Source organism: Triticum aestivum, chromosome 2B (assembly GCF_018294505.1).
Source record: "Triticum aestivum cultivar Chinese Spring chromosome 2B, IWGSC CS RefSeq v2.1, whole genome shotgun sequence".
NCBI lineage: Eukaryota > Viridiplantae > Streptophyta > Magnoliopsida > Poales > Poaceae > Triticum > Triticum aestivum.
Genome location: NC_057798.1, coordinates 798,884,704 through 798,956,792, shown reverse-complemented (window position 1 = coordinate 798,956,792; position 72,089 = coordinate 798,884,704). Strand labels below are relative to the sequence as shown.

The following is a 72,089-nucleotide window of genomic DNA, read 5'->3' as shown; positions in this document are numbered from 1 at the left end:
GAAAAAAAAGCATGTACAACTCAACTATGGAAGAGCTCACTAGAATATTAGATAAATATTACTTGGTGTTCAACAAATACAACCAAAATCCAACATTTAAGTGTGGGCACTCTACATACCTCATTCGATGAAGATTACATGGATGATTGATTGTCAATGTATCATCTATATTAACTAGACTGGCATAAAGATGACCTATAAAACATAAAAACCATAGATAAATCATGAATTAATAACTGGTAGGATATAATGATAGAAACCACATTATGCAAGTGAAGATAGTTAGAAAGAATACATGCCCAACGAAGGTTTACTTTCATTAAGTAGACTGTGGCTCAGGGTGGACACGGTCCGGGCCGGTCCGGGCCCTGCCCGAGCCGCTGTTTTGACCGGCCGCCGGCGAGCCGGGCCGGACCGGACCGACCAGCTGGGCGGTCTTGATTTCAGGGACCGGACCGCCGGGGCTCAAGCCCGGGCCGGACCGAGAGGACCGGCCGTGGTCACCACCGTTGAGGGTAGAGCACGGACGGTGGCTTGCCGGACGGACCAGGAAGAGGGACAGGGGACTCCGAGGTCGAGATCGGCGATGATGCACATCGGCAGAGACGACATGTGGCGGCGCGCACGACTGTTAGCCATGAACCTGTGCATTTTCTTCCTTAGGCTTTGTTCGGTTAATCCTCTCCCTAAGAGGATTGGAGGGGATTTGCAAGGATTGGTTCATACTTTGACTTAGAAGAGGTTCAAATCCCCCTTAAACCCCTTCAATCCATTCGGATTCACACGCAACCGAACAAGGCCTTAGCAGTTTTTTCTCTTGCATGCAAGTAATGTAATGGGTGCATGAGCCCACGATTGGCTGTCTGCGGGCCTTGCCGTGATTATTGGAACAAATTGGACGTGGAGTTAATGATGGGATGGCGCCATAATTATCGGATCGAACCATGTTTCCCACTTTCCCTTGTTCTTTCTGTTTCAAGCAGTGCTATATATTTCAACGAACAATTTTGATGTAAACCTTATCTACGTAGTTGAATTTGATTGCAGTTCCCTAAAATAGTGGGGCTGTCACAATCCAAACAAAACTTGCACGTACAGATTTGGTAAAGCCTCTTATGTAGGAATAGATGTTTCCTTTTGTTTTCTGTTCGATTGAATAAAGGGAAACATCAGCGTGGGATGGCGCGTGATAATTGGATCAAACTGTTTAGTCGCGAATAAAAGGAAACGGCAGCGTGGAGTAGATCGTGGGATGCTGCCGTGATTATCGGATCTAATCCCATCTCTCGTTCTTTCAATTTTTTGTTTAACTGAATGAATAACAGCGCGTGACCTAAGTCTTCTTCTACCTCTTGCCCGTTGTCTCTGTGTCAATTGACTGAGTTACAGTTGATTCCGTTGAACAAGCGCTGGGGCAGGGTGGTCGGGGCGTCGCCGGCGACTGCGACGTCGAGGAACAATCTGCAGCCTCGGTCCGCTCGGTCGGACCGGTTAAAGACCGGACCGGACCGAGTAAATTTCGGGCTCAAATTTGGTAACCGGACCGGCCAATTTCTTCATCGGGCTAGGACCGATCGGTCCGGTCCAGAACGGGCCACGAGCGGGCGGAAAAGCCCGCTCGCTCCGTCCAGCCTGAACTGTGGCAGTGACATTCTTCTACTGGCTTCGGCAAAAATACACATTAAATCTATAGAAACCACAAGAAACGTTAATTGGTTAGTGAACAATTGAATAACGTTCGTTCATGTGATTCGAGCAAGTAATATGACAATTCATCTAATGCGACCAAGGGGAAGAAGGACAATGAAATTACATCTTTCATTACATATTTAATCCTTTTCTTGGGTTGCGTCATCTGCAAACCCTAGCGGACTCGGCGAGTTGCAGTCTTTGCCGATCGCGGCCTCTCGGTGTCCTTGTCGCCGGTTGACGCCTCGCCGGTCGCAGGTCCCGTCCTGTGCGCCCACGGCCTACTGGCTGCCGACTGCCGTGCGCCCGTGCGGCAGTGCCCTAAGTGCTGCCACCCCTCCGTCCCTCGCGAACGAGTCCTAGGCAGCCAAGCAGCCGAGGCTGAGCAGCCGACTGCGGTGCTAGTGCTACGTGAACGAGTCAGCCCATGGTCACGGCCCACCACTCAATAGGCATCAACCAAGCCCACCCAACACGAGGCACACTCCCAAATCCTGAAAATTGTTCTGATGCGCTAATAGTATATATGACAAAGCTAAATATCTGCCGACTGTTTGTTAGCGACAGGCACGTACGATTCGTGCGCCTCGTTCGATTCCCATCGCGCGATCGAGATTCATCCAGGCGCTCCACTCCGCAAGAAAAAGAAAGGGAAGAAAGGGCAGCCAGAACAGGATTCGAACCCCCGACCTCATGCAGGTGAACCAACTAACCCAGTCTTTGTTGTTGTCAAAAGCGCCCAGACTATAAATGTATTGCATAGTGGCTCTTTGTTCAAGATTTAATATGTGAACGATTTGCTAACTTGATGGTGAATTTAGTGGGAAGAATCTGGGGACTATGGCATTGACTGCCGTGATTTTTTTTCTCTGGATTGGATCTGTCATTTTTTTGGGCGCTAGATCTATTTGGCACACCCTGGTTACATTTTTAGTCAAAAATAAAAATGATGCTGAATATGGGATTTGAACCCACGTCAAGCAAGTAATGGGGAACACACACTAACCAGCTCAGCTGGACTATTTGTTGTATGAAAGAATGCACATCATACTATTTGACCATTCCCTGTTTGCTTCCTTCTTCTTTTTTCTTTGAGGAGTTGATTAAATATCTTCCGGTAATTTTTTGTGAATAGTATGATAACTCACACATTGCAGGCCCGATAACTTATGTACCCCTGTCCTGATAAGTTTGGCGACCAAAGGGAAGGGGAGAGTTGACGAACTTTTGTGTGAATAGCATGGTAACTCACACATCACATACCTGATAACTTAGGCACCATATCTTGGTAACTTTGCCAACGAGGGGTCGGGGTGTTGATGAAATATCCCCTCGATAGCTTTTGTGTCAATAGCATGGTAACTCACACATCATAGACCTGATAGCTTATGTACAAATATCGTGGTAGCTTTTTTCACCCAAAAAAACTAGTGTAAACATACCTTCGATAACTTTTTGTATGAATAGCATGGTAACTCACACATCGCAGACCTAATAATTTATGCATCCTATACTGGTAACTTTGGCAACGAGGGGGGGGGGGGGAGTTGATGATATATCCCCTCGATACCTTTTGTGTCAATAGAACGGTAACTCGCATATCGCAGACCTGATAATTTATGTACCCCGGTCCTGATAACTTTGGCGATGGAGTGGGGGGGGGGGAGGGTTGGTAACTCACACATCTCACAAAACCATTTGCTCCAAGTTTTTAAAAGAGAAGGTCAGCGCAAGGGAGGAAATAACTTTGGCACGGGGGGATAATTTTTTTCCCAGATTTTTTTTTCTCTGGGCCCAAAGTTACCGCAGTGTCTGTGGGCGAGTTATCAGGTTCGTGGCGTATATATTACCATGCTCTTTATAGAGAGTTATTGGCGTGTGTTATGGTTTTGTTAACGCATTACAGACCTGATAACTTATGCGCAAGCCTCCTGATAATTCTGACTCAAGGATTTTTTTATTAAAAATATACCCAAATAACATGATAATTTACACGTCACACATTTGATAACTTGCGTATGAACACCCCGGTAACTTTTGTTTCAGTTAAAATAAGTGTAGAAACATCCCCCCGATAAATTCTAGGTAACTAGTATAACATGAAGGGCATGGAGACACCATATATCCATCCGTGAAAATTGTGCAGTACATAAATCGAAGGAAAAAAACTGAAAAAGCATGTTTCCTGTACTATACATAGGAAACAAATGTCTAAGTCTAATCACTAGCTCAATCTAGACCAACTGGTTGCAAGCTACCATGGGCTACCAAGATGTAGTGGGTTCAAATCCCACTTCCGCCAATTGTTTTTATTGCGCTAGAAAAAAAAAAGACGCGGTGGATCGAGGTAGCGCCAGGAAAATCGGAACGATCGTGCGGATCTGTTGCTAACGACCAGTCCTAGTATATATATACGTATTTTCACGGCAGTTTAGGTATGGCGTTCGCCAAACCACGCCAGATTGCTAGCTTCGCCCCTGGGTATTAGTGCCTAGTGATATTGTTTAGGAGTTCAAGAGGAGATGGAGTGCTGCTTGGTACTCACTCTACGGCAGTTTGTATGACCGGGTTTATGTTCAAGTGGCTGTTACCAGGGCTTCGTTCAGAGGTAAAACCAATGGGTAGATGCTGAGATCATCGGTACCGTTTCATGGTTTGCCCTGATATAATTTAATAAATACTCTGGTGATTTACCATGTATCAATTGATGTTCAACTGTATTGTACTAGAACTAGTCACAGATGTGTATGTATTCAAGGTGCATGCCATCGAAGGAGATTGGTATGATTTTTTTCGTATTGAATTACAAGCACCCTGGATCTTTATCATGAATGTTCTAGAGTGTTGTACTGGATCTGGTCACAGATATGTATGTATTCATGGTGAGGCCATCCACTGAGGTTGTAATATATGATACCCCCTCCTTTCACAATTATAAGATGCTCTATCTTTTTTCCAAATCTAGCGTATATGGACGCATTTAGTGTATTTGTTCACTCATTTCAGTCCGTATATAGTCCATATTAGTATATCCAAAACACTTATAATTGTGAGTGGAGGGACTACGATGTATAATTTCTTGCAAAGTTGTTGCTGTTATGGTGTCTACAGTACAGTGGCAATGCATGCGTACACTTGGCTGCGGAGAAATATTTCATATTTCATAGTGGTCTAGAATTTGATTTATACTCTGGACGTTTATCGTGAACTATATATTGATGTTCAAGTGTTTTCTACTGTATCTAGCCATAGATATGTGTGTATTCAAGGTGCATGCCATAGACTGATTTTGGTACTGATGTTTTACTGTAAATTAAGGTGTTGCCTATTCTTCTTCCTCGACAGCTTCAAATTCCTGAACCACACTTGCTCTGTCAGTTAGATCACCATGCAGAAACCTGCCAACCATCTTTATCTTCAAGTTTTTTTTTTCCAAAAACTCTTTTTTGGTGTTAATTTTCTTGTCTGCTGTTCTGTAAAATCCACCCTATTTGCCAAAAGACTCGGCGATTTAGTCCAGAAAATTTCGTATCGACGTAAGACTGTTAGATATGCATCACGAATACCAAATTGATCCAATGAAATGCCGCTGAAAACAGCGACCACAGCACCTTCTGTTTATGTTGGAGTTTGTTCCCTTAATTCTTCCTGCCTAACAAGCTTTCAACCGATTTTTAGTAAGTGCTCCCGAAAACGTTTCCAATCATGATATTCATGTGTTGCATGGTTCATCAGGTATTTGTTGCTTGAGGATGGAGTCTCCCGCTGGCTCTGCCCACCCCCGCCCGTGGTGGCCGCCGCCTCCGCCGTCCCTTCCGGCTGCTGCGCCACCCCGGACCCCGCGGCCCCGTCCCCCTCGCCGTCGCCGGCTGCCTCGTTCGCCATCCGTCCTCCCGCGCCCGCCCCCGCCCCCGCGGCCCGGGTCCTTTGGGCGGATTTCGCCGACGATGACCCCTTTCCTTCTCCCGCTGGCCCCTCCTCCCCTCCCGCTGCCGTTTCACGTCGCACTGCGCTGCCCTGCAGGGCCGGTGGCTCAGCCCCCGAGCGCGGGGTTCTGCTGCTGGCCCACGGCAGCTGCGGTCGCCGAAGACGTCCTCGAGCGGGTGGGATCCAAGGCTCGGCCTAGGGGAGTAGGGCTTCGCGTCGCCGGCGCATGCACGCTTGGGGATTGGCGGGCCACTCCGACAGGGGCTCCGCCCGCTCGTCTTGGTGCCGCCCGGCGGACGGGCCTCGTCCGGTGGTTCCTCCGGCATTGCCCGCGGCCCTCTGTGCTCCCTCTGCTTCGCCTTCGGTCGTGCATGCTTCCCCTTTCCATCCATTCATTGCGGCGTTCGGATCCTCCTCGCTCTTTTTCCAGGCCATCTGCCTGGTCCCGTCCCCGTGCCTGCCTGCGCTGGTGCCCCGCCGGCGGCAGCGACGGCGCCCCGCCCCTTGGGGGAAACCCTACGGGGGTCGGGGCTGCTCCGCCTACTGGACCGGGCCACCTCCGTGCCTGGCCTTTTAGGCCCCGACCCAGCCCAGCTGCTGCGCCTTCCTACGGGCCTGCCCTCGCCCAATTGGGCCGTCCCGCGGGACCTGGGCCGCTCGGGTGCCCTAGGCCCAGGGTGCCAACCGCGTCGAAATGGCTCCCCCGCGGCCTCCCGTCGCACCCTGTTCCCCCCTCCCCCCGCCGCCGCCTCCCTCATCCAGGGGCCTCCTCTCCTCTGCCCTCCCCCTGTCGTTGCGCCTCCCGCCCCTCCCCTCCGTCCAGCCGCCAGTGCTGCCCCGCCCTCGCCCCCTCCTCCCCCACCGCGGCCGGCGATGCGGCACGAATGGGAGTACGGTGCGGCCCGACACAAGCGTCGGGTGGACGACCGGCGCGACACCTCCCGTCCTTCACCGGACTCGCTCCGGTGCAAGGAGGAGCTCCGGCGCGAGCTTCGTGAGCTCCGAGAGGGCCGCCGTGATGACCGCCACTCCCCTGCCCGCCGCGACGGCCGGGGCCGCTCCCACTCCCCTTGTCCAGCCGCCTCGGGGGATTGGCGTGGCCGACGTTGTTCCCCATCTCCTGCGCCCCGCCACGGCCGCTCCTCCTCCCTGTCGCGGTCTTCGCACCCCGCCTCCCCTCGTGCTCAAGCCCCGCTGCCTGCTCCTGCTTCGCGGAGATACGTGCCGCCCCACGCGGCGGCCTCCTTGGCTCCGGCCGCGGCGGCTGCCACGGGTGGTGGCCCGGCCCGCGGTCGCCCTGGACCGGCAAAGAAGAAGAAGCGCTGTGGCGCGGGTCGTGGCGTCCTTCCTGTGCTCCCCCCGCCGGCTCCGGGCTCCTCGGTCGCTCTGGGCCCCATTTCTAGCCTTCCTCGCCCCCCCTGCTTTAACTGCGGGGTGGCGGGCCACTCGCAAGTCGACTGCGTCAACCCTCAGTGATGCTACCTCTGCAAAGACCCTGGCCACCCCGCCCTCCTGTGCCCGGATAGACCGGTTGCTTCAGAGCTCATGATGTACGGCCACGGCATCGAGGGGTGATACGTCTCCAACGTATCTATAATTTTTTATTCTTCCATGCTATTATATTACCTGTTTTGGATGTCTATGGGCTTTATTTTACACATTTATAACATTTTTGGGACTAACCTACTAACCAGAGGCCCAGCCCGTATTGTTTTTTTTGCCTATTTCAGTATTTCGAAGAAAAGGAATATCAAACGGAGTCCAAACGGAATGAAACCTTCAGGAGCGTGATTTTTGGAATGAACGTGATCCAGAGGACTTGGAGTGCAAGTCAAGAAGCAGTCGAGGCCTCCACGAGATAGGAGGGCGCCCCCCCTATAGGGCGTGCCCCTGTCTCGTGGGCCCCTCTGGCGTCCACCAACGTACTTCTTCCTCCTATATAAGCCTACGTACCCCGAAAACATCCAGGGAGCAGACAAAACACAATTTCCACCAACGTAACCTTCAATATCCGTAAGATCCCATCTTGGAGCCTTCGCTGGCACTCTGCCGGAGGGGGAATCGACCATGAAGGGCTTCTACATCAACACCATAGCCCTTCTGATGAGTTGTGAGTAGTTTACCACAGACCTACGGGTCCATAGTTATTAGCTAGATGGCTTCTTCTCTCTTTTTGGATCTCAATACAATGTTCTCCCCCTCTCTTGTGGAGATCTATTTGATGTAATCTCTTTTTGCGGTGTGTTTGTCGAGATACGATGAATTGTGGGTTTATGATCAAGTTTATCTATGAATAATATTTGAATCTTCTATGAATTCTTTTATGTATGATTGAGTTATCTTTGCAAGTCTTTTTGAATTATCAGTTTGGTTTGGCCTACTAGATTGATCTTTCTTGCCATGGGAGAAGTGCTTAGCTTTGGGTTCAATCTTGCGGTGTTCTTACCCAGTGACAGAAAGGGTTGCAAGACACGTATTGTATTGTTGCCATCGAGGATAAAAAGATGGGGTTTATATCATATTGCTTGAGTTTATCCCTCTACATCATGTCATCATGCTTAATGCGTTACTCTGTTCTTATAAACTTAATACTCTAGATGCATGCTGGATAGCGGTCGATGTGTGGAGTAATAGTAGTTGATGCAGGCAGGAGTCGGTCTACTTGTTGCGGATGTGATGCCTATATACATGATCATGCCTAGATAATATCATAATTATTCGCTTTTTTATCAATTGCTCGACAGTAATTTGTTCACCCACCGTAATACTTATGCTATCTCGAGAGAAGCCTCTAGTGAAACCTATGGCCCCCGGGTCTATCTCTTATCATATTTACTTCCAATCTACTTTTATTTGCATCTTTACTTTCTGCATCTATATTATAAAATACCAAAAATATATTTACCTTATAATTTTATCTCTATCAGATCTCACTTTTGCAAGTGGCCGTGAAAGGGATTGACAACCCCTTTATCGCATTGGTTGCGAGTTCTTTGTTTATTTGTGTAGGTTCGTGGGACTTGTTGAGGAGCCTCCTACTGGATTGATATCTTGGTTCTCAAAAACTGAGGGAAATACTTACGCTACTTTGCTGCATCACCCTTTCCTCTTCAAGAAAAACCAACGCAAGCTCAAGATGTAGCAAGAAGGATTTCTGGCGCCGTTGCCGGGGAGGTCTTCGCTCAAGTCAAGACATACCAAGTACCCATCACAAACTCATATCCCTCGCATTTACATTATTTGCCATTTGCCTCTCGTTTTCCTCTCCCCCACTTCACTGTTGCCGTTTTATTTGCCCTCTCTTTCCCAATCTCCTCCTCTCTTTTCACTTGCCTTTTTCTGTTTGCTTGTGTGCTGGATTACTTGTTTCCATGGCGCAAGATAATACCAAATTGTGTGATTTCTAGAATACCAATAATAATAATTTCCTTAGTACTCCAATTGCCCCTCTTAATGATGTTGAATCTTATTATGAAAGATCAATTCGCCGGCCTTCCTAGTGAAGATGCCGCTACTCATCTAAACAATTTTGTTGATTTGTGTGATATGCAAAAGAAGAAAGATACGGATAACGATATTGTTAAATTGAAGTTATTTCCGTTTTCACTTAGAGATCATGCTAAAGTTTGGTTTCGTCTTTGCCTAAAAATAGTATTGATTCTTGGAACAAGTGCAAAGATGCTTTTATCTCTAAGTATTTTCCTCCCGTTAAGATTATCACTCTTAGGAACGATATTATGAATTTTAAACAACTTGATCATGAGCATGTTGCCCAATCTTGGAAAAGAATGAAATTGATGATTCGCAATTGCCCTACTCATGGTTTGAATTTATGGATGATCATACACAATTTTTATGCCGGTTTGAACTTTGCTTCTAGAAATCTCTTAGATTCGGCCGTGGGAGGCACATTTATGGAAATCACGTTAGGGGATGCTACAAAACTTCTTGATAATATTATGGCTAATTATTCTCAATGGCACACCGAAAGATCTTCTAGTAAAAAAGTGCATGGTATATAAGAAATCAATGTTTTGAGTGGAAAGATGGATGAACTTATGAAGTTGTTTGCTACTAAAAATACTCCTCCTGATCCCAATGATATGCCTTTGTATAATTTTATTGAGAATAATAATGAATCTATCACGCAGGCTACTTATGAATCAAGTGCCAAAGATGGCACTACTTAGATCTATCTTCGCTTTTATGCCTAGCTAGGGGCATTAAACGATAGCGCTAGTTGGGAGGCAACCCAATTTTCTTTGTGTTTTTTATTTTTGTTCCTGTTTAGTATTAAGTTTTTGATTCTACTTTCTGTTTAGACGTGTTTTTATCTTTTCTTTAGTGTTTGTGCCAAGTAGAACCTATAGGATAAACTATGATGATAGTTGATTTGATTCTGCTGAAAAACAGAAACTTTGCGCTCATGATAAAAAATTCAATAAATCACAGGAATGAAATTTTGCATTGATTCTTTTTGCTGCTGATCAATAAACAAATTGTCCAGTACTTCATATTTTGGTATTATTTTTAGAGTTCCAGAAGTTTGCGTTAGTTACAGATTGCTACAGACTGTTCTGTTTTTGACAGATTCTGTTTTTCGTGTGTTGGTTGCTTATTTTGATGCATCTATGGCTAGTAAAATAGTTTATAAACCATAGAGAAGTTGGAATACAGTAGTTTTAACACCAAAATAAATAAATAATGAGTTCATTACAGTACCTTATGTGATGGTTTTGTTTTCTTTCACTAACGGAGATTATAAGATTTCCTGTTGAGTTTTGTGTTGTGAAGTTTTCAAGTTTTGGATAAAGCTCTTATGAACTATGGAATTAAGGGTGGCAAGAGCCTAAGCTTGGGGATGCCCAAGGCACCCCAAGATATTCAAGGATATCGAAAAGCCTAAGCTTGGGGATGCCCCAGGAAGGCATCCCCTCTTTCGTCTTTGTTCATTGGTAACTTTACTTGGAGCTATATTTTTATTCGCCACATGATATGTGTTTTGCTTGGAGCGTCGTGTATTATATTAGTCTTTTCTTTTTAGTTTACCACAATCATCCTTGTTGTACACAACTTTTGGGAGAAGCCTACTTGATAGAAATTTGCTAGAACACTCTTTGTGCTTCACTTATATCTTTTGAGCTTGATAGTTTTTGCTCTAGTGCTTCACTTATATCTTTTAGAGCATGGCGGAGGATTAATTTTGAAGAAATTGATAGTCTCTCATGATTCACTTATATTATTTTAAGAGTCTTTTAGAACAGCATGGTATTTGCTATGGTTACAAATTTGGTCCTAGAATGATGAGCATCCAAGTTGGGTATAATAAAAATTATCATAGAAGAGAATTGGGTGCTATGATCAATTTGTTGCTTGATATTTGTTTTGAGATATAAAGGTAGTAATGTTAGGGTCATGCTAGTGGATAATTATGAAATTGAGAAATACTTTTGTTGAAGTTGGCAAGTCCCGTAGCATGCACGTATAGTAAAAGTTGTGTGACAAATTTGTTGCATGAGGTGCTCTTTTGATTGTCTTCCTTATGAGTGGCAGTCGGGGACGAGCGATGGATTTTTCCTACCAATCTATCCCTCTTGGGGCATGCGTAGTAGTACTTTGCTTCGAGGGCTAAGTAGATTTTTTCAATAAGTATATGAGTTCTTTATGACCAATGTGAGTCCATGGATATACGCACACTCATCCTTCCACTTAGCTAGCTTTTCTTATTACCGCGCAACTTTCGCCAGTATCATGTACCCATTATTTACTTTCCTCAAAACAGCCACCATACCTACCTATTATGGCATTTCCATAGCCATTCCGAGATATATTTCCATGCAACTTTCCACCGTTCCGTTTATTATGACACGTTTCATCATTGTCATATTGCTCTTTGCATGATCATGTAGTTGACATCGTATTTGTGGCAAGGCCACCTTCATAATTTTCATACATGTCGCTCTTGACTCATTGCATATCCCGGTACACCGCCGGAGGCATTCATATAGAGTCATATCTTGTTCTAGCTTTGAGTTGTAATTCTTGAGTTGTAAATCCATAAAAGTGTGATGATCTTCATTATTAGAGCATTGTGCCAGTGAGTAAAGGATGATGAAGACTATCCCCCACAAGTCGGGATGGGACTTCGGACTTTATAAAAATATAAGAAGCCAAAGAAGCCCACCAAAAAGAAAAAAAAGAAAAAAAGAAAAAAAAAGAGAAATAAAAAAAGAGAAAAATAAAAAAATAAAATGAAAGAAAAAGAGAGAAGGGACAATTGCTACTATCTCTTTTTCCACACTTGTGCTTCAAATTAGCACCATGATTTTCATGATAGAGAGTCTCCTATGTTGTCACTTTCATATACTAGTGGGAATTTTTAATTATAGAACTTGGCTTGTATATTCCAATGATGGGCTTCCTCAAAGTGCCTTAGGTCTTCATGAGCAAGCAAGTTGGATGCACACCCACTTAGTTTCTTTTGTTGAGCTTTCATATATTATAGCTCTAGTGCATCCGTTGCATGGCAATCCCTACTCACTCACATTGATATCTATTAATGGGCATCTTCATAGCCCGTTGATATGCCTAGTTGATGTGAGACTATCTTCTCCCACTTTTTGTCCTCACAACCACCACAGTAGACCACCATAGTGCTATGTCCATGGCTTGCGCTCATGTATTGCGTAAGAGTTGAAAAGCTGAAGCGCGTTAAAAAGTATGAACCAATTGCTCGGCTCGTCATCGGGGTTGCACATGATGGGAGTATTTTGTGTAATGGAAATGAAGCATGGCATAACTATATGATTTTGTAAGGATAAGCTTTCTTTGGCTATGCTATTTTGATAGAACATGATTATTTGTTAGTATGCTTTGAAGCATTATTATTTTTATATTTTATAAGCTTTTATCTTGAATGATTTGGATCTGAACATTCATGCCACATTAAAAAAAATTACATTGAGAATTATGCTAGGTAGCATTCCACATAAAAAAATTCTTTTTTTATCATTTACCTACTCAAGAACGAGCAGGAATTAAGCTTGGGGATGCTTGATACGTCTCCAATGTATCTATAATTTTTGATTGTTCCATGCTATTATATTACCTGTTTTGGATGTCTATGGGCTTTATTTTACACATTTATATCATTTTTGGGACTAACCTACTAACCGGAGGCCCAGCCCGTATTGCTGTTTTTTTGCCTATTTCAGTATTTCGAAGAAAAGGAATATCAAACGGAGTCCAAACGGAATGAAACCTTCGGGAGCGTGATTTTTGGAACGAACGTGATCCAGAGGAATTGGAGTGCAAGTCAAGAAGCAGCCGAGGACTCCATGAGATAGGAGGGCACCCCCCCCTATAAGGCGTGCCCCCTGTCTCGTGGGCCCCTCGGGCATCCACCGACGTACTTTTTCCTCCTATATAAGCCTACATAGACGAAACACAATTTCCACCACCGTAACCTTCTGTATCCGCGAGATCCCATCTTGGAGCCTTCGCCGGCACTCTGCTGAAGGGGGAATCGACCACGGAGGGCTTCTACATCAACATCATAGCCCTTCCGATGAGTTGTGAGTAGTTTACCACAGACCTACGGGTCCATAGTTATTAGCTAGATGGCTTCTTCTCTCTTTTTGGATCTCAATACAATGTCCCCCCCCTCTCTTGTGGAGATCTATTTGATGTAATCTCTTTTTCGGTGTGTTTGTCGAGATCCGATGAATTGTGGGTTTATGATCAAGTTTATCTATGAATAATATTTGAATCTACTCTGAATTCTTTTATGTATGATTGAGTTATCTTTGCAAGTCTCTTCGAATTATCAGTTTGGTTTGGCCTACTAGATTGATCTTTCTTGCCATGGGAGAAGCGCTTAGCTTTGGGTTCAATCTTGCGGTGTTCTTACCCAGTGACAGAAAGGGTTGCAAGACACGTATTGTATTGTTGCCATCGAGGATAAAAAGATGGGGTTTATATCATATTGCTTAAGTTTATCCCTCTACATCATGTCATCTTGCTTAATGCGTTACTCTGTTCTTATGAACTTAATACTCTAGATGCATGCTGGATAGCGGTCGATGTGTGGAGTAATAGTAGTAGATGTAGGCAGGAGTTGGTCAACTTGTTGCGGACGTGATGCCTATATACATGATCATGCCTAGATAATCTCATAATTATTCACTTTTCTATATATTGCTCGACAGTAATTTGTTCACCCACCGTAATACTTATGCTATCTCGAGAGAAGCCTCTAGTGAAACCTATGGCCCCCGGGTCTATCTCTTATCATATTTGCTTCCAATCTACTTTTATTTGCATCTTTACTTTCTGCATCTATATTACAAAATACCAAAAATATATTTACCTTATCATTTTATCTCTATCAGATCTCACTTTCGCAAGTGGCCGTGAAGGGATTGACAACCCCTTTATCGCGTTGCTTGCGAGTTCTTTGTTTGTTTGTGTAGGTTCGTGGGACTTATTGAGGAGCCTCCTACTGGATTGATACCTTGGTTCTCAAAAACTAAGGGAAATACTTATGCTACTTTGCTGCATCACCCTTTCCTCTTCAAGGAAAACCAACGCAAGCTCAAGACGTAGCAAGGGGCTGGGCTTCTTCCAGCTCGAGGTTCCCGACGTTCCGCCTCCCACTCCCACCCTTCAGGCAGTCGTCACTGTGGTCAACAGGGTGGCCTCCCTTGAAATGATTGAGGCCGAGCTCAACCACCTCTACCGGCACCAGTGGGACTGGGTGGTCACCCCCACCGATGGCTACATCTTCACCGTCATCTTCCCCGACTCCATCAGCTACGACTACGCCCCTCGCAGTGGTTTGATCACGCTCGCCCTCAACCAGCTTGTCGTCGACATCACTAAGTCGATCCTTGACGCCCAGGTCTTGGCCGTCCTGGACACCGCCTGGATTCTTGTGGCCGGCCTCCCCGATATTGCCCGGTCCGAGCTCGTCATCCGACAGATGTCCCGGATCTTGGACAAGGTTGTGGTGGTCGATGAGCTCTCTCTCAGCAAGGAGGAGGAGGTCCGAGTCAAGGTCAAGTGCCTCGACTCCACCAAGCTCCGCGCAACCATTTGTGTGTTCTGCAATGACCAGGGCTTTGACCCCAGGATCGCCCCCGAGCCCCCCAATCACGTCGGCCGCCCCCGCTCCTTCGACGTTCGTCCTCCCGGTGGCAACCCGGGGACTGACCGGGACTACCACGGTCGCCATCGCCTCCGCTCCCACCGCTCGGAGGAGGAGGGGGCTCGGAGGACTCCCACCCCCGCTCTCCGCCCCCCTCCCCCTCCTACCGCCGGGGGCAAGGGCTGCCAGGCCGTGCCCGGCTTGCTCCTCGACGGCCAGTCTAACTCGGTGGCAGCGTCGTCGGAGTCGAGCGACATCTCCAGTGTCGGCATGATCGTCTGCCCGGCCTCTTCCCCTCGCTCTCCCACCCCGCCTACTCCCATCGCGCCGGACTCGGTGTCGGGCCCGCCCCTGGCGTAGGCACAGGATCCCGACCTGCCCCTGTCGACCCCGGTGGCGGCCCCCGAGGATGACGTGTCGCACGAGGCTGCTGCCCCCGCCTCTCCTCCGGCCCCTCCTCCTGCGGTTGTGTTTCCCCCTCCGGTCATGCTCTCTCCACCACCGCTGCCGCCTCTGGGGGCCCCGGCCTCGTGCATCGCGTCTCCTGCTCCGCCCCTGCTGTGCTCGTCTCCGACCTTGTCTCCGACTCCATTGCTCCTCTGTTGTGCTGGGACTTCTCTTCAAGTCCCGCCCGCGGCGGATCATGCTGCGGATGGGGAGGCCCAGGTGACCACCCCCATGGCCGCCCAGCCACCCCCTCCGCGGTCTGCGGCCTACTCCTGTCGCGATCGATCGACCTCCTCCCCGGTGATCGCGTCCCAACGGAGCGCTCGGCTGGACGCCGCGCACCCTAAGGGTAGTCCGGCTCTGCCCATCCCCGAGCGGGCAGAGCTTTGTGCTGCTGCTCGGAACTTGGAGCCAGGTACGCCTGTCATTCCCACTTCGGCTTTGTCTTGTTCCTTCTCTGCACTCGAGTTGGTTCCCTTCGGCAACCTCGCAAAGGTTGCCTGGGACTCCGCCATCATCTTTAGGGGGGAAGCTGCCCCCCCTTAGTCCAGATCGAGGCTATTAGGGCCCGCGAGATTCTTGACGGGAGGCTTGCGGAGGACCGTGCTGCTTTCCTTTTGCCACCCCCCCCCCCCGCGCGGCTCGGTAGGATCCCTCCCCGGTGCCGTCGAGGCAGACCGCTAGCCTTCTCCCGCTTGCTAGGGACGAAATACGCGGCTGCACCCGCTCCCTTGCTGCGGTCCTCCGTGCTCAAAGCACCTCTCGTGTCCTGGGGTCAAGCAGCCCCCAATGGCACCTTAATGCGTGCCCTCTTCTGGAAAATCCACGGTTTCGGTCATGATGGCCGATGCTGCCAACTACTGGAATACATGCGTGATGAACACATTGACATTGTCGCCATCCAAGAAACCATGCGCTCTGAATTCTCGCTTCCTGAGCTTGACCGTCTGAGCTCCCACCTCTTTGCGTGGCATTGGCTCCCTTCTAGTGGGAGCGCCGGCCACTCGGGGGCATCCTTTTAGGCGTTAAGGATGCCACCTTTGAGGTGGGTAGCATGGATCGGGGAGAATTCTTTGTGAGCATGGAATTGTTCGAGCAGTCCCTTAACTTCAAGTAGGAGGTAATCACTGTCTACGGGCCGGCAGACCATAGTCGGTCTGCGGCCTTCCTTGAGGAGCTCCACTGGAAAATTTCTGCGGCCTCCCTTCCGGTGGTGGTTGGTGGTGATTTTAACCTCCTTCGCGTTGCGGAGGACAAGAGCAATTCTAATGTCAACTTTGCACGGATGCAAATGTTCAATGACTTCATTGCTGATCTTGGTCTCCGGGAGATTGATAGGATTGGTGCCAGGTTCACTTGGACCAATCGGCAGGCCTCCCTGACCCAGTCCGTCCTGGACAGGGTCTTAGTTTCCCTGGATTGGGACCTTCGTTGTCCCCTAGCTTCCCTTCGCGGCATCACCCGAATTGGCTCTGACCATGTCCCGCTTCTTTTGTCCTCCGCCGATGAGCGGCTACCATTACCCCATGATTCTGGTTTGAGTCTTTCTGGCTGTCCCAAACCGGGTTCGTGGAGGCCGTTGGCACTCGCTAGGTGGAGGCCCGCGCTCACCTCACCCCGTCCCCTTTCTCCCATTGATTCGTGGCACTTTTTGCCAAGCGTGGCCAACAGTTCATGAAGGGGCGGGGCTCTAACCTAGGTCGAGACCTGCGCGATCACAAGAAGGCCCCGTTAACCGCCATCCAGGCTCTTGACTTGCGTGCAGATGCGGTTGGGATCTCTCCCGATGAGTGGCTCTCCCCCTATGACTTAGAAGATCAGCTCTCTGTCATATACACCGATGAAGAGGCCTATTGGCGCCTCTGTGATACCTAGAAATGGGTTTTGAAGGGAGACGCGAACACGGCCTACTTTCAGGCTATCGCGAATGGCCGGCGTATTCGCAACACCATCCCCCTCTTGTGGGATGGTGCAACCCTCCTTCAAGACCCCCGCGATATTCGAACCCACATTGATGGGTTCTATAGATCTTTGTCTTCTGCCGCTCCTCGGAGCGGCCTCTCCCTGGCCCTTGATTGCTGGACCGGCCCCCAGCTGGTCTCTGATACGGAGAACGCGGCCCTCACGGCCCCCTTCTCCGAGAGCGAGGTCTGGGCTGCCATTAAAGGCATGAACCCGACCTCGGCGCCGGGTCCTGACGGCCTCCCGGTTAAATTCTTCCAGACCTTCTGGAACGTGATTAAACCAGAGGTCATGGCCATCTTCGATGAGTTCTACATGGGCTCCATCGACCTCAGACGCCTCAACTTTGGGATTATCTCTCTCATTCCCAAGGTTCCTGGCGCTTCCGACATCCGCCAGTTTCGCCTGATAACGGTCATTAATGTGATTTTTCGGATTCTAGCAAAAGGGTACGCCAATAGGGTGACCCTTCTTGCTGAGCGCGTGACGCACCCCAACCAGTCCACCTTCATCCAAGGCCGGTATATCCTGGATGGGGTCCTTGTCCTTCATGAAGTCCTCCATGAGGTCCGGGCCAAACATCTCAAGGTGGTTTTCTTGAAGATTGATTTCCATAAGGCCTATGATACTGTTAGCTGGTCCTTCTTTCGGGAAGTTTTGCTCCGGAAGGGTTTCGATGATCGTTGGATCACTAGAGTCATGCAGATGGTCTCCTGCGGTCACACAGCCGTTAACGTCAATGGCGAGATTGGCCCTTTCTTCCCCACCCTATCTGGGGTTCGACAATGCGACCCCTTCTCCCCATTTCTGTTCAATATGGTCATGGGCGCTCTTGCTTCTATCCTGGATAAGGCGAAGGCTGCCGGCCATATTCGTGGGATCACCCCCCACCTTGCCGGCGGTTCTGGGATTTCCCTCCTCCAGTATGCCGATGACACCATCATCATGGTCGAGGGCTCGGAGGCAGACATATCCAACCTCAAGTTCCTCCTCCTCTGCTTCCAACAAATGTCCGTCCTTAAGATAAACTTCGACAAGAGTGATGTGATGGTGATGGGATACTCTCCCGCGGAGTGTCTGGCCATTGCCAACCGGCTTAACTGCCGCCTGGGCTCCTTTCCCACGACCTACTTGGGTATGCCCATGAGTGACTCCTGGCTCACCGTCACGGATTAGCGCCCAACCGTGGCCAAGCTCCAAACGCGCATCGAACCTTGGCAGGGGAGGTGGTTATCTAAGGCAGCCAGGACAATTCTCATCAACTCTTCCCTCTCCAGACTCTTCTTGTTTCTCATGAGCTTCTACAGCCTCCATGAGACTCTGCACCATGAGATTGCCAAAGTCAAGTCTCGTTTCTATAGGGCGGGCGACAATGATAAGCAGAAGTATCATATGGGCAGTTGGCTGGACATTTGCAAGCCTAGGGAGCAAGGCGGCCTTGGCATTATGTGCTCTAAGCCGATGAATATCTCCCTCCTCTCCCGCTGGGTTTGGCGCATCTCGCAAGGTCACGGTGGCCTCTGGCTCGACATCTTGCGGAACAAATACCTGCGCGGACAGCCCCTCGCCTTCTGCCAGAGATTTGGTGGCTCCCAGTTCTGGCAGTCGGTCATCCAGCTTCTTCCGGTCCTCCGCATCGGGACTTCCATATCGGTTGGCTCCGGAGCGTCGAGTTTGTTCTGGTTTGATCGCTGGGCCGGAGACACCCCCTTCGCGGCGCGCTTTCCCGGCCTCTTCTCCATCTCCGTCGATCGTGTGATCTCTGTCGAAAGGGCCCTTATTGACTTAGGGCGCCTCGCCTTCCGGAGGCCATTTGGGCCCCCGGAATCCACTGCTTGGCATGAGCTGCTGGAATGTGTTGCCCTCCACGAACCGATGGTGGACGGGGGTCCCGACCAGGTGCGTTGGCACCTGGAGCCCTTTGGCCAGTTCTCCGTGAAGTCTCTCTGCCTGGCCATCGCCCCCTCCTCCGCCCCTCTCCCCCTCAAGACGGTTTGGTCCATCCGTCTGCCTCTGAAGATCCGAATCTTCATGTGGCAATGGATTCGCAGTCGGGTCCCATCCAGGGTAGAGGTTTGCAAGCGTAATGGCCCGGGCACGGGCATTTGCCCGCTCTGCGGTGTCCCCGAAGACTCAAATCACATATTCTTCTCCTGTGTTTCCGCTCAATTCGTTTGGAGCTGCTTTCGCGAAGCGGCCGGTGGAAATTGGTGCTACACCAACTTTTCCGACTTATTCGTCGAACTCCAGAACACCCCCTTGACGTCTCGCCACATTAGGTGGCTTGAGATTTGGGTCATTGCTTGGACCCTCTGGACGATCCGCAATAAGCTTGTGATCCAGCGCACTCCTCTTCGATGGGCTACTGACGCGATACTCAAACTCTCTGGTTTCTTGCAGCTTTGGCGGCCGCTTAGCCGCCCTCGGGACCACGACGCCATCTCCACCTTCATCGCTGACCTCCGCTCGATGGCCGTCCGTCTGTTGCCGCCGCCCCCGCCGCCCCCGCCGGAACCAGACTAGGCGTTTATTCCGCTATCGGGCTGTTTTCTTTTTTATTTGCCTGGGCTTGTCGAGTTGTGCCCTCAGCAGAACCTCTGTACTTATTGTGAGACTTGGGTGTATGTGTGGACTAGTCCTTGTATGTGTGCTCTCTGGCGGTTTGTTTTATTTATAAAGCGGGGCGAAAGCCTTTTTCATTAAGTGCTCTCTCTGTAAAGAAATATAAGAGCGTGTTAGATCACTAAAGTAGTGATCTTCTTATATTTCTTTATGGTTATGAAACTACAGGTTGCAACATCCCAGGCACACTAAGATGACGTTAAGTTTTGAACAATTTTCGCGGTTAGCAAAATTACATACATCTAAAATAGACTCGAGTTCCAAGATATAAAGTTTCCCACAGCCACAGGACAAACACAGCAAAAAGCTTTCGGACATGCATTCCTTGTAGGCTCTAGCTAAGCTCACCGTCAGTTAGTTTTGCTTGCTGTTAGAATAACAGATGCATGCCTGGTCTGTCAGGTGTTGCACGTTGTCAGGTTCAGAGTTGTGCTGCATGCACAGACTCACCGTTTCTGTTTTGCTTTGATCTTTTCTCCCGATCAGTTAGGCGCACGAAACGCAGCCGTGGGATGGCGCGGCACAAGTGGCTCGTGGGCAGATGATCGGGAGTTAGTTAGCCCAGTTGTTAGCATCGGTAATATCCATACTTTCAGAGAGAGGAATAATAGAAAAAACGCTGTCGAGTTCGACGGCACAAAATATACCAGTGTCTTCCTCCTCGCGTGTGTTAATCCCTCTCTCGCTCGCTCTCTCCTCTCGATCGATTCGGCAACGACATTTGGTATCAGAGCTTCGGGTGTTCAATCCTGCGCCTTGGTGGTCGAGCGGTGTCTGATCCGCTGCGGCTATGTCGGACGACGAGAAGAAGAAGAAGGCGGCGGCAAAGGCGGCGGCAGGGCAGTCACCATCGTCCGGAGCGCCCGTCGCGCGCCTCACTGGCAGCGGCAGCGGCGAATTCCGCGTGGTGGAGCGCGTCGTGCGCGAGGAGACGGGCGCGTCGACGATGCTCACGCGTACGAATTATCAAGAGTGGGCGCTGTTGATGCAAGTCAAGTTGCAGGTCGCCCGCGTCTGGTCCGCGGTGACCGACGACGCCACCGACGAGAATGACGACCGGCGCGCGCTGCAGATCATCCTTACCGGCGTTCCGCCGGAGATGCTTCGCGTGCTGGCTGCAAAGGACACGGCGAAGATCGCGTGGGAAACTATCAAGACCATGCGGATGGGCAGCAAGCGCGCCCGCGAGGCCAAGGCGCAGGTCCGGCGGCGGGAGTTCGAGGACCTCAGGTTCAAGGATGGGGAGACCGTCGAAGATTTCGGGCTGCGGCTCTCGGCCCTCATCGCCGATCTGGAGCTGTACGGCGACCCTGTCACCGAGCACAAGGTGGTCCAGAAATTCCTCCGCGTAGTGCCGCGGCGGTACCGCCCGATGGCCATGGCGATCGAGTCTCTGATTGATCTCAAAACCATGACCATCGAGGAGCTCGTCGGCCGCCTCTCCGCCTGTGAAGACCACTACGAGCTAGACGACGGCGCGCAACCCACCTGGCGCCTTCTGCTCACTCATGAGGAGTGGCTGGCCCGTGAGAAGCTGGGCGGCAACAACGTCGGCTCATCGTCTGGTGGCGGCGGCGCCGGCAAGAACAAGCAGTAGGCCAAGAACAAGTCCCCCGGCAGAGGCAAACCTGCGGCCAACAACAGCGGCCCTGGTGGATCCGGTGGATCGGGCGGAAAGAAGAAAGGGAAATGTCACTTCTGTGGGAAACTTGGCCACTGGAAGAAAGATTGTTGGTCGTATCTTGAAAAACACGGTCAGCAAGTGCGCAAAGGAGGCGACGAGCATGAGCAAGGCCTGTTCATGGCCATGGTCACCCCCGGCACAGCGGCTGAACCAGTAGCACCACAGGCAGTTTTTCTCAATGAAGAAAAGGTAATCCCCGTGCCATCCCCTCACGGTCTATGGTATTTTGACACGGGTGCCACAAGTCACATGACAGGAGAGAGGAGCATGTTTGCTAAGCTTGATGAGGGCGTGCATGGCACGGTCAAATTTGGAGATGGGTCACATGTAGCAATCCGTGGCAGGGGATCCATTGTTTTCAAGTGCCAGAGCGGCGAGCTGCGTGCCTTGACAGAGGTATATTACATACCCAGCCTGCGAGCAACATAATCTCTGTTGGTCAGTTGGACGAAGGTGGGTGTCAGATTGGGATTCAGAATGGTTTGATGACAGTACATGACCCAGCTCAATGCATACTAGCTCGTGTCCGGCGATCAAGCACTCGTTTGTACACCGGCATGCTGACCATTGACACGCCGGTGTGTCTGATAACAAAAGTGGATGATGAGACTTGGAAGTGGCATGCTAGAATGGGGCATTTGCATTTCCGAGCGCTGCGTGCCATGTCTGCAAAAGGGATGGTCCGAGGTATGCCTGAGATAGCTTGCATCGAGCAGTATTGCGATGGCTGTGCACTAGGGAAACAACATCGAGCCCCTTTCCCGCAGGCGAGTTCATATCGAGCAGAGCATGGTCTGGAGCTAGTGCATACAGATTTGTGTGGTCCGATCACGCCACCAACACCAAGAGGGAACAAATACTTCATCTTGTTGTTGATGACTACACCGGTATATGTGGATTGAGCTGCTCAAGTCTAAGGATGAGGCACACACCTGTTTCAAAAGGATTCAGACCATGGCAGAAGCTGAAGGTAACTGTAAACTTCGAGCATTCAGGTCTGATCGCGGAGGGGAGTTCAACTCGTCGGAATTTCAAGAGTACTGCAGTGAAAGGGGCATGAAACACTACACCACGGCGCCTTACTCTCCCCAACAGAATGGTGTGGTGGAGAGGAGAAATCAGTCCGTGGTAGAGATGGCAAGATGCCTGATGAAGAGCATGGCAGTACCTGCATATTTCTGGGGAGAGGCTGTGAAAACTGCAGTGTATCTGCTCAACAGAGCTCCCACTCGCAGCCTCGAAGGCGTCACACCGTATGAAGCATGGCACGGGCGAAAGCCGGCGGTTCAGCATCTGCGGACTTTTGGTTGCACAGTACATGTCAAAATGTTGGGGCCGGGCATTACAAAGCTCTCTGACCGCTCCAAGCCGATGATTTTCGTCGGATATGAAGAGGGGGCAAAGTGCTACCGTGTCTATGATCCTGAAACAAAAAGGGTACAAGTCACTCGTGATGTGCTCTTCGAGGAAGGACGGGCATGGAGCTGGGACGCGGTGACCGCGGCCCCGATGCAGGCCACGCCGGGCGTTTTCACTATGGTGTACACCACAGAACCAGGTGTCGAGGAGCTGGACACCGGTGGGGCGCATGGTGGCTCGCCCACCATGCCGCTGACCCCAACTACACCACTCAAGACGCCAGTACAGGGAGAGATGCCAGTTTCGCCCTTGGGGGAAACAACCACGCCAAGTGGAGAAGAAACTCTGGGAACGCCTGAAATCAGGTGGGCCACCCCACTGTCACAGGATGAAAAACGGCGGGACGTGGACACCGGACTAATCAGGTATCGACGCATGTCGTGCGTCATGGATGCCACAGAAGAAGATGTTGAATATGAGTATCATGAGAGCTGTCTTCTCAGTGCCGAAGAGCCGCGCGGCGTTGAAGAGGCTCTGGGTGATGCACCATGGAAGGCTGCGATGGTGGAGGAGATGCGTTGCATCCATGAGAACAAGACTTGGGAACTGTCAGACCTGCCTGCCGGTCAGAAATCCATCGGGCTGAAATGGGTTTATAAAGTCAAGAGGGATCCTGCTGGCAACATCACCAAGTACAAGGCCCGTCTAGTGGCGAAGGGATACGTACAGAAGCAAGGGGTGGACTATGAGGAAGCCTTTGCGCCTGTGGCCAGACTGGAGACTGTGCGCGTTCTGCCCGCGCTCGCCGCGCACCACCGCTGGGAAGTTCACCATATGGATGTCAAGTCGGCATTCCTAAATGGCGATCTCAGTGAGGAGGTGTATGTTGACCAGCCGCCCGGATTTGCTGCGCCAGGGGAAGAGCACCGTGTATTGAGGCTGCACAAGGCGCTCTACGGCCTCTGTCAAGCACCGAGAGCCTGGTACGCAAAGCTTCACGATTCTCTTGTCAATCTTGGGTTTGAGCGAAGTCCATTGGAACATGCAGTCTACAGGCGTGGAGATGAGTCCACTTTTCTGCTAGTTGGAGTGTATGTGGATGACCTTGTCATTACCGGCACGGACAAAGGGCTAATCAGAGAGTTCAAGGATCAGATGAAGATGCTTTTCAAGATGAGTGACCTTGGATTACTATGCTACTACTTGGGGATTCAGGTATCCCAAACAGAGGGTGAAATCACACTTCATCAGCGGAGTTATGCGGAGAAAATCCTTGAGGTAGCCGGCATGGAAGAGTGCAACAGTAGCAGCACTCCAATGGAGTGTCGTTTGAAGCTCAGGAAGGAGGATGAAGGCGAGCTGTTTGATCCCAAGCTGTACCGCAGTGTGATAGGCAGTCTTCGCTATCTCGTCAACACAAGACCTGACATCGCACATGCCGTGGGAATTGTAAGCAGATTCATGGAGACCCCGAGCACTCATCATTGGGCAGCCGTGAAACAGATTCTCAGGTATATTCGAGGGACGCTGGGCTACGGCTGTCGTTATCAGGCCGGGCACGGCGAGGTGAAGCTTGTTGGCTATACAAATAGTGATCATGCCGGTGACACTGAGGACCGGAAGAGCACCTCTGGCAATGTATTTTTCCTTGGCAACAATCTTGTCACTTGGAGCTCGCAGAAGCAGAAGATAGTGGCTCTCTCTTCTTGCGAGGCTGAGTACGTCGCTGCGGCAGTGGCGGCGTGCCAAGGTGTGTGGCTCTCTCGTCTGATCAGTGAGATGCTCGGGACGCCGCAGGCCAAGTTCAAGCTGTTCGTGGACAATCAAGCTGCCATTGCTCTCAGTAAAAATCCAGTCCACCATGACCGTAGCAATCATATTGACATCAAGTATCATTACATACATGATTGTGTGGAGAAGGGTCAGGTGGAAGTGGATCACATTCGTACCAGGGAGCAGATTGCAGATGCACTGACGAAGGCATTGGGACGCAACAATTTCATTGAGATGCGGCAGAAGCTTGGGATGATCAAGATTGATTCAGGACGTTGAGCTTAAGGGGGTGAAATGTAGGCTCTAGCTAAGCTCACCGTCAGTTAGTTTTGCTTGCTGTTAGAATAACAGATGCATGCCTGGTCTGTCAGGTGTTGCACGTTGTCAGGTTCAGAGTTGTGCTGCATGCACAGACTCACCGTTTCTGTTTTGCTTTGATCTTTTCTCCCGATCAGTTAGGCGCACGAAACGCAGCCGTGGGATGGCGCGGCACAAGTGGATCGTGGGCAGATGATCGGGAGTTAGTTAGCCCAGTTGTTAGCCTCTGTAATATCCATACTTTCAGAGACAGGAATAATAGAAAAAACGCTGTCGAGTTCGACGGCACAAAATATACCAGTGTCTTCCTCCTCGCGTGTGTTAATCCCTCTCTCGCTCGCTCTCTCCTCTCGATCGATTCGGCAACGACATTCCTCGCTCATGGGGACAGGGTGGTACATCCATCGACAAACCAAGGTTCCTCACGGCCTCATGAAACCGAATGGTCCATCCATCAACAGCCTAAAGTTGCTGACTGCCTCTTGAAACTGAATCTTGTGCCCAAGTACGTAAAAGCAAAGAAACTTCAGAGAGGAGGCCATCTAGAGAGAGAAAAGAGAAACTTCAGGGGGGGGGGGGGGGGGGGGCAACCTATATAGCGATTTTAGGAACTATTTCTGTTAGGCAATTCATAACTATTTCTGTTATCATATGATGATATACAAATATGAACCCAAATCAAAGTAACTGATATTTTAGGAACAGTTGTTCCATAGCAGCAGTCAAGGCCACACATGTTTGCTCACCTCATCAGAGTTTGACGTTTCAAAAGAAGCAATCGGCTAGACACTTTGATTCACATGCAAGTTAATTAGCTCGCACACCTCACAGCATTACTATCAAACAAAAGATATTTCGTCGTGTTTTGTAACCCCATTATACGAAGGCTTCCTATACAACTAAACTATGCTAAACCCAGGAAGAGAGTCACAAGTTAACTTACATATTCTTGTTAGATATTTGTACATTACGTGTAACGGGATTATTGTTGTAACTCTCCTGTAATTGTGGATCGCACCATTGCCAGGGCCTGCGTGCCTATTTTGTAGGGCATGAGTGCTCCCCTTCCTTGTATAAGTGCTGTACTCTGCATCCGATGTAATCAAGGCAACAAATATTCTCTCCAACTTGGTATCAGACACCAGGACCTCCCGATGGCTTCGCCGAACTCCTCCGTGAACACCAGCGCCGCCACCTCGCTGGGCTCCCTCTCCTCCACGGCGCCCGCCGCTGACACCACCGCGGCATCCTCTCCTTCCTTCGTCTTTGGTACAAACTCCTCTGGCCCCTCCGCCTCTTCTGGATCGCGCTTCGCCCTTCTCTTCTCCTCCACCGCTCCAGCCCCCCCTCCGGCATCCACCCCGGCGTCTCTCCTCCCCATCTACCGTGACCACATCACCAACCACATCAAATTCCTCCTCAACCCTGCTGACCACAATTATCATAAGTGGAAGTCCTTCTTCCTCATGGTCCTCGTTCGCTACAGCATCACTCATCTCATCAAGCATCCCCCGCCGCCCAATGCCGATGCCGCCTACCTAGAGCTTGATGCTCATGTTGCCCTGTGGATCTACGCCACTCTCTCTGACGCCATGGCGGATCATGTCGTCGGCGCCACCACCACGTTTGCCATCTGGACAAAGATCCGTGATTACTTCCTCTCCAACCGTGCTGCCCGGTTCATGATCCTCAACCGGCAATATCGCAACCTCAAGCAGGGCAGTCTCTCTGTCTAGGAGTATACACGTCGCATGAAACTCCTTACCGATGGCCTTGCCGACATCGAGCATGCCGTCACCAAGGTTGACCTCACCACCCAGTTCCTTCACGGCCTCGACAAACGCCTCGACACCATCCGTGTGGTTCTCGGCGATCAGCTCCTTTCGTTCGACATCGTGCTCTCCTGCGTCACCCTGGCCGAGGAGTCCATGGCGCAACGCTCTGCTGAAGAAAGCGCCTCGGTGTTCGCCCTCCACAACGGTCGCTCTTCCACAGGCGGCAGCTCCAGCACCGGTGGTTCCCGCGGGGACCGCTCCGGTGATCGTGGCCATGAGTGCCCCTCGGGCCCCTCGCCGCATCCCCCTGCCCGTGGCCGCGGCGACCGCCAAGGCGATGGTGGTGACCGCGGGCGCGGACATGGTCGTGGGCGCGGCGGCCGCGGCCGCGGCGACTAGAACGGGGGCGGGCAGTCTGCAGCTCCTCCCATGGCGCCCTTCACCGGCTACTTCGCGCCCTACGGGATGGCTCTCCCCTCTCCGCGATCCGGCTGGGTGCTCCCCAATGCGGCGGGCGTCCTCGGGCTGCGCCCGGGCTCGCATGCACATGCCTACCCTGTCCAGCACACGGCTGCCCCGCCTCCCGCCGCTCCCTACCCGCCGGCGATGTACTACCCTTCCCCGCCGCCCTCATGGGACCACTTCGCCATGCTGAACGCCGCATACAGCCAGGGTGGTCACCACGCCACCACGCCGTCCAATAAATGGTTCCTCGACAGCGGCGCCTCCTCCCACATCACCGGCAACCAAGGTATCTTGACCTCGTCCAGTTCTTCTTTAAAGCGTTCTACTCCATCTTCTGTGCTTGTTGGCAATGGTCATTCTCTTCCTATTACTGCATCTGGTTCTACTACTCTCGCTCCCTCCTCCTTTAAACTCAGTAATGTACTTGTCTCTCCCTCCATCGTTACCATTCTTATATCTGTTAGGCAATTCACTCGTGACAATTTTTGTTCTATTGAGTTTTACCCATTTGGTTTCCTTGTGAAGGACCTACGAACGCGGAAGGTGCTCCTGATCTCCACTAGTTTCGACAGCCTCTACCCACTCTTCGGCAGCAACTCGCCATGGCCTACTGCCTTCACCGCCACCACTTCCATGTCGGACATCTAGCATCGCCGGCTTGGGCATCCCGGCGCGCCCTCCTTTACTTCAATAACCAAGGATTTTCTTAGCACTTGTAATAAGCCACCGCACACTCCATGTACTGCTTGTCAGTTGGGCAGACAGCCTAGGCTTCCTTTCCCTTCCTCCTTCAATAAATCTTATGCTCCATTTGATTTAATTCATTGCGAATTATGGACCTCGCCTGTTGTAAGTTTTTCTGGATTTCAACTTGATGTCAAGAAGGCCTTCTTGCATGGTGATCTCCATGAAATGGTGTATTGCTCTCAACCGGCGGGCTTTGTCGACAAATCATTTCCTGACCATGTGTGCCTCCTTCGTAAATCTCTCTATGGTCTCAAACAAGCACCACGTACCTGGTTTCTTCGCTTTCGGTCCTTTTTGCTCTCTCTTGGTTTTCATGCTTCCAAAAGTGACACCTCACTTTTTATTCTCCACCGTGGTTCCACCATTGCATACTTGTTGGTTTATGTCGACGATATTATTCTCACTGCCAACTCCACCACCACCCTAGAGCTCCTCATTCGGTCTCTCAAAGCCGAATTCTCTATGTCTGATTTAGGTGCTCTTCACCACTTTCTTGGCATCAACGTGACCCCCAATGCTTCTGGTCTTTTTCTTTGCCAACAACAATATGCCTTGGAGATTCTAGAGAGAGCAAAGATGTTGAATTGCAAACCGGTGTCCACACCCATTGATACTAGCTCCAAAGTATCTTCCACCACCGGCTCTGTTCTATCCAACCCTACTCACTATCGTAGTCTTGCCGGCGCGCTTCAATACCTTACCCTCACACGTCCGGACATTGCTTATGCTGTCCAACAGGTGTGTTGTTCATGCATGAGCCACGGGACACCCACATGCAGCTCATCAAGAGGATCCTACGATACTTGCAAGGCACCTCACACTATGGCCTTTAGTTTTATCGCTCCTCTTCTCATGATCTTCTTTCATACACTGACGCCGACTGGGCCGGGTGCCCGGACACGCGCCGTTCGACCTCAGGGTTTTGTGTGTTTCTTTGGTCCAATCTCATTTCTTGGTCCTCCAAGAGACAACCAACTTTTTCTCCATCTAGCGCCGAAGCCGAGTACCGTGGCGTGGCTAACTGTGTGGCCGAGGCTTGTTGGCTTCGTCAACTTCTCCATGAGCTCCACCATCCTCCTTGGCGTGCCACAGTGGTTTATTGTGATAACATCAGTGCATCTTATCTTGCATGTAATCCCGTTCAGCATCAATGCACCAAACATGTTGAGATAGACCTCCACTTCGTCCGAGATCGCGTGGCACTTGGCGAAGTCCGGGTCCTCCATGTCCCCTCTTCTTCTTAGTTTGCCGATCTCTTCACCAAGGGACTGCCGTCGCCGGTCTTTCATGACTTCAGGAGCGGCCTCAACGTCCTTGCAAACGGAGTTCCGGCTGAGGGGGGGTGTTAGATATTTGTACATTATGTGTAACGGGATTATTGTTGTAACTCTCCTATAATTGTGGATCGCACCATGCCAGGGCCTGCGTGCCTATTTTGTAGGGCATGAGTGCTCCCCTTCCTTGTATTAGTGTTGTACTCTGCATCTGATGTAATCAAGGCAACAAATATTCTCTCCAACTATTCTCAGCAGTAGAACAATCCCGGATTCACTATGTTAGTCCTTCGGATGATAATTTCTATGCCAAATGTACTCAAGAACTTCAAAACATTGCTAACTCTACCATCCATCTCTTCGAAATTGACTTTGATAATCTTCAGGTATCCTGAAATATCAGCTGGTTTCTCCATCAAACTATGGTTTTCTTCCATTCCCAACGCAGGTGCAGGCTCTTCTTTTTCTTTTTGCTGTAGGAGACAAATATTTTACAAATATCCATCAATCATGCATGAAAACTTGAACACTACAGAAACTCTGCAACTGTCCATTTAAAAAATATACCTTACTCATCTGAAGCGTCAGATTTTCAAGAACCGGTGAATGTTCAAGCTTACAACCTAGTGCACGAAGGTCAGGTTGCACACACCACTCATTCAGCAACAAAGTCTTTAACTTGCTAAAATTAGGGCACCATCTCAAATCCGTCTGGAAAAAAAAGCTGGACAAAGTGCAAAGCAGTAACAGTTAAGGATCTATTTTTTAAAGTCCACGATACATTGGGCATTTAGATAAACATTTAAAATCCATACCTAGACAAAGTATGCAATGTCAGGATACCGTCATTAGCATTTCTATCTAAATTTACAAAGAATGTTGACATCATTGAGAATTTCACAACATGAGCATGTGATCTGAATAGCTATTCTAAATATCACAGGACTCTCTCAACTAGAATAGCATCAGATCTCATAAATCAATAGCCTAAACATATATATCTCAAGATTTATAATATGTGCACAATGGAACATAAGAGCACCTATGGAAATACATGTGGCTACAATTTTTTTGTTCTTTAATTGATATGAAAAGATGGATACATATCCTGATACAGACAACTGTAGAGATCACAACACTTCTGAATTAAAAATTAGGATGAAAGCATGTGTAAGTTAAAGTTTACCATTCCTGGATTAGCTAGCAGCTCCATGTTTTTAGCATGAGACAGACCTAAGAAGTACACAACTGCCCTCGTGAGCATCATGACCACAGCAATCTGCGGAAATACCACAACACCGCCCAGCATAACATTCACCACAGAGATCCTTCGAATCAGGGAGAAGCTTGAGAACTGCGGTTTCTAATGACAGCATGTGCTTTCCAGCAATGTGACTCTACCTCCAAATGATACGAGCCACAGCGACACCAGAATTGGGACAGAAATTCGAATCTAGACATCGTCTCTAGAATGAGTACATCGCTTGATGCTCAGATGCTTTAAAGACTGGGACAAGACCATACTAGTGTCTAAGATGCAGTCTTCTATCTTTAGATCCTCCAACACTGAACAGTTTGAAAAATCTAGGAAGTTGCTTCTCAACTCTACTTCAGAAATCTCCAATCTTCTCAAATACTGGGAGACCTGACGAGGGGTATCCAAATAATAACAGCAGAGTCCCTCAAACCTTCTCAAATACTTGACACTGATCACCTGAGCTTGGAGTGACAAAGCATGACGGATCCAAGTGCCGATATGCTGACTATCGCTATCCAAATCAAAATAATTGAACTCAAACTCATCTAGAGTCGAGCCAGGTTCTCGGCGGAGAAGCAGGCAGTTCACGAACCTGTTACATTACATTTCACAAGTTCACAAAACTATCCGTCTCCTCTTTCTTCTTTTGTTCTCTGATAACCCACAAATATAGGGGATCAATTGTAGCCTCTTTTGATAAGTAAGAGTGTCGAACCCAACGAGGAGCTAAAGGTAGAACAAATATTCCCTCAAGTTCTATCGACCACCGATACAACTCTACGCACGCTTAACTTTCACTTTACCTAAAACAAGTATAAAACTAGAAGTACTTTGTAGGTGTTGTTGGATAGATTTGCAAGGATATAACAAGCATGTAAATATAAACTAGGGGCTGTTTAGGTAAAGAAGCAATAAAGTTAGTATAGCGAGTATGGAAAAGTGGTGGTAGGAGTTACGAAATTGTCCCTAAGCAATTGACTACTTTACTAGACCAATAGCAAGTTTTATGTGGGAGAGGCCACTGCTAGCATGTCATCCCTGACTTGGAATTCTATGCACTTATGATTGAAACTATTAGCAAGCATCTGCAACTACTAACATTCATTAAGGTAAACCCAACAATAGCATTAAGATATATTGATCATCCTTCAATCCCGTATGCATCAATTTTTATGCTAGGTTGAACCTTCTGTCACTCTTGCCCTCCAATACATAGTCCTATCAACATACAACTAACCCTATGGTGTGATCCACTCGAGCTCATTTGATGGGCACCAAAGAACAGCAACATAACCACAAGCAAATTAACCAATCATAGCGATTCACCAATTACCGATAGGACAACGAAAATCTACTCAGACATCATAGGATGGCAACACATCATTCAATAATAATATGAAGCATAAAGCATCATGTTCAAGTAGAGTGTACCACTACTAGAGAAAGCTTACTAGTGGCGCTGGTTTTTTACATATCAGTAGCGCGGGCACCCGCGCTACTGCTAGGGCGCTACAGCTATTATTTACCAGTAGCACGTTTCTGAACAAGCACTGCAGCTAAAATACTTATTAGTAGCGCTGATTCCTCCACCAGCGCTACTACTATCATCACGTAGTAGTAGCGCCCTATTTTCTCTCCATGCTACTACTAGGCAAATAGAAATAAAAAATAAAAAAAAGCAGTCAGGTGCAATATTCATGGAAATCAAGACAAGTCCAGTGCAAATAAATTAAGTTCACAGAACCATCTCACAAACATTAACGACAGTACCACATTTAATATAACCACACAATCTCACAAACTCATATAGTAGTCAACAATGCATGGATAGATCATAGTTGATAAGTCTACTAGGTAGTCATACTAGCATATATATGGTTCAACATCCACACGCATGCATATGAAGTTCTAGATGATGTCGGTGACGACCATCATCCTCAAGCCTGGGCGGTGGCTGTCCTGATAGTAATGAGGATTGCTTGTCCAACATGAAGATTCTTGCCGACGAGGAAGCTCTTCCACCCAACCAAGTTGAAGTGTGTGCGACCGTCCGTGTCCACGCCGTACGCACAAGTGGTGATGGAGCCCCTTGCGGTAAGGCGTATTCCAACAGAGCCTTCTTCATCAGGCTTGATACCACAACTCTCAGATAGGCTCTTTGGCAATTTCTGAATAAGAAAAACATATCAATTAATAAGTAGCCTCACACATTCTACACGAAGCATATATATCATCGGACTCTACACTAAGCATATATATCATCGGACTCTACACTAAGTATATATATCATCGGACTCTACACTAAGTATAACAATAAAGCATATAAGATTCACTAAGCATATAAGATTCACTAAGCATATATATGATCGGACTCTACACTAAGTATAACAATAAAGCATATAAGATTCACTAAGCATATATATGATCGGACTCTACACTAAGTATAACAATAAAGCATATAAGATTCACTAAGCATATATATCATAGTGTAGGGGGCCCCAGGAGCCTCAAAGGTCACACAGTCTCCAGTCAGATTGTTGAATTCTGACCTCACATTGCATGGGACGATCTGTGTACAAAAAGCAAAATGATATATACACGATGCATTAATGCCAATAATACTAAAAAAAATAGTAGTTACTAGTTTCATATAATTTATTATCGCCGCATGAAGAAAACTAGACTCGAAGTAGATGTCAAACAGCGTGCCAGTTGCAAGGCTGCTGGCGCACCTTGACTTGCACCGTCGACATGGTGGTGGTGGTGGTGGTGGCGCCATTTCCCTAAAGCAATATGATTAAAGGATTAACGATCCAAAAAGTAAACATAAAGTTTTCATAGCTAGAGTTCACATGGCAAGCAAAATAACAACTAAAAAGTAAACATAAAGTTCAGTCCAACAATCATAAAGCTAGCAATCTAGTAAACTAATGCCCCCAACTCTTCAGATGAAGCGTCGCTATCAGCATGAAATTTGCACTAAACACAAGGTTAAACAATACTAGTAGCTCAATAATCTAGAGATGTAACAAACAAATATATGGCAAAACATAACAATACTTTGATCTCATCACATCTTCGTTAATCACAACAAAGCACACTAAATAAACTACCCCCTTCTTATCAGTAATCCTTAATCTTGATGATTTCTCACAACAAAGCACACTAAATAAACATGAGCTTGTAGCTTTGTCTCTCACATGAACAACACCGAACTGAGCACTTGATACAACCCGAACCGAGTACTTACACTCCTATAGAAGCAATATCCATAACATGACATCAGAAAAGTCGACCTATAGAAGCAATACTAGTATGTGATGAACTACTACTCGGTCTCGGCCTCATGGCTTCACACAAAATCGACCGACACAAATGCAATATATAAATTACTGCCATGCTAGGAGTAGTTTATGGTAAGGATGAAAAAGACAACATTAATAAGCAAAGACTTTGGCAAGTCAAGTCAAGCAAAATATTGGTACTCCTTCCTGCACTAGACGCGTCCAAATCCTATACTTCTTTGGCAGGTCAAGTCAAGCAAAATATTGCTCTCTATTTCTCACTCTCACTCCACTGCTCCCTGCTCCGCTCTGCTCTGCTCTCCACTCCACTCCCGGGCAACTGTAAGCCCTGCTGCTCCTCGTCTCCGCCTTGCCGGCCGGCAGTGCAGCGCAGCCCCCGCTGCTCTATTACCATTGATAGGACCCTGGATCGGGTAGGTTAGGGATTTGACAGTAGACTACCTTCTGCTAGGTTCGAGGAGCTCGAGCCGGTGGCCATGGTGGACAGTGATCGCCAGTGATGGCACCGCGTGTGTGGGCGAAGTGGTGGCGGCGCTTCCCGTTGCTGCTGCTACGAACCCTATATCGGTAGAGAGTGTTGGTGGAGGGCCTGGCAACGCGACGAACCTCGTGAAGCATGCCGCCAGACCCACCCTGTTTATATGGCGCAGTGCGACAGGGACCCGTCAACCATAGGTGGTTGGGCGCCCCCGATCAGGGCACAAATCAAAGGCCCGATGGGCCATTGGGCCCACGCGGTGGAGATCATCCTAACATGAAGACCTCTAAGGTGTTGTCAAGCAGATTACCTTGCCCGCCGGAGCGACGGCTGCGATGGGAAAGGGTCCGAATAACTAAGGGGCTGTTTGGTTCCCGGCCACACTTAGCCACACCTCATCTTAGGTAAATTTGACCAAGTTAGGTGATTATTTGGTTCTAGCCACACCTAGGGCAAGCATTTTTATGAGCAGCAGACCTCACATGTCATAAACATAAAAATTGTGGCAAGATTCCCTAAGCCATAATACACACCACATACAAATCTAATTTCGTCAAGTTTCCCAAGCAGCAAAGCCCAACTGCGAGACACAAGGAACAGTGAGAAAGTTTAAGTCCCATTCGATAAAAGTGAGCACAGGAACTGTGTGATCTGATATTTTTCTTCAAGACAGGACAAGGCTGAGTTCTTCAATCCCTTGTGTACTGTAATACCTATCTTAAGCCATCCGTCAATGTAAGAGAGGGAGGCGACAGAAATTGCTAGCGGCTTGCTGCTGTCCTGTGTGGTTTAGGTTCTGACAAAAGCGATGTATGTCGATGAATTCCTGACTAACAGGGGCAGCTACGCGAACAACTTCCTAAACATATGCATGTTTATCGAGAAATTAAAGAGCGCACTTTAAAATTATCCATCATACGATTTCATTCTCCTTCTGTGAGCTTTTGTTGAGTTCAGACTTTGTTTTCGAACTTCAGATCATTAAAATGGCTGCATGCATCATTTTCAAAAAAAAAAAAACATCATATAGATAAATACAAGATTTACATTCACATACTTGGTAGCAAATGTTGACGGCATTCTTCGTGTAACAAAAACAACAAATATATTATCCAAGAAAGCACGATCGCCATGAAATATAATTGTTTAGGGCATATCGCGCCCACATGACTAGCCAGATAGAATTCAATTTATTTGTACGAACAGCAAGCAGGCAGACTAGCTCCTTGGACTGAGCCCAGACGTGACCTCACGGTCGGTGGCTTCGTTTTCTTGTGGTAGTGTGTTTATTAAAGCTTCGACAACTAGCTCTCAGCCCCGTAGACCTTCAGCCACCTGTGATTAAGCACACATTAGCTAGGTAGCTTCTAGACAAACACGATATTTTGTTTGAAGATATATTTTAGAGTCAACCTTTGAACCCACAATTGCAGTTGTATAGTAATAAAGGTGTTGGTATTAGATTACATCACTTTTTAGTGACATAGGTGGAAGAATGCGCAGGATTCATTTTTCATGCAGGTTATTCTTTCCTTCTCTGAGTGAATTGAGATTCCATGCATGTTTATAAGAAAATGTGAATGGCATCAGTGTTGCTACAATTTCTGCATGGTGTAATGCACGAGCTAACCACTAATACCCAGTCATTATGCGAGTAAATTGCATAAAATCACCACTTTGATGGCTAGGTTTGCAGAAAACACTACGTTACATTTTCTTTGCAGAAAACACGTCGTCTTTTGTAATCGTTTTGCAAAAACCACTGATCGGCGGATCTAGCTCTGTTAATTGAGATTATCACAGAAGGGGGCCCGCAGTCAGGCTGATGTGGCACCGCTTAGCTTCTTACATGTAACGGCGGCGACTGGTAACATTATCATCCCTTTGTGGGTCCACCTGTCATTGGAAGGGAAAAGAAAAAAATCTGGTTCGTCTTGTCTTCACGCAAGACTTTGCCAGATCCACCGTCGCCGTTGCCTCACCCAGGTCCGCAGTCGCCATTGCCTCGCCCAGGTCCTCCATTGCCGTTGCCTCGCCATCTTCTGGCAGTCCACCACCGACGACGGCGCCTCGCTCCTCGGCTGGAGCGATGGCTACTACAAGGGTTGCATCCCGCCATGGTCTGCATCCCCCTCGACTGGAGCGCCGCCGTGGTCTGCATCCCCTCGGCACTGGTGTGCACCAAGGTCTACATCCCCTTTGGCACCGGCGTGCTTAAGCTCGGCACCCAAACCGCCGATAGCTATCTGCTCGCTCTTCAACCTCAACGGCGGAGGAGGGGGCACTGGATTCTGGCTATGAGTGGCGCCGCTGCCGCAGGTGGCGAAGGGGCGGCCTGCTGCGGCGCGTGCGGTAAACTCCCTGGGTCTAGGTCTTACGGAGACGGCGCTCGCCCCCCGGCACCAGCTACTGACAATGGAGTTGGCCAACCGCTGGCCGCCGCACCTTCTCAATGCCGGGAACCGCCTCGCCGCCCTTCAGTTCGTCCAGATCCGGTTGGGATCGGGGCATCCCCGCCGGATCCATGTTGCCCACCTCTATTGCATCGCCGGAGACCGCCTAGGCGAACCTCCTACGCCCTACAACACATGCACGCCTACAGTGTACTGCACCTGCTCGATAAAGTGACCAAGTGGTCTGACATAGAGAGTGTTTCACTGACAAGTGGGTCCTGTGTCCAACAAAACAATTCGATGTAACGGTGTGAGAGTTTGGCACCACATCAGCCTGACTGGCGGGCCCCCTCTGTCATAATCTCACTTAATAGAGGCAGATCCACTGATCAGTGGTTTTTGCAAAATGATTACACAAGATGGCGTGTTTTTTGCAAAGAAAATGTAACGTGGTGTTTTCTGGAAACCTAGCCTTTAAACTGGTGGTTTGCTGCAATTTACTCGTCATTATCTAGCAAGCCTTAAAAAGGTTGAGTGAGGCCACCGTTCAATTTTTCAGAAAGATATTATTTCAATGTAAAAACATCTTCTTTGTTTGAATAATTTGGATGGTGTGTTAGAGAGGAAGTTGAGTTTTACCTCTTAGAATTTATAAGCTGCCCTAATCACTTGGTCTTTAGCCTGAATTTTTCTCTGTCAGGAAATAACAGTAAGAAACATCATCATTAGCTGTCAAAACAAACAAAAGACTATTAACTGTTCTGTAGACCATCTATGCTTTGGTGCAATTCGCAGAAAACAACATGCAATCAACGGGCAATAATATTTTGGTTACGACATACATGTATGTGTACTTGGTTAGTGTAGATGCGAGCCTATCATCTGCGACAGCTAAGAAATTTACAAACTCTATGGTGCACCACATACCTCCTTGGACAAATGATGATAATTTGATATTGTAACCATGATTGTTAATTGATAAAGGAAAATTTAGACATACAAGCATGAAGCATGCTACATGTAGAAAAATTTAAAAGAATGTAAACATATTTACTTATATCATTATTGTATATGAAGGACTTACCCATTTCTTCCCTGTATCTAGAAAGAAAACTTGTTTGGACAACACAACTACATGTTTCCCTAATATGCAGAACAGAAATGTATAATAGAACCGTCATTTTCTGGGTAGTTTTGGGATGGTAGGATTGCACTACAGGAAACGTGTTCATCCAGGACAGCAGCAAGCTTCTGCAGAACTAATTAGGTAGCTTTTGGAGTCTCAGTTGTGTTACGAAAAGAGTATAGTTAGGAAAGATTTGGAGTCCAGTCCGAGTCTGTCTCATGGTTTGTAACTCCTTTATACGGAGATGATCATAATCGAAGAAGGGAAGCAATAGTTATCCATCTATTCTCTACCTCGTTCTTCTCTCCTACCCCATCACCCCTCTTATGTGCATGCTATCCTAGTTTTTTTTTTTGCAGGGGGAAAGAGAACTCTCATTGCTTAAGGGGGCCTCTCAGCCATAGCCAAGTTTACAACAAAGTCCGGCCCAGTAGTAAACCAGACTGCCGTACATGGGGTACTATGGCCATACGCTGCCAGCTCATGGCCAACAATGTTCTGCCAGCGACTACAATGGGTGAATAAAATCTCCCTGGCATCTAGCTCAACTAATATGTTTATTTCCTCTACAAGTGTATGATGCTGCGACCTGTCTGTCGTGGGTGCTCTGAGCATCGACACTGCCTCCGCACTATCCATCTCAATGATGATAGGCAATGAGGTCCGGTGTAAGGCCAGATCCAGGCCCTCTCTACAAGCTGAGAGCTCAGCCTCTAGTACGGAGCTCCCTGCATGCGCTATAGATGATATCACATCTACCATCCCGTAGGACCATCCCTCCCCGGCCGCACCTGGGAGCACGAAAAAACTCCCGTCCGTGTTGACCTTAGCCCAGCCCCGGCTGGATCTAGCGTGGCGGTACCTTTGCCACCGGACTCAGCCTCACACTCAGCTGAGTAGAGCTGACCACCATCTTCCCCTTCTCTAGGTTCTCACCTGGGCATTGCTGTATGCACATGAGTGAAGTGATGTAGCCATGTAAGGAGCATGGGGACGCCTCAGCAGGGGGTGGCGATTTGTATGTGTGATCTCGTTACCCCCATATGCCAGATTCTCCACATGATCATGATCACCACCAGCCGCGATCGCCGTTTCATCTAGGGGTTCCAACAGCGTGAATAGCCACTCTGACCCTGTGTTGCGGATAGACTCCACCTTGGTAATGTTCCAGTCCTGGGCATGCTATCCTAGTCACTGCTGCATCCTAGCCTGACTAGCTGGTGGGGAGGCTACAAGCCAAAGCCGCCTATCCGCCACAACTATTGCCTGTGACAAGTTTCCATGTAACAACAGATCTCATGCGACAGAATTATTATTTTGTCGCATGAATTTTTTTTGTGTACAATGAAAATAAGTCCTACAAAACTATGATCAAGCTATGCCGCTACAATTATAAACCATTTCCTTTCTATTACTTAAATTCCTTGTTTGGACAACACTCAAGTCTAATTGTTACTCTCGTACTCACTATTACACTCATGTATATTAACTTACCATTAAAAAACTCATATTAACTTACCAAAAAGGTGAAATCTGGTTATTTACCCAAAAAGTTGAGTAGCTTTGGATTATGTACCCAAAGCTGGATGTAAATTGGTAAAAATTTACCGGTACGGGCTTCAATGTAACTAGAAATAAACATCTGGCATTTTCAATTTTATCTGCAAATGAGAAGGCGAGAATGCGAGTGTAAGCAAGCGAGTTGCCCATAGGGCTGTCCCGCGTGCACCTGCCGCTGGTATGTCTCCCGGTGGCAGATCAACCTGACGCCATCCACCCGTACGTCATCTCAACACATCCTCACCAAATCATCGAAGCGTAGTGCCTCCTCGACCATATGTCCTGATTTTCTTTGTGCTATTTATAAAATCAGCCACACCAGCGGCATGGGCAGCCCCCGGTGCCACCAACGCCCAACACGCCCGACCTCCATTGCTACTGCTAGCGAGCTGCCAACAACTGACCCGCCGGCACACCTCAAGCAAGCTGCAGGAACCCGAAAGCATGCACACGTATGTGCATACATGTAAAAGGACTATGGGTGTAAGTAGGCTAAGTAGTGGCTCCTCCCACCTTTGGTGCACCCACGCAGTAAATAGTTAATTCAAAAAAAAAGAAAAAAAGAAAAAAAATCTGAAACTTGGAGGATGTGATTATGAGCAAATGCTTTAGGAGCTTGCAAAGTTTGGTCACCAAAAAACATCAAATGATCTCCATATAAAACGGAATACAAATGATGTTCTGCAACCACGTTATTGTTCACGTGTTTTCAGCACAAACTTTGTTTTTTTGTATAGATTTCTTCGGATGTTATTTCACCACCAAATTTTGCAGGAACGTAAAACATTTGGTCTTAATCACATCCACAAAGTTTCAGAAATTATTGAAATATTCTGCTAAGTTTTTGATCGGGGGTGCACCGGGGGTGCAATGTGCGTGGGTGAACAAAAACCAACAGATAAAGGGTTAAATTTGTTTTCTTTATAGACCCCCCCCCCCCTCTGTGTAAATTATGAAGTAGATTTATATAATTTTCGGCATTTTATCGATTTGACAATCAACTTTGGGTATGCAATCCAACGCTACTCAACTTCCGGGTAAATAACCACCTTTCCTTTACATGGATAAACCAACATAATGCCAAACAAAAATACAATTAGTTAAATTAAAGATTAGAGGAAATGACTGGATAGCTAGTATTTGAAATGCATGAATAACTGGTGTCAATATCAAATTGTACAAGGATATAAAGATGAGAAACAAGCAAATACTTACACTAATTGTATATAAGATAAATAATATAAGCATGTCGCCTGAAAGTGTGAAATAGTAGTTACCACAACTTCGTAGCCAAGTTCCAATATTCTCAATGTCGGTTTGGGCTTGTTCTGGTTCAATCTTATCTCTTCCTCGAATGCATTCTTCATAGTCTGCATCTCTTTGTGCTCATCAAAGACTGTAACATCAATATGCTCAAGTGAAGAGAGGTTCTCTAAACCCAATATGAAATCACCAAACTGACGTACTGTGCGATGCACATAGAAATGTAACTGCAGAGTTTGGAGACTTCGCATGGCTCCTTCTTCAAACCTCAGCATCATGGTGTCACCATTGACACAGAAGCTCGTTAGACACAGAAATGGGTAACCACTGTCAATGACCAACCGTTTACCTCTTCTGTGTTTAGGTTCCTTCACCATTATGTAGAGTTCTCTGAGAGATGGTATGCTCCAAAGGACTTGAAGATCCTGCTCTCCTAGTGTTTTCATTGTAATACTTAGGAACAACAGTTGCGTTAGTTGAACAAATGTTGACGGAAGCTCTTCTTCTATTATTGTGGGCCATATGTCCAGCACTTGCATAAATTTTAGATTCCTAATAGCTTTCGGGATCTTAGTGATAGATGTACCCTTTAAACGCAGATATCTCAGGTGAAACAAACTGCATAGATCCTTCCAATGATTATTATCCACTTTATCGCATCCAGTTAAATCCAACACGCGTAGGACTGGAAAACACGAAAGCGCTGGCAACAAACTGAAAGCTAGGCTAGACACAGTAAGTGACCTCACATGGGCCAAGCCCGTGGTTGTCAGCTGATTAGCAACTTCTTCAATGCAGGTCTCGATGGACAGTCGGCGGATCTTACTTGGTAGATACACTGGCTGCTGACCACCAACTATAGTTAGGAAATTCTCCTCATTTGATAAGGAAATGATAAGGTCACGCACCATATCGTGAACACAACAAGAGCGCACTTTGTTCTCATTGTCAAATCTTTCAGGTTGGACCAAGCTTTTATTAATGAGTTGGTCCAAGTAAGCCTCTCCTACTTCATACGAGCTCTTCCCCTGTTCTTTTTTCACAAAACCTTCACCCACCCATTTCCATATCAGTTCTTCTGTTTTAATCTCATAATCCTCTGGATACACACTAAGATGCAGTAAACAAGTCTTTAGGTGTGGAGGTAGATCAGAGTAACTGACTGATAATATCTGTCTCATGTTCTTCACATCATCATGACTATTATCTAGCCCTGAACCCATAGATTTATGCACCTTGGACCAATACTCATGTGTATGTGCTCTTTCCATTTTACTGGACAGCAAACTAGCAATTGTAAGGATAGCTAAAGGCACCCCACCACATCTTTTCAGAATGTTCTCAGATACTTCAACCAATTGAGCGGGTGTTGTTTTATTTTCAGTGCCATATATTCTTTGGTAGAATAACTTCCTTGACTGAACAACAGAAAGAGGTTGCAGACGATATAAACCACCAGCTTGCTGGGCAACATCAAGAATGCGAGTTGTTGTGATTATTTTACTTCCATATTCATTTTCAGGCAAAGCATATTTGATATTTTCCCAGACAGATTTATCCCATATGTCATCAATAACAATCAAGTACCTTCAATTAATAACAAAACACATATATCATAAGGCTATTTAAGTTCTAATACATTGAGCAGAATTGAGATATCTAATAAAGTTTAATATAAATGGCAAAGCAAATAGAAAACATGAGGGTTCTGCACTACTGCAATTTCCTTGTGGCGTTCATGTATGAAACATTGAGGAACACATATTCACATACATACCTCTTGTTTTCAAGGAATGTTCTTATCTCACTAATGAGCTGTTCTTCACCCCAAGATGCCTCATTAATATTCTGGTACGTGTGCTTGTCAAGTTGATGGAGCAAGCTCTTGAAAATCTGCTTCATGTTAGGATTAAGAGATACTGAAATAAAAGCCGCACAATCAAATTGCGGTTTTTGTGTTTGAATATTGACTTGTCCTTTCATCTTCTTATACACTGCATTGGCAAGGGTTGTCTTGCCTAATCCACCAAATCCAACAATAGAGACCACCTTGAGCTGTTTCTTGGAAACCTCGTCTCCCTGTGTCAACATCTCGACTACCTCAAAGCTCTTCTCGTCAATGCCAACGAGCTCCGTCGCCTTTTTATACAAGGTTGACAGGCGAAGGGTGTCAACAGTTGGACCGCGTGGCTTGGCAGGAGCCTTACCGTCAATCTGGTACCTTTTACGCCGCTCACTGATCTCCTCAATGCGTCTCTTGATGTCTTCGATATCGATGCCGATCTTGTGCCGAATCTTGCCCTTGGTCAGCAGGCTGAGGCACTTATCAATGAAATCCCTGAAGCTGTGCGACTTCTCTGGCTGTCCATGGGTTTCGATGTGCACCATGAACTTGTCAATGTTATCTTCGAGGTCGTATGATAGGTCCCTCACATCCTTGGCCCAAAGCTTGATCTGCCTGTCAGGCGGCTCATCAATTGGCGCCTCAGAGATCTCAACCAGAGCCGCCTCCATATGCTCCATCTCAGCTTTGAGGAACATGATCTCGCCTTTGACACCCTTGTGCAGGTTGTACTCCTTGGTGATCAGGTTGGCGAGCTTGGGCAGGAGGGTGCCCATCGCTCCGGTCACGACCGCGGCCATGCTTGGCCGCACACGTTATCTCTCTTGTTTGTGGAAGTTGGCGTTGGTGATCTACTTGGTAAAAGAGAGCAACCTAAAGAATGGCAGCATAATAAATTAGTCTGGTCCTTTCAAAACATAAATTTAGTAAGGATGATGGCTAATAAGCCAAAACTTTTGTAAGAAATCCAGGACAAATTAAATGCCCTCGGGACCAAACAAAAGGGAGAGTGAACCGATGGTGAAATATTTGGAAAAACCTGCAGCGCGGTCTTAATTAGTTACTACAGAGCAGATATACAGCAATTCTGCTTTTTATTTTCATGGCTGATAACAAATGAATCGTAGGGAAGCAATGATTCCAAGACATGTTGCTTTGCGTAACATGACTAATCAATCCTGTGTAGCAGGATTGCTTAAAGAGCAGCAGCAGATCCGGAGGAAAATTTGCTCAAGGGGAAAAAGAAGAAGAAGGCGATTACCTATCTACTACATAGTACAGCAGCAGATCTGGAGGACGGGCACTCTTGACTTGGACTTGAGAACCGACCGCTCATATCGCTGCCGTATCGAGCCAAAGGAGGGGCGCTGACCGGCCGCCGGCGGAGACCTCGACGGAGAAGGAGGTGGACGGCGTCGCGGAGGCTGAGGCGGACGCTGGATCTCGCGCGGAGGGGAAGGAAGTGGAGAGTGAAGCAGCTAGCGAGTGAGGTGAGCGCTCTCATGAGAATCTAGTGAGGCCGACATGAAATGGTGGAGAGACTGTTGAGAGCGACCCTTTCCTTTCTTTTTTCTGATTAGTCTCGCAGCATTGATGGAAAGAAAGATTCCGTGTCATCCGTATCTATCCATAAAGATAGATAGAGCTTTGCGCAGCGGAGTGGAGTGAGGGACCAGGCAACAGTGCAACACTATTCTCCTCCATCGAAGCAGACGTCCGTTTGGGCGGGAAAACGGACGCTCATGTCCGATCTGGACCGGCTTAGGCCAACTCCACAGCGCGACCCCAAATGGACGTCTGTTTTGTCCGGATTTTTTTCGTTTGGATAGGGCGATGGGGTCGTGTTCAGACCTGTCCTGGGATGCGGTGGCCGTACGCCCAGCGCGCGGCCGCATCCTTTTTACCCCATCCTGTTCGCCTCCATTTTCAAACAACAACGTTTCAAATACCACCGGCCGGCCTAGTTCACGCCAGCGGCCCTAGTTCACGCCCGACAACAAAGCCAGCGGCCTAGACGTCCTCGCCGGCAACACAACCAGCGGTCAGCAACACAGCCGGCCTCCAAAAATAATAGTTTTGTTCGCCGGCAATACAACCAGCGGCCGGCAACACTGCCAGCCTTCAAAATGAATCAGGTTCTTGCCGGCACATAGTCAGCGGCCCAGCGGGTGGCTCCCATGCCAGCCTCCAAAAGAGAACGGCCACGGCCGATCGGACGGACCTAGTTCAGGCCGTCGGCGTCGAACATCTCCTTCTGCCTGGCCCAGAAGCAGCTCCTCGTCTTATCGCTCATCTTGGTCAAGTCCACGCTCATGATCGCAAGGGCGACCTCCTTCGCTTTGGTTGCGGCATTGGTGGCCTCGATGTCGAGCTTCCTCTACCTGGCCTTGACGTTCTCGGCCTCGATGTTGAGCTGCCTTTGCCGCGCCGCCTCCTCCATGTCGATCTTCCATCTCTTGGCCGCCTCCTCCATCTCAAGCTTCTTTCTTTGAAGCTCTAGGTATTGCTTCATTTGCTCGTCCTTGCTTTGCCGCTTCTTCTCATCCCTCACATCCTTTTGAGACATCATGCCATGCAACGTCTCATGCAAGGCCATGGATGAGCATCACGTATGTCGTCCACCTTCGAGTTGATCTTGCCCCTCAGCCTCTTCAACGCCTCGCCATCTCCACCTCCGGCGAACTTGGCCGTCTTCTTGCCTCTCTTTCTTTGTAGCTCACGGTATTGATCCTTGAACTTAGGACAATTGTTGATGATCGTCCCACAATGCGTAAGAGTGAATGGCTTGTCATTGTGCCGGGCCTTGAATGCTTCCAAAGATTGAAATGCCTACACCACAAGATCAACAAGAATTGGACATGCAAACATGTACAAGGCCGAAGTCACTTGGCCGTAGCAAGGAAAGGAGTAAGATGAGGAGAACATACCATGTCCCCAACGCCGAGACCAGTCACGGGCCGTGCTTCAACGCTCTCAAATGCGGCACAATATTTGTTGCACTCTTGTTGGATGAACAACCACCTCTTTTGAATCGAGGTGATGCCACGGTTGCTTGTGATTTGGTAGGGCTCAAACATCTTCCTTCCATGGAAAGTTTTGTGGACTCTCGTCCAAAAAACTAGGCCCTTTTGTTGCGCACCTGTTGAGGGAGTCCTGGATTAGGGGGTATCCGGACAGCCGGACTATATACATCGTCCGGATTATTGAAGTATGAAGATACAAGACTCAAGGCTCCGGCCCGTGTCCGGATAGGACTCTCCTTTGCGTGGAAGACAAGCTTGGCAATCTGGATATTATATTTCCTTCCTTGTAACCGACTCCATGTAAACCCTAGCTCTCTCTGGTGTCTATATAAACCGGAGAGGATGATCCTTAGAAGGCCGATCACATTTACAATCATACCATCATAGGCTAGCTCCTAGGGTTTAGCCTCAACGATCTCGTGGTAGATCTACTCTTGTACTACTCATACCTTCAATATTAATCAAGCAGGAAGTAGGGTTTTACCTCCATCGAGAGGGCCCGAACCTGGGTAAACAGTGTGTCCCTTGCTTCCGGTTACCATCAGCCTAAGACGCACAGATCGGGACCCCCTACCCGAGATCCGCCGGTTTTGACACCGACATTGGTGCTGCTTTCATTGAGAGTTCCTCTGTGTCGTCGCTGTAAGGCTCGATGGCTCGTCTCGTTGTCAAGGACAACATCACCTCTGGGGGAGCGCTGGCTGTAGGCCAGACTCTCTGACTTGGCGGCTTCATTATGGCCGCCCCGTCGGCTGTCGTGCCAACGATGGCCTCTCGGGTCGTCACGCATAACCTTCGCATCAACTCGGAGCTTGCCGAACAGATGGATCCGATAGAGCTCTCCTCTCTTAATGAGCTCTTGGATCGCATCGCCGCCTTGGGAGTCGCTACGGACTATGACCGGATTAGGCTTAAACTCGACCAAAAGGACATTAGGTCCCCGCCGGCCACCCATGAGATAGCGGTAGTGGAGGAACCACACACGGGTTGCCCCTCGACTTTGAGGACGAATTATGTCCGGATCGCCGAACTCTGTGAGCCGAACACCTGCTCAAAGGAAGACATGACCCGGGTCCCGGACTTAGAATCGGGCATTGGGCCGAAGAGATTGGGCAACATTCCGGATCCCGAACTGTCAGGCTCGGAACCTCCCATGCCCCGGGGTGTTAGATCGGATCAAAATCCGGATTCAGCCAACGACACTCACTTGGACTTAAACCGTCTCTCCCGCATCAGGCAAGAGCCCCAGGAGACAGTACACAGTTACTGGGCCAGATTCCTCCTTGCGCTTAACAAGGTCGAGGACTGCCACAAGGAGGACGTAGTCTCACTTTTCTGCAAAAACTGCACGAACAAAGGACTCCTTAATGCTATAAGTCGCCGTGACATAGTACGCTTTGCGGACTTGGCAAGCATAGTACAGAAGTACTGTGCGATGGAAAGCGCCTGGAAGACCCAAACGGAATTTTGGGATAGTACGGCCCTCACCAAAACCTTTGTCCAAACTAAACGGCCGAACTCTCGTAAGTCGACCAATTCAATTCCCAAGAAACCAAAACCCCGCCCCAAGGCGTGCAACCGTATTGGAAGAATGGCTCAATGGGCCATGTAAGCTTCACAGTACGGCGGACGCAACACCAACCCATAGCCTTAGGGTATGTTGGATACTCTGGCAGGTAGCAAAAAGTGGCGAGGATCTCCTTGAGAGCCATAAAGCAGAACAACATCCCGCTAGGGAACACAATACGGTACTAACAGTCTTCGAGACTTTCGCCTCAAATAATAGGCGTAAGCGAGCTCATCGAAGCCCCGCTGAAATCTGCCATGTGGCAAAAAATAAATCCATGGAACAACACTGCTATAACTTTCAATGCCAGTGACGAACCACAATTCCCGACCATCCGGGCACCAGCCGCTCTGGTCCTCAGCCCAATAGTCGACGACTTTCGGCTCACTAAAGTACTCATGGACGACGGAAGCGGATTAAACTTGATCTATGAAGAAACACTCAAGAAGATGGAAATTGATAAAAGCCGCATTGAACAAAGCGGCACAACCTTCAGGGGAACCATACTTAGTCGGGAAGCACGGTGTGCGGGAAAAATCACACTCGATGTGGTATTCGGCACCCCAGAGAATTACAGGTCCAAAGAAATCACATTCCAAGTGGCTCCTTTCAGCAGCGGATACCACGCCCTTCTAGGGCGGGACGCGTTTGCAAGCTTCCAAGCTATACCCCATTACGGGTACATGAAGCTTAAAATGCCCGGAAATCATCACTCTAGTCAGTGAACCGGACGTCGCACTCCGCGCCGAAAACAAAACCGCAGCACTAGCCTTGGAAGCATTATCCGAAGCCCTACCAGCAGAAGAATTAACAACACTGCGCGCCACCATGGACAGGGACGACGTGATACTCGACAAGCGACCCAAGTCCACCTCATTTAAACCCGGAGATGAGATAGTCAAATTCCAAGTCCATCCAACGGACCCCACGAAGACAGCTTCCATTGGGACACAGTTGAGCCCCACTATGGACGCCGCACTGCGAGACTTCTTACGCGAGAATTGGGACATTTTTGCCTGGCACCCATCGGACATGCCGGGCATCCCGCGCGGATTGGCCGAACATAGCCTTAACATACTAAAGGGATACAAACCTGTTAAACATACCCTAAGGTGATTTTCAGAGCCCAAACGGCAAGCCATGGGGGAAGAGCTAGCCGAGCTACTTGAGGCCGGATTCATCAGAGGTATCAAGCATCCGGATTGGCTGGCGAACTTGGTAATGGTACCAAAGAAGGACGAATCCTGGCGCCTGTGCGTCGACTTCAAAGACCTCAACAAGGCTTGCCCCAAGGATCCCTTTCCCCTCCCTCGCATCGATCAAATCATCGACGCCACAACAGGACACGACTCGCTGTGTTTCCTCGACGCATACTCTGGATACCATCAAATAAAGATGGCAGAGTCCGACCAAGCTGCGACAGCTTTCATAACGCCATATGGCCCTTTCTACTTCAACACTATGCCTTTCGGGCTTAAGAATGCCGGCGCAACCTATCAACGCATGATTCAAACATGCCTGAAAAAGCAAATCGGCAAAACAGTGGAGGCATACATGGACGACGTAGTCATAAAAACAAGACACGTTGAAACCCTAATAGATGACTTGTGGCTTACGTTCGACAACCTCCGAACATACGACATCAAGCTGAATCCAGAAAAATGCGTTTTCGGTGTCCCCTCTGGAAAACTGTTGGGCTTCATCGTTTCCAATAGAGGAATTGAAGCTAATCCGGCAAAAATCCGAGCTTTGTCGCAGTTGGCTATACCAACAGACCTCAAACACATCCAGAAACTAGCTGGATGCGTGGCTGCTTTGAGCCGCTTTATCTCCAGGTTAGGAGAAAAGGCATTACCTCTTTACCGCCTTCTTCAGCGCACCGAACACTTCGTGTGGACGGATGCAGCCGCGGACGGACTCGGTGAAATAGATATCTTGTTGGACAATAATCCAGTCCTAACAGCGCCAAATATCGACGAACCTATGCTGCTGTACATAGTTGCAACACATCAAGTTGTAAGCGCAGTACTCATCGTCGAACGAGAGGTTGACGGATACAGATTCCCGCTACAGAAGCCGGTTTATTATGTATCCATGGTCCTTACCCCATGCAAATCCCGATACCCACACTATCAAAAAATAGCATACATGGTCTTCATGGCATCCCGAAAACTACGACACTACTTTCAAGAGTGTTCGATTACGGTGGCCTCCGAAGTACCACTAAACAATATAATAAATAACCGTGATGCCACGGGCCGGATTGCTAAATGGGCCATCGAGCTCCTTCCGATCGACATAACATACAAGCCTCGGTGGGCCATCAAGTCGCAGGTATTAGCTGACTTTTTCGCCGAGTGGACGGAAGCCGAACTCCCTAAAGAGTACGGCGCGTACTCTAACTGGATCATGCACTTCGACGGCTCTAAAATGCTGGCCGGATTGGGAGCAGGTGTAGTCCCAACGTCTCCCACTGGAGACACGCTCCAATACGTCCTCCAAATATTATACACAGACTCCAACAATGCAGCCGAATACGAGGCTCTATTGCACGGTCTTCGGATGGCAGTCTCCATGGGCATTCAACACCTAGAGGTGCGTGGGGATTCAAACCTTGCAATATCACAAATAAACGGAGACTTTGATGCCAAGGATCCGAAAATGGCAGCCTACCGTAATGCTTTCCTTAAAATGTCAGCTCGATTCGAGGGGCTCGAATTCCACCATGTGGCTCGAGAAAACAATCAAGCGGCAGATGTCCTTGCCCGCATCGGCGCTAAACGCGACCCTGTCCCACCTAAAATATTCCTGGAAAGGCTGTTCAAGCCATCTGTGGTATGGGAAGGGGAGTCCGGCAATACCAGCACGGATCCGAATACATCCCCAGATTCCGAACTATCAGACATAATTGGAGGCTCTACCACCGAAATAACATCTTTAGCCCATGAAATCATGGCTGTCATCGCCCCGTGGACTGAGCCTTTCTTGGCCTACCTAAATAGGCAAGAGCTCCCCGAAGACCAAAATGAAGCACGCTGCATCGTCCGACATTCTAAAGCTTACAAAGTCCATGAAGGGGAACTCTATAAGAAAAGTGCGACCGGAGTGCTCCAAAGGTGCATCTCCGAAGAGGAAGGGCAGCAGCTCTTGGCTGAAATCCATGCCGGACTGGGCGGGCACCACGCCGCGGCTCGAGCACTAGTCAGCAAGGCCTTCCGTACATGTTTCTATTGGTCGACGGCCCAAGCAGACGCACATGACCTTGTCCAACACTGCGTCGGTTGCCAGCTCTTTGCCAATCAGAATCATATGCCCCCTACCGCTCTCCAAACAATCCCCATAACTTGGCCCTTCGCGGTCTAGGGGCTGGATATGGTTGGACCCCTTAAAGGGGGAAGCCACAAGAAAAAATACTTATTGGTCATGGTAGACAAGTTTCCCAAATGGATAGAAGCCAAACCAGTCAAAACGGCCGAATCCGGACCAGTAATAGACTTTATATCCGGGGTCGTACACCGATATGATGTCCCCCACAGCATCATCACCAATAATGGCTCAAATTTCACAGCCGATGAAGTGAAAGCTTGGTGCGGCAAAATGGGCATTAAGCTCGACTATGCTTCCGTCTACCATCCTCAAACAAACGACCAGGTCGAACGGGCAAACGTTCTTATCATGAGCGGCATCAAACCCAGACTAGTGCGATCCTTGATAGAGTCGGACACTCATTGGGTCGAGGAGCTCGACTCCGTACTCTGGGGGCTATGGACCATGCTGAATCACACCACCGGATATACACCATTTTTTATGGTGTACGGCGCGGAAGCAGTACTACCCTGCGACATAATACACGATTCGCCATGCGTACGCATGTACGAAGAGAAGGAAGCCGAGTTAGATCTGCAGGACAAGCTCAAACCCAAGTGGGAAGTTCCCTTCGTCATCGACAAAGTTCTCACCGGACGAGCGCACCACTTATGTAATGCGTCCGACAACAGACTCGAGCCGAATCCATGGAACGCGGCCAGACTCTGGAGATTCTACGCCTAGCTTCGAACTCAGTGTTCGTCTCCTTACTCCCTCCCTTTCATTTATGCTCCATCCCTCTTACTTTCTCGATTTTTCTTCCTCTTCACAAACCGTATTTAATATAGTGCGGACTTCCGGATCCCTCCGGCCACACTATGTGTGTAAGCAATACCTGGGGGCTTCCTATACGGAAGCTAAAATAATTACTCTAATGGCTTTTCGCCCATCACATATGCATTTCTTTTTCCATATGTGCATTTTCTTCACCATTATATGCATCGATATGACTTAAGATGTGGCCAAGCTGGGTTGCCTGGCTCTTTAGTTTATGCCCTACGTTCCCGTTATTTAGGCTAGGGCATAAGGGGAGCACCTCTGTGATTGTTACTGCCGGTTCAGCCGGATGTGTACCTCAGACCGGGTGAAGCCGAAAGCTAGTTTCCTTAAGAGAATATTCGGTCGGTGACCAAAAGATGTATTCGTTTATTACAATGTAAATCCCTAGAGGTCTTGTATACTGCGCCATGGTTCGCAGTCCGGACATGTGCCTTGTCACATGCTTACCCAGGGAAAGGAACCCCTAACGGAACTATTCTCCCTGGAAGATGTTTCTTACTATCCATGTAATATAACATAACTAGTTGGGTACTTGTCTGTTCAAGCACTTATGACCCCTACGCCTGGTTTCCACGCATACTCCGGTTTTGTATAACTGAGGGGGTATTCGGACACACCCCGGGCTGTAGGATCTGGGGGCTGAAGCGAAAAGGTCCGCCATGACAAATGATTTTAATCTGGCTAGGGGCTACTTATGTCCATCGAATTACACAGTCACTTGGACTGACTATATTCCTCCTCTATACCATCCAACAGGCTATCTAGCTTACAATCCTGTTGAGAATACTTTCCGGCTAACGCCACCTGGTCCTATACCAGACTCACAGGAATTTCTTGCCCATCTGGCCCTGTCGGTCCCACTTCGGCCATATGGTTCGGGTCCAGCTTGGTGTAGCGCGTCTTCACCATAGCCCATGCTTCTCTTGCACCTTGCCGGTTGGCTGACATCTTCGACAATCGGAAGCGCCGCCATCATAGGCTAGCTCCTAGGGTTTGATACGTCTCCGTCGTATCTACTTTTCCAAACACTTTTGCCCTTGTTTTGGACTCTAACTTATATGATTTGAATGGAACTAACCCGGACTGACGCTGTTTTCAGCAGAATTGCCATGGTGTTGTTTTATGTGCAGAAAACAAAAGTTCTCGGAATGACCTGAAACTCCACAGAATATATTAGAATAAATAATAAAAAATCCTCGCCAAAGATGAAGACCAGGGGGCCCACACCTTGTCCACGAGGGTGGGGGGCACGCCCTCCCCCTGGGCGCGCCCCCTACCTCGTGGCCCCCCTGGATGCCCTCCGACGCCAACTCCAACTCCATATATTGGCTTTCGGGGAGAAAAAAATCAGAGAGAAAGTTTCATCACGTTTTACGATATGGAGCCGCCGCCAAGCCCTAATCTCTCTCGGGAGGGCTGATCTGGAGTCCGTTTGGGGCTCCGGAGAGGGGGATTCGTCGCCGTCGTCATCATAAACCATCCTCCATCACCAATTTCATGATGCTCACCGCCATGCGTGAGTAATTCCATCGTAGGCTTGCTGGACGGTGATGGGTTGGAGGAGATTTATCATGTAATCGAGTTAGTTTTGTTAGGGTTTGATCCCTAGTATCCATTATGTTCTGAGATTGATGTTGCTATGAATTTGCTATGCTTAATGCTTGTCACTAGGGCCCGAGTGCCATGATTTCAGATCTGAACCTATTATGTTTTCATGAATATATGTGTGTTCTAGATCCTATCTTGCAAGTCTATAGTCACCTACTATGTGTTATGATCCGGCAACCCCGAAGTGACAATAATCGGGACCACTCCCGGTGATGACCATAGTTTGAGGAGTTCATGTATTCACTATGTGCTAATGCTTTGTTTCGGTTCTCTATTAAAAGGTGGCCGTAATATCCCTTAGTTTCCAATAGGACCCCGCTGCCACGGGAGGGTAGGACAAAAGATGTCATGCAAGTTCTTTTCCATAAGCACGTATGACTATATACGGAATACATGCCTACATTACATTGATGAACTGGAGCAAGTTCTGTGTCACCCTATGTTATGACTGTTACATGATGAACCACATCTGGCATAATTATCCATCGCTAATCCGGTGCCTACGAGTTTTCCATATACTGGTTCTCGCTTATTTACTTTTCTGTTGCTACTATTACAATTACTACAAAATACCAAAAACATTACTTTTGCTATCTTTACTTTTGTTACCGTTACCACCACTATCATATTACTTTGCTACTAAACACTTTGCTGCAGATACTAAGTTTCCAGGTGTGGTTGAATTGACATCTCAGCTGCTAATACTTGAGAATATTCTTTGGCTCTCCTTGTGTCGAATCAATAAATTTGGGTTGAATACTCTACCCTCGAAAACTGTTGTGATCCCCTATACTTGTGGGTTATCAAGACCTTTTTCTGGCGCCGTTGCCGGGGAGCATAACTCGATTCTTTGAGTCACTTGGGATTTATATCTGCTGGACACTATGAAGAACTTTTAAGACGCTAAGACAAAAATTTATCCCTCAACTACGAGGGGAGGTAAGGAACTGCCATCTAGCTCTGCACTTGATTCACCTTATGTTATGAGTAAGCTAGCGACACCTAAACCTACTACTGCTATGAATTCCAATATGTCGCATGTTATTGATGATGCCACTTCTGCTATGCATGATACTTATGATGAAACTACTTCTATGCTTGATACTACTGTGCCACTTGGTGAATATCTTGATGAGCAAATTGCTAAGTCTAGAGAAAGAGAAATTAGTGAACCTGAACATGATAATGTGAGTGATGATGAACCTATGCCTGTTATTCCTGAGGGTTATCTTTTTAATAATGAATCTTATGAAGCTATTCCTGCTTGTCCGGATAAACCTGAACGTAAGAGGTTATTAATTAAGTGGAGTAAAGAATCTTTTACAGGTAGGATGAGACCTGACCCTGCTTTTGCTACTTCACCTATCTGTGTTCCTGATCAGGATTATTATGATATGTCTGTTGATCCAGATATAATTACTTTGGTTGAATCCGATCCTTTTTATGGCTATGAATCTGAAACTGTTGTGGCACATCTTCGTAAGTTAGATGAAATAGCTGCCCTGTTTACCAATAATCTGAGATCGCGCCACTTTTATATACTCAAAATATTTCCGTTCTCATTAAAGGGTGATGCTAAGAAATGGTTTAATTCTCTTGATCCTGCCTATGTGCAAAGTCCCCAAGATATGATTTATTACTTCTCTGCTAAATATTTCCCTGCTCATAAGAAACAAGCTGCTTTGAGGGAAATATACAATTTTGTGCAAATTGAAGAAGAGAGTCTCCCACAAGCTTTGGGGAGGCTTCTCAAGTTACTTAATGCTTTGCCTGCTCATCCTCTTAAGAAAACTGAAATATTTGATATCTTTTATAATGGACTAACTGATGCTTCCAGAGATTACCTGGATAGTTGTGCTGGTTCTCTTTTCAGGGAAAGAACACCGAATGACGCTGAAATTCTATTCAATAATATGTTGGCAAATGAAAATAATTGGGCACCTCTTGAGCCACCTCTTGAGCCAACTCCTGAGCCAATTACTGAGCCTATTCCTAAACCAACTCCGAAGAAGAGAGGTGTTCTATTTCTCAGTCCCGAAGATATGCAAGAGGCAAAGAAATCGATGAAAGAAAAAGGTATTAAAGCTGAAGATGTTAAGAATTTACCTCCTATTGAAGAAATACATGGTCTTAATTTACCGCCTATTGAAGAAGTATACGATCTCAATTACTTATTTACTGAAGAACCTCCCGATATCCCGACACAGGTAGTAAAGGTAAATTCTCTCTATAGATATGATAAAGCTGAAGTCCCTCCTACTAAAATTGCTAGTCAGTGCTTGGATGAGTTTGATGACTTTATGTTTAAGCAAGATGACTTTAATGCTTATTTTGGTAGACAATTAAAACAGAATACCTTTATGATTAAACGCTTGAGTGATTATATGGCTGATATTAGAGGTGAACTTAAACTTGTTAGCAAACATGCTTCTATGGTTACCACTCAAGTAGAACAAGTACTTAAAGCTCAAAAAGAAATGCTAGATGAAATGAATAGTAAGAAAAATGATTATGCTGTTAGAGTGGCTACTAGAACTGGTAGAATGACTCAGGAACCTTTGTATCCTAAAGGCCACCCTAAGAGAATCGAGCAAGATTCTCAAAGAAATAATATTGATATGCCTAGTCCTTCTAAGAGGAAGAAAAAGAAAAATGATAGGACTTTGCAAACTTCCAGTGAACCTATTGCTGAACCACCTGAGAATCCAAATGACATCTCTGTTTCTGATGCTGAAACACAATCAGGTGATGAACATGAACCTAGTGATAATGTCAATGATAATGTTCATGTTGATGCTCAACCTAGTAATGATAATGATCTAGAAGTTGAACCTGCTATTGATCTTGATAACCCACAATCAAAGAATCAACGTTATGATAAAAGAGACTTCCTTGTTAGGAAACATGGTAAAGAAAGAGAACCATGGGTTCAAAAACCCATGCCTTTTCCTCCGAAACCATCCAATAAAAAGGATGATGAGGATTTTGAGCGCTTTGCTGAAATGATTAGACCCATCTTTTTGCGTATGCGTTTAACTGACGCACTCAAAACAAATCCTTATGCTAAGTATATGAAGGATATCATTACTAGTAAAAGAAAGATACCTGAAGCTGAAATTTCCATCGTGCTTGCTAATTATACTTTTAAGGGTGGAATACCAAAGAAACTTGGAGATCCCGGAGTACCTACTATACCATGCTCCATTAAGAGAAATTATGTTAAAACTGCTTTATGTGATCTTGGAGCCAGTGTCAGTGTTATGCCTCTCTCTTTATATCATAGACTTGACTTGAATAAGTTGACACCTACTGAAATATCTTTGCAAATGGCTGATAAATCAACTGCTATACCTATCGGTATTTGTGAGGATGTGCCTGTTGTGGTTGCAAACGTTACTATTTTAACGGACTTTGTTATTCTTGATATTCCCGAGGATGATAGTATGTCTATTATTCTTGGAAGACCTTTCCTTAATACTGCAGGGGCTGTTATTGATTGCACCAAAGGCAGTGTCACTTTTCATGTTAATGGAAATGAGCACATGGTACATTTTCCGAGGAAACAACCTCAAGTTTATAGTATCAACTCTATTGGAAAAATTCCATCGATTATATTTGGAGGTTTTGAATTTCCTCTCCCTACTGTCAAGAAAAAGTATGATATTCTTACTGTCGGGGATTTTCATATCCCCGTTGAGGTAACTTAGTGCCATTCGAAATTTCTCTGGTTCTGTGATTATTCGGAATGAGTTTGTTAACAAGACTTGATCAACCTTGTTAGTGGGTTCATTTTGATGATCACGAGATGGATGAAACTAGAAGTACAACCTTCTGTACCCTCTTTATATTTTCTGTTATTTAGTAGAAAGAAAGTAAAATTGTATTTTTTCTCTCTGTCTCCTGACTTATCCGTGCAATGTAAAAATATCCCGAAAATAGAAGTCCTCAGAATGCCATGCCAATTTAATATGATTTTTTCGGGAATATTTGAGAATTTACTGTGCAAAAATTACCATGGGGGCAGCTGCCACCTGTCCACGAGGGTGGAGGGCGTGCCCTACCCCCCTGGGCGCGCCCCCCTGCCTCGTGGGCCCACGGTGGCCCTCCTCCACTTATTCCTGCACCCATCTTCTTCCTCTGTCTCACACAAACACGAAAAACCAACTCAAGCACAAGTTCCAGCCCCCGTTGTTGTGACTTTCGATCTCCTTGCTTAAAGCACCTCTTGCAAAACTGCTTGGGGAGATTGTTCCTTGGTATGTGACTCCTCCATTGGTCCAATTAGTTTTTGTTCTAGTGCTTTATTTATTGCAAATTTGTGCTTCATAGGTGACCATGTTCTTGAGCTTGCATGTCAAATTTATATGGTTCCAAGTAGTTCTAATGCTTGATATAGGCCCTAGGCACTTGTGGGAGTTGTTGCTATCAATTTTATTGAAGTTGGTTCACTTTTATTTGAAGTTACTAAAAATTTCAGAAATTTTTCACAGGAAACAATATGCTTAGGAGGATGTTCCAAGGTGGTCCTTCAAGGAAGCAAGGTCCCAGGCTTGTAATACGTGATGCTGATGAGGAACCACCAAGAGACGCACTCGTGAGGCCCTGTCAATGGCACTTAGAAAATTTTATGAATCAAGTGGGAATTAAAGAAGAATTCTACGCATATGTGCGTAATGCCGGTCTTGAGGACTTTGAGGCTGATAAATGCCCACAGTATCGTTACCTCACAAGTTCATTTGTGGGGAGGTTTGATTTTCAACGTCGCGTAATTCTCCTTCAGTCATGTTTGACCTTTATGACAAATCTTATACCATGGACTTAGAGGATTTCACTCTTGCATGCAAACTTGCATCTTGGGGTAGTATCCGGGATCCCCCTAAAGCCGAATATAGAGACTTTCTTGCTAGAATAACTGTGGGGGAATCTAGAGATATAGCGCAGGCCACTATAGGGAGCATTCAATTTCTTGCTATACATTATTTTGCTCTCTTCATTGGTAGATGTATAACTGCTAAGGATGAAGCATGTCACATGTGTGCCCCTGATCTCAGCATTCTTAGAAGTGCTGTGTTAGGAGACCAATCTTATCATTTGGGCGCCATTGTAGCTCGTAGGTTGCATCAAAATAGGCATAGCGGAGATTTCTTTGGAGGAATTTATGCAACCCGTTTAGCTAATTTTCTTGATGTAGACATTCGTGAGGGTGATATGGAGTTACCCTCTTCTTATTTAGATCTTGATTCTATGTTTTCCCACCAGTTCATTGAGAGGACTGGACCACCTTACCAGTATCGATTAATCTTTAACAAACGACATGTGGTCCGTGTTGCTCTTCCTGCTCCTACCTTCTTTGATTTTCAGGCGAGAGGGAGATATATTATTACCAGAGAGGAGGCAGATGAGTACGAAAGGGGAGTAGAGGTTGCTCGACTCCACACTACAGCTCAGGCGGCAATAGCCGCTGCGTCACACTACGACCCCAGCTTCACCTACGGATATCCGTCAGGCCATCCCTGGCAATAGACCAACTAAGGCCAAAAGCCTAAGCTTGGGGGAGTACGTATTCCCACCAACATTACATTTATGTTCACACACTCATTGCTAGATGTCGGTGCTCATACTTTTTCATTGTAATATCCATGCTAGGTTATTTTTCTTTTTCCTGCTTTCTTCTTGTGTGTTTGTTAAACCTTAAGAAAAAACAAAAAAAATAGTTAGTCTACTTTTCATGCTTTTAGTAGAATTAAAAAGAAAACCCAAAAATATTTCCCGTTCTTCTTTTGCTTGTTGGGAGCTTTCCCGTGTAAATAGTTTTTATTTCTTTTCCTTTCTTTGGGGGTCGAGAAGACCATATTGAAAATGCTTAGTGGCTCTCATATGCATGGTCGTTTATTTAACTTAGAGCCCATATTACTTGTCTTCTCTCTTGAGTTGAATGCTTGCAGATTCCAGCTTAGTCCAATGCACGTGCACTCTTATTATTATACATACCATTCGGTAGTGCAAGTGAAAGGCCATAATGATGATATATGATGGACTTATTGGGAAGAGAAAGGCTGGTATGAACTCGACCTCTCTTGTTTTTGTAAATATGATGATTCATCGTTCCTGATTCAGCTATTATGAAGTAAACATATTTGCAATGACATTTAGAGATTATAGTTGCTTGTGCCATGTTTGATTAGCTATGAGTTATAATGGTTTACCTTGCGTGCCAACATGCTATTGAGATGATTATGATGTGGTATATGATGGTATCCTCCTTTGAATGAATTGAGTGACTCGACTTGGCACATGTTCACGCATGTAGTTGAATCAAATCAACATAGCCTTCATACTATTTATGTTCATGGTGGATTATATCCTATTCATGCTTGTACTCGGTGTGAATTAATTTTAATGCATGTTTACGACTGTTGTCGCTCTCTCAGTTGGTCGCTTCCCAGTCTTTTGCTAGCCTTCACCTGTACTAAGCGGGAATACTGCTTGTGCATCCAAACTCCTTAAACCCCAAAGTTGTTCCATATGAGTCCACTATACCTTCCTATATGCCGTATTTACCTGCCGTTCCAAGTAAATTTGTATGTGCCAAACTCTAAACCTTCAAATAAACATTCTGTTTTGCATGCTCAAATAGCTCATATGTCAACTAGAGCTGCCCTTATCTTCCGTGTTAGGCGGGTTATTCTCAAGAGGAGTGGACTCCGCTCCTCATTCACGAGAAAATGGCTGGTATCCAGGATGCCCAGTCCCATGCTTTATGCAAACTAAATCAAAATAACTGCAAACAAAACTCCCCTTGGGACCCGTTGAATGTTGGAGGCACTCGTTGTTTCGAGCAAGCCATGGATTGATGCTTGTGGAAGAAGGGGAGTATAAACTTTACCATTCTGTTTGGGAACCGCCTATAATCTGTTTAGCATGGAAGATATCGTCATCTCATAGTTGCTATGTTGACAATGAAAGTACGCCGCTCAAAATATAATTTATCTCTATTTCAAAACCGAGCTCTGGCACCTCTACAAATCCCTGCTTCCCTCTGCGAAGGGCCTATCTATTTACTTTTATCTTGAGTCATCACCCTTCTTACTAAAAAGCACCCGCTGGAGAGCACACTGTCGTTTGCATTCATTATTATTGGTTTATATTGGGTATGACTTGACTGGATCTCTTTTACCATGAATTACAATGTTTAGTCAGTCCTTGGTCTTTAAAGGTGCTCTGCATTTATGTTTTGCGGTCTCAGAAAGGGCTAGCGAGATACTATTTAGTTATATCATGTTATGATTGTTTTGAGAAAGTGTTGTCATCCGAGTTTTATTATTATGGCTCGCTAGCTGATTATATTATTGATATGAGTAATTGTGAGACCTATGTGTTATTGTGAGTATGGTTAGTTCATAAAAATTGCTGAAACTTGAATGCTGGCTTTTCATGTTTACAACAACAAGAGCAAACAGAGTTTGTAAATTTTTTCTTTTTCTCTTTCAGTTTGTCAACTGAATTGCTTGAGGACAAGCAAGGGTTTAAGCTTGGGGGAGTTGATACGTCTCCATCGTATCTACTTTTACAAACACTTTTACCCTTGTTTTGGACTCTAACTTATATGATTTGAATGGAACTAACCCGGACTGACGCTGTTTTCAGCAGAATTGCCATGGTGTTGTTTTATGTGTAGAAAACAAAAGTTCTCGGAATGACCTGAAACTCCACTGAATATCTTAGAATAAATAATAAAAAATCCTCGCCAAAGATGAAGACCAGGGGGCCCACACCCTGTCCACGAGGGTGGGGGGCGTGCCCCTCCCCCCTGGGCACGCCCCCTACCTCGTGGGCCCCCTGGATGCCCTCCGACGCCAACTCCAACTCCATATATTGGCTTTCGGGGAGAAAACAATCAGAGAGAAAGTTTCATCGCGTTTTACGATACGGAGCCGCCGCCAAGCCCTAATCTCTCTCGGGAGGGCTGATCTGGAGTCCATTCGGGGCTCCGGAGAGGGGGATTCGTTGCCGTCGTCATCATCAACCATCCTCCATCACCAATTTCATGATGCTCGCCGTTGCGCGTGAGTAATTCCATCGTAGGCTTGCTGGACGGTGATGGGTTGGATGAGATTTATCATGTAATCGAGTTAGTTTTGTTAGGGTTTGATCCCTAGTATCCATTATGTTCTGAGATTGATGTTGCTATGACTTTGCTATGCTTAATGCTTGTCACTAGGGCCTGAGTGCCATGATTTCAGATCCGAACCTATTTTGTTTTCATGAATATATGTGTGTTCTAGATCCTATGTTGCAAGTCTATAGTCACCTAATATGTGTTATGATCCGGCAACCCCGAAGTGACAATAATCGGGACCACTCTCGGTGATGACCATAGTTTGAGGAGTTCATGTATTCACTATGTGCTAATGCTTTGTTCCGGTTCTCTATTAAAAGGAGGCCATAATATCCCTTAGTTTCCGCTAGGACCCCGCTGCCACGGGAGGGTAGGACAAAAGATGTCATGCAAGTTCTTTTCCATAAGCACGTATGACTATTTACGGAATACATGCCTACATTACATTGATGAACTGGAGCTAGTTCTGTGTCACCCTATGTTATAGCTATTACATGAGGAATCACATCCGGCATAATTATCCATCAATGATCCATTGCCTATGAGCTTTTCATATATTGTTCTTCGCTTATTTACTTTTCCATGGCTACTGTTACAACTACTACAAAAACCCAAAAACATTTATCTTTACTTTTGCTACTGTTACCATTATTATCATACCACGTTTGCTACTAAATACCTTGCTGCAGATACTAAGTTTCCAGGTGTGGTTGAATTGACAACTCAGCTGCTAATACTTGAGAATATTCTTTGCCTCTCCTTGTGTCGAATCAATAAATTTGGGTTGAATACTCTACCCTCGAAAACTGTTGCGATCCCCTATACTTGTGGGTTATCAGGGTTTAGCCTCTACGATCTCGTGGTAGATCCACTCTTGTACTACTCATATCTTCAATATTAATCAAGCAGGAAGTAGGGTTTTACCTCCATTGAGAGGGCCTGAATCTGGGTAAATATTGTGTCCCTTGCTTCCTGTTACCATCAGCCTAAGACGCACAGATTGAGACCCCCTACCCGAGATCCGCCGGTTTTGACACCGACACCCGTCCTCGGATCTTGGCTAATCTCCATCCAACATTGGCAAATCAACTTGTCCTCGTCTTGTGTATATGAACCCGTGTGAATGCTCTTCCTCCTCTTTTGTGCTTCCGCTCTTTGGGTGAGTTCGTCGACGAACAATGGCTCGCCACTAATATCCATGGCATTGCCTTCTTCTTCATCACCATCACCTTCAACATAGATGTCATCGTCCTCATGCCACGAGTCACCATGGTCGTAGTCGGCACGTTCGTCGGCCTCTTCATCGGCAGTGAACTGGCCGTGACCATCCTGATTTTGGGTCTCGTCGGGGTCGTAGATAGGGACATGCCCACCCTCGTAGATCACTTCCTCCATGAACTGGTCGTAGTAGGGGTCGTCGACCGGTGCCGTTGGTGTTGGCATTCCATCGAACAAGACGCGGGGGGACGGCATGGTGCCCATAAACGACGGCTGTGCTTGCTTTCTTTGCATCTCGACGGACGGCCGGCCGCCGCTGCTGGACCCAGGGTGACGTTGAGGTCGATGACGACCACTGGGCATGGGGTGGACGGCGCGATCACGTTCAGGTCCGGCGACCCCGAGAAACGGGTCTGCCCGTCGTGCCTTGGCGGGGGGAATCTGGGTGACATTGGCGTGGTCCGCGACGTCGGCGACTGGCAGTGCAAAGGTCGGGCGACCGACGAGCCTGTGCTCGCCGGACCGACGGCCGCTCCAGAGAAACTGGCCGGACGACAAATTCCCATCATGAGGAGGGCGTGCTCTTTGCTAACGATGGCCTCCTTCTCCTCGACCTCGGCCTTGCACCGCGCGGCCTCAGTCGCAGCGCGGTCAGCGACGAACTTGGCCGCGGCGATGTTGTCCTTGGAGACCACCCTCCGGCTCCTCCTCTTCACCGATTCCGCGTCCAGCTTGGCGATCTTGTAAGTGCATCTAGTGCCACCCCTAGTTGGTTTTGGAGTATTGACGACAAACCTGGTTGAGGGACTAATGTGTTTGTGAGAATTGCAGGATAACACAGGTAGTAGTCCCTCATTGATTTGGTTTACCTACCGAAGATGACCCGTAAAAATGTGTGAAGACATTAAAGACAATGGTGGTCTGTGAAGATATTCACATTGAAGACTATGACATGAGAAGACATTGAGTGAAGACTATGGAGCACGAAGACTTAGTGGTTTCGTTGTTTCCTTTTCTTCTTTGTTGAGCCATAGGAACCACCGCACTGTTAAGTGGGGTCTAAGTGAACAAAATCAGAGTAACTGAAGTGATGCTCAACCAAATCCTATGTCTTCGAGCGAAGACAATGAGAGCAAATCTTATCCAGAGTCGGATAAGTCAGCTTTACTTGTAGCCCAAGTCAAGCTGTCGCGTGTGTTTGAAATCCGACCGTTGCGACACGTGTCAGTTCCTTAGTGACCCAGGGTCATTTCGGACAAATCAGGTCGGGTTGCCCAGTGGCTATAAATAGCCCACCCTACACCACAAATTGGTGGCTGCTCAGAGTTAGATACGGCTTTTTGATACGTCCATTTTGCATCATGCTTTTATATCAATATTTATTGCATTATGGGCTGTTATTACGCATTATATCTCAATACTTATGGCTATTCTCTCTTATTTTACAAGGTTTACCATGAAGAGGGGGAATGCCGGCAGCTGGAATTCTGGCTGGAAAAGGAGCAAACGTTAGAAACCTATTCTACACAACTCCAAAAGTCCTGAAACTCCACGAAACAACCTTTTGGATTTAATAAGAATTTATGAGTGAAAGAAATAGGCCAGGGTACCCACACCCTGGCCAGGAGACAGGGGGCGCGCCCCCCCTGTAGGGCGCGGCCTCCTATCTCCTGGGCCCCCTGGTTGGCCTCCGGCGTCCATCTTCTGCTATATCATCACTTTTACCCTGAAAAAAATCGTTGGCAAGCTTACGGGATGAAACTCCACCGCCACGAGGCAGAACCTTGTCGGAATCAATCTAGGGCTCTTGCGGAGCTGTTCTGCCGGGGACACTTCCCTCCGGGAGGGGGAAATCATCACCAACGCAATCACCAACGATCCTCTCATTGGGAGGGGTCAATATCCATCAACATCTTCACCAGCACCATCTCCTCTCAAAACCCTAGTTCATCTCTTGTATCCAATCTTGTATCAAAACCTCAAATTGGTACCTGTGGGTTGCTAGTAGTGTTGATTACTCCTTGTAGTTGATGCTATTTGGTTTACTTGGTGGAATATCATATGTTCAGATCCTTTATGCATATTATTACCCCTCTGATTATGAACATGAATATGCTTTGTGAGTAGTTACGTTTGTTCCTGAGGACATGGGTGAAGTCTTGGTATTAGTATTCATGTGAATTTGGTATTCGTTCGATATTTTGATGAGATGTGTGTTGTCTTTTCCTCTAGTGGTGTCATGTGAACGTCGACTACATGACACTTCACCTTTATTTGGGCCTAGAGGAAGGCATGGGGAAGTAATAAGTAGATGATGGGTTGCTAGAGTGACAGAAGCTTAAACCCTAGTTTATGCATTGCTTCGTTAGGGGTTGATATGGACCCATATGTTTAATGTTGTGGTTAGGTTTACCTTAATACTCCTTTTTGTAGTTGCGGATGCTTGCAATAGGGGTTAATCATAAGTGGGATGCTTGTCCAAGTTAGGGTAGTACCCAAGTACCGGTCCACCCACATATCAAATTATCAAAGTACCGAACGCGAATCTTATGAACGTGATGAAAACTAGCTTGACGATAATTCCCAATGTGTCCTCGGGAGCTCCTTCTTCATTATTAGAATTTGTCCATGCTTATCCTTTGCGACATAAAGGATTGGGCCACCTTGCTGCACTTTATTTACTTAATTTACTTTTTTCTCGTTGCTATTTATCTTATCACAAAACTATCTATCACCTACTATTTCAGTGCTTGCAGAGAAAACCTTACTGAAAACCGCTTATCATTTCCTTCTGCCCTCGTTGGGTTCGACACTCTTACTTATCAAAAGGACTACGATAGATCCCCTATACTTGTGGGTCATCAAGACTCTTTTCTGGCGCCGTTGCCGGGGAGCGTAGCGCTTTTGGTGAGTGGAACTTGGTAAGGAAACATTTATATAGTGTGCTGAAATTTTTTGTTACTTGTCACTATGGAAACTAATCCTTTGAGGGGATTGTTTGGGGTATCTTCACCCCAACCAGAAGAGCAAAGAGATGCTCCTCAACCTACTGAAATTTATGAAAATATTCACTTTTAGATTCCTTCGGGTATGATAGAAAAACTGCAAGCTAATCCTTTTGCAGGAGACGGAACATTGCATCCCGATTTACACCTTATCTTTGTGGATGAAGTTTGTGGATTATTTAAGCCTGCAGGTATTCCCGATGATGTTGTCAAAAAGAAGCTCTTCCCTTTATCTTTGAAGGTAGATGCAATGACATGGTATAGGCTATGTGATGATACGAGATCTTGGAATTATAAGCGATTGAAGTTGGAATTTCACCAGAAGTTCTATCCGATGCATCTTGTTCATCGTGATCGTAATTACATATATAATTTCTGGCTCGCGAAGGAGAAAGCATCTCTCAAGCGTGGGGAGTCTTAAATCAATGTTGTATTCATGCCCTAATCATGAGCTCTCTCGGGAAATGATTATTCAGATTTTTTATGCTCGGCTTTCTCTCGATAATCGCAACCTGCTCGATACTTCCTGTGCTGGTTCTTATATGCTGAAGACTATTGATTTAAAATGGGACTTATTGGAAAAAATTAAACGCAACTCTGAAGATTGGGGTTCCGATGATGGTAAGGAGTCAGGTATGACACCTAAGTTCGATTGTGTTAAATCTTTTATGGATACCGACGCTTTCCGTGGATTTAGCTCTAAGTATGGAGTTGACTCTGAGATAGTGGCTACTTTTTGTGAAACTTTTGCTACTCAAGTTGATCTCCCTAAAGAGAAGTGGTTTAAATATAATCCTCCTGTTGGACTGAAAGTAGTTGCACCTATTACAGTCGAAGAAAAGATTGTTACATATAGTGATCCCATTGTTCCTACTGCTTATGTTGAAAAACCTCCTTTTCCTGTTAGAATAAAAGATCACGCTAAACCTTCGACTGTTGTTCGTAAGAGTAATACTAGGACCTATACAACTCCTAAACAAATTAATGTTGATCCTAGTATTGCTATGGTTAAAGATCTCTTGGACAAGGATTTAGATGGGCATGTTATTTCTTTCTTGGGTGAGACTGCTAATATTGCTAGACCTGATACTAAGACACGTAGACCTGTTATAGGCATGCCTGTTATTTCTGTTAAAATAGGAGATCATTGTTATCATGGCTTATGTGATATGGGTTCTAGTGCTAGTGCAATACCTTATGATCTTTATAAAGAAATTATTCACGATATTGCACCTGTTGAATTAGAAGACATTGATGTTACTATTAAGCTTGCTAATAGGGATACCATTAAAGCTATTGGGATTGTTAGAGATGTGGAAGTTTTGTGCGGGAAGGTTAAATACCCTGCTGATTTTCTTGTTCTTGCCTCCCCACAAGATGATTTTTGTCCCATCATTTTTGGTAGACCCTTCTTGAATACGGCTAGTGCTAAGATTAATTGTGAAAGGAATATTGTCACTGTTGGCATAGATGGTATGTCTCATGAGTTTAATTTTGCCAAGGTTAGTAGACAACCTCGTGAAAGGGAACCATCTAGTAAGGATGAAATTATCGGTCTTGCTTCCATTGTTGTTCCTCCAACTGATCCGTTAGAAAATATTTGCTAGACCATGAAAACGATATGTTTATGAAGGAAAGGGAAGAAATAGAAGAAGTGTTCCTTAAACAGGAACCTATGCTGAAACATAACCTTCCCGTTGAAATTCTTGGGGATCCCCCTCCACCCAAGGGTGATCCCGTTTTTGAACTCAAACCATTACCTGATAATCTTAAGTATGCTTATCTCAATGAAAAAGAAATATATCATGTTATTATTAGTGCTAACCTTTCAGAGAAAGAAGAAGAAAGATTATTGAAAACTCTGAAGAAGCACCGAGCCACTATTGGATATACTCTGGATGATCTTAAGGGCAGTAGTCCCACATTATGTCAACGCAAAATTTCAGTGGAGAAAGATGCCAAACCAGTTAGAGATCCTCAAAGACGATTAAATCCCAAAATGAAGGAAGTGGTAAGAAAGGAGATTCTAAAGCTCCTTGAGGCAGTTATTTATTTATCCCGTTGCTGATAGTGAATGGGTAAGCCATGTCCATTGTGTCCCTAAAAAGGGAGGTATTACCGTTGTTCCTAATGATAAAGATGAATTGATCCCGGAAAGAATTATTACAGGTTATAGGATGGTAATTGATTTCCGTAAGTTTAATAAAGCTACTAAGAAAGATCATTACCCTTTACCTTTTATTGTTCAAATGCTAGAAAGGCTATCCAAACACACACATTTTTGCTTTCTAGATGGTTATTCTGGTTTCTCTCAAATACCTGTGTCAGCAAAGGATCAATCTAAAACTACCTTTACTTGCCCTTTTGGTAATTTTGCTTATAGACGTATGCCTTTTGGTTTATGTAATGCACCTGCTACCTTTCAAAGATGCATGATGGCTATATTCTCTGATTTTTGTGAAAAGATTTGTGAGGTATTCATGGATGAATTCTCTGTCTATGGATCCTCTTTTGATGATTGTTTGAGCAAGCTTGATTGAGTTTTGCAGAGATGTGAAGACACTAGTCTCGTCCTGAATTGGGAAAAGTGTCACTTTATGGTTAATGAAGGCATTGTCTTGGGGCACAAGATCTCCGAGAGAGGTATTGAAGTTGATAAAGCCAAAGCTGATGCTCTTGAAAAGATACCATGTCCCAAGGACATAAAAGGTATAAGAAGTTTCCTTGGTCATGCCGGTTTTTATAGGAGGTTCGTTAAGGACTTTTCTAAAATCTCTAGGCCTCTGACTAATTTATTGCAAAAAGATATTCCTTTTGTCTTTGATGATGATTGTGTAGAAGCATTTGAAACACTTAAGAAAGCTTTGATCACTGCACCTATTGTTCAGCCACCTGATTGGAATTTATCTTTCGAAATTATGTGTGATGCTAGTGATTATGCTATAGGTGCTGTTTTAGGGCAAAGAGTCGATAAGAAATTGAATGTTATCCAGTATGCTAGTAAGACTCTTGATACTGCTGAGAGAAATTATGCTACTACTGAAAAAGAGTTCTTAGCAGTTGTGTTTGCATGTGATAAGTTTAGACCTTATATTGTTGATTCCAAAGTTACTATTCACACTGATCATGCTGCTATTGAATATCTTATGGCAAAGAAAGATGCTAAGCCTAGACTCATTAGATGGGTTCTCTTGCTCCAAGAATTTTATTTATATATTATTGATAGAAAGGGAGCTGAGAACCCCGTTGCAGACAACTTGTCTAGGTTAGATAATGTTCTTGATGACCCATTGCCTATTAATGATAGCTTTCCTGATGAACAATTAGTGGTTGTCAATGCTTCTCGTACTACTCCTTGGTATGCTGATTATGATAATTACATTGTTGCTAAATATATACCGCCTAGTTTTACATATCAGCAAAAGAAAAAGTTCTTTTATGATTTAAGACATTACTTCTGGGATGATCCACACTTTTATAAGGAAGGAGTAGATGGTATTATTAGACGTTGTGTGCCTGAGCATGAACAGGAACAAATCCTACGCAAGTGTCACTCTGAATCCTATGGAGGGCACCACGCTGGAGATAGAACTGCACATAAGGTACTACAATCTGGTTTTTATTGGCCTACTCTCTTCAAAGATGCTCGTAAGTTTGTCTTATCTTGTGATGAATGTCAAAGAATAGGTAACATTAGTAGATGCCAAGAAATGCCTATGAATTATTCTCTTGTCATTGAACCATTTGATGTTTGGGGCTTTGAATATATGGGACCTTTTCCTGCCTCCAATGGTTATACACATATTTTAGTTGTTGTTGATTACGTTACTAAGTGGGTAGAAGCTATTCCAACTAGTAGTGTTGATCATAACACTTCTATTAAAATGCTTAAAGAAGTTATTTTTCTGAGGTTTGGAGTCCCTAGATATTTTATGACTGATGGTGGTTCACACTTTATTCATGGTACTTTCCGCAAGATGCTTGCTAAGTATGATGTCAATCATATAATCGCATCTCCTTATCACCCGCAGTCTAGTGGTCAAGTAGAGTTGAGAAATAGAGAGCCTAAATTAATTTTGCAAAAGACTGTGAATAGATCTAGAAAGAATTGGTCCAGAAAACTTGATGATGCATTATGGGCCTATAGAACTGCCTACAAAAATCCTATGGGTATGTCTCCATATAAGATGGTTTATGGAAAAGCATGTCATTTACCTCTTGAACTTGAACATAAAGCATATTGGGCTATTAAGGAGCTCAATTATGACTTCAAACTTGCCAGTGAGAAGAGGTTGTTCGATATTGGCTCACTTGATGAATGAAGAACCCAAGCATATGAGAATGCCAAGCTTTTCAAAGAAAAAGTCAAACGCTGGCATGATAAGAGGATACAAAAGCATGAGTTTAACGTAGGAGATTATGTGTTATTATTCAACTCTCGTTTAAGGTTTTTTGCAGGAAAACTTCTCTCAAAATGGGAAGGTCCCTACGTTATCGAGGAGGTCTATCGTTCTGGTGCTATAAAAATCAACAACTTCGAAGGCACAAATCCGAGGGTGGTAAACGGTCAAAGAATTAAACACTATATTTTAGGTAATCCTATCAATGTTGAAACTAATATTATTGAAACCATAACCCCTGAGGAATACATAAGAGACACTTTCCAGAACGTTTCAGATTCCGAAAAGGCATAGGTACGTGGTACGGTAAGTAAACCGACTCCAAAATAACTCTAATGGCAATTTTTATCAGTTTTGGATTATTTAAGAATTTTAGGAAGAAAGAAGTAGTCCGAAAGGGACACGAGGCTCCCACGAGAGAGGAGCCCCCCCCCCCTGTAGGGCGCGCCCCTGTCTCGTGGGCACCTCGTGTGCCTCCCGGACTCCGTTTTCTTGTATGTTACGTATTTTGTTTGGTAAAAATTCATTATATATACTCCCAAAGGTTTTTTTATCACCGTATCATGCAAATATCCTCTGTTTTTGTTTCGAGCTGTTTCTGTTCCAGATTTAGAGCACCATGACTTCACCCTCCTCCAACAATGAAGACAAGGATGCTTGGCTTTTGAAGATAGAACTGAAAAGATAAGAACCAGAAGAGATCAACAAGGATGAAGGGATCAAGAAAGCCATGGAGGTCCAAGCTACGACGGTGAAAGAAGAAGATATCCCTCAACCTTTACCTAACCTCTTTACTCCAACAGAGATTGAAGCTTTCAAGATGATTGAGCTAGCTCGCATATAGAACATGTATCTCACACAGGAGAATATTTTGTTGAAGGATCATATTACTGGGCTCAAGGGCATTATCCGCAAGTTGGATGAGCTTTTACGCTCGATGCGCGATTATCCACCATCATCATCACCACCCCCATCACCTTCGAAGGAATAATCACATGGGTATGGGCACTCTCCTTGGCAACTGCCAAGCTTGGGGGAGGTGCCCCGGTATCGTATCACCATCACACTCCTATTTTTACCACTTTATTTAGTTTGATTCTTTTAGTAGTATCTTGATCTGGTAGTTTGAAGTTTTTGATATCAAGTAGTTTCGAGTTTTGCATTGTAATCTCTTTATGTAATCGAGTCCGTGTGCTATCTATAATAAAGATTAGTGTTGAGTCAAGGGCTTTTCTTTGTTGCTATGATCTTGAGAAAGTAGAAAGAACAAAAAAAATTCATATTGATCTTATGGATAGTGATAACTTCACACATAGAAAGTATGAGGCATAAAAATTGTTGAGAGTTGATGAACGTAGCCTTGGTCATCGTTGCAATTAATAGGAAGTGATAAGGAAAGAGGGGTTCACATATAAATATATTATCTTGGACATCTTTTATGATTGTGAAGCACTCATTAAGTATGACATGCTAAAAGAGTTGATGTTGGACAAGGAAGACAACATAATGGCTTATGTTTTCCGACATCTCAGTTAAAGTATATTGTCATTGACCTCCCAAACATGCTGAGCTTGCCTTTCCCCCTCATGCTAGCCAAATTCCTTGCACCAACTAGAGATACTACTTGTGCTTCCAAATATCCTCAAACCCAGTTTTGCCATGAGAGTCCACCATACCTACCTATGGATTGAGTAAGATCCTTCAAGTAAGTTGTCATCGGTGCAAGCAATAAAAATTGCTCTCTAAATATGTATGACTTATTAGTGCAGAGAAAATAAGCTTTGTGCGAACTTGTTGTGGAAGTAATAAAAGCGACAAACTGCATAATAAAGGTCCACATACAAGGGGCAATATAAAGTGACATTCTTTTGCACTAAGATTTTATGCATCAACCCTAAACGCGCATGACAACCTCTGCTTCCCTCTGTGAAGGGCCTATCTTTTACTTTGTGTTTTTACTTTATGCTTGAGTCAAGGTGATCCTCACCTTTCCCTTTTTCATTTTATCCTTTGGCAAGCTCTTCGTGTTTGAAAGATCATGATACATATATCCAATTGGATGTAAGTTGGCATAGGCTATTATTGTTGACATCACCTAAAGGTGAATACGTTGGGAGGCAACACAAGAAGCCCCTATATTTCTCAGTGTCCAGCTGAAACTCTATAACCAAAAGTATTGTGTGAGTGTTAACAATTATGGGAGACTACAAGATAGTTGAGTATGTGAGCTTGTTGAAAAACTCTATTATTGACTGTTTCTGATGTTACGATCAATTGCAATTGCTTCAATGACTGAGATTATAGTTTGTTAGTTCTCAATGAAGTTTTTTAACCATACTTGACATTGTGAATTGCCTATTACTTGAGCATATGAAATCATATGACAAAATCTATATATGTTGCTGTTATTAGAATGAGCATGATGCCCTCATGTTCGTATTTTATTTTTATCGACACCTCTATCTCTAAAACATGTGCACATATTTTTCGATTTCGGCTTCCGCTTGAGGACAAGCGAGGTCTAAGCATGGGGGAGTTGATACGTCCAATTTGCATCATGGTTTTATATCAATATTTATTGCATTATGGG

At 46.3% G+C, this 72,089-nt stretch overlaps 1 protein-coding gene across 2 annotated transcripts; it reads right to left on the bottom strand.

Annotated features, from left to right (window-relative positions):
* Positions 1 to 35,237: 35,237 nt before the first annotated feature.
* On the bottom strand, positions 35,238 to 43,955 carry LOC123047515 (disease resistance protein Pik-2). Of its 2 annotated transcripts, XM_044471085.1 has the most exons (5): positions 43,675 to 43,950; positions 42,348 to 43,286; positions 40,585 to 42,157; positions 37,261 to 37,314; positions 35,238 to 35,563 (listed from the first exon to the last, which is right to left on the bottom strand). In XM_044471085.1, exons 2-4 carry the CDS (start codon positions 43,211 to 43,213, stop codon positions 37,264 to 37,266), a joined length of 2,490 nt encoding a protein of 829 aa, XP_044327020.1. In that variant the 5' UTR covers positions 43,214 to 43,286; positions 43,675 to 43,950; the 3' UTR covers positions 35,238 to 35,563; positions 37,261 to 37,263. The 2 variants fall into 2 exon arrangements, with proteins under 2 accessions (XP_044327020.1, XP_044327021.1); XM_044471086.1 differs by lacking the exon at positions 37,261 to 37,314 and having other exon boundaries at positions 43,675 to 43,955.
* Between the last annotated feature and the right edge of the window lie 28,134 nt (positions 43,956 to 72,089).

Coding starts and splice junctions, on each gene's coding strand:
- LOC123047515 (XM_044471085.1), bottom strand. CDS start 43,213: ATGGCCGCGGTCGTGACCGGAGCGATGGGCACCCTCCTGCCCAAGCTC. Junction 42,158..42,347: donor ACATTCCTTGAAAACAAGAG/GTATGTATGTGA, acceptor TATTAATTGAAG/GTACTTGATTGTTATTGATG. Junction 37,315..40,584: donor AACTTGGCTACGAAGTTGTG/GTAACTACTATT, acceptor ATTTCCTGACAG/AGAAAAATTCAGGCTAAAGA.